This window comes from Protopterus annectens, chromosome 15.part0 (assembly GCF_019279795.1).
Source record: "Protopterus annectens isolate FY-2018-M chromosome 15.part0, PAN1.0, whole genome shotgun sequence".
NCBI classification, from domain to species: Eukaryota; Metazoa; Chordata; order Ceratodontiformes; family Protopteridae; genus Protopterus; species Protopterus annectens.
In genome coordinates, this window is record NC_056749.1 from 711,456,954 (window position 1) to 711,529,042 (window position 72,089).

Genomic DNA, 72,089 nt, shown 5'->3' on the forward strand with positions numbered 1-72,089 from the left:
TGACGAGTAGAGGGGAACAATGACCTCTTTTTTCCTGGATGAGAAACCTTTTGTGATGAGGTGTGCCACATAGAAGGATTTCTTGACTACTGTGGTGATGTGATTATCAAATGAGAGACTACTGTCCACCTGTGTCCCAAGGTCTCTTATCACACTTTCAGTGTTAAGTAGACTACCGCCTATGTGGTAGTTCATGGGTACTGAGTTTTTACCAAAAGGGATGACAATGCACTTTTTGGCATTGAGCATGAGGCCATGGCTTTGACACCAGGCATCTGTCTCAGCGAGGCACTTTTCTAGGATGTCCACATCTTTTAGAGTTTTGATTATGGCTCCTAGTTTGCAGTCATCTGTGAACTTTGTTAGCCAAAGACCTTCTGTGTTGGTCTGTACTTTAGAGAAGTAGATACCAAACAGGAGAGGACCCAGGACTGAACCCTGTGGTACTCCACTTGTCACTGGTCTGAAGTTGGATTGGGAGTCTGCTACTTTCACAGTGTGGGTTCTGTCAGTGAGCCAGTTGGCAACCCATCTTGTGACATAGGGATGTATACCTAGTTTAGTGAATTTATCTATAATTCCAGAGTGGGGGATGGTGTTGAAAGCCTTGGCGAGATCTAGATAGGCTGTGTGAACCACCTTACCCTCATCTACGGCTTTGGTGATTGCTTCAAAAAATCTATCAGGTTTAGGAGACATGATCTGCCTTTTACAAACCCGAACTGGGTGGGATCCAGAGTTTGGAGTTTACCAATGTCATTATTTATAAGTTCCATGATGATACGTTCCATAGCCTTGCAGACCAGGCTCGTTAGGCTAATGGGGTGGTAGTTTCCGGGGTCTGTGGTGGCTCCCCCTTTGTGGAGTGTGATAACTGTCACTGTGCGCCATTCAGTGGGCACATAGCCTGAGGTGAGGCTATGATTGAACATGGTACTTAGGTGGGGTGCCAGTTCATTCTGCAGTTCATGTAGAACACAGCCTGGGATGTTATCAGGTCCCACGGATGCTGTGTTCTTGGCTTTGGATAGTGTGCTTTTTACCTGTACAGCCGTGATTACAGGAACTTTGCATTCTTCTGGTATAGAGATGGGCCCTTTAGGGGATGACAGGGGGGTAAAGTTAGCACTGAACCTATCTGCCAGGATGTTGGCAATATCAGTTGGTTCTGTATATTTAGTGCCATTGTGCTGTAACTCAGAGCAGATCTGAGTGTTGCCATTGAGATTCTTGACATAGCTATAGAATGCTTTGTGGTTGTCTTTAGAGTCAGTGGCGATTTTGTTTTCATAACTAGCTTTGGAGGATTTTATGAGAGATCTCAGCTTCTTACTGAGGCTGACCAGGGAGTTTCTCCAATCATGGGATTTTACTCTTTTTTTGCAACAGTTTCTTTCTTCTGTTGTAGAGTTTGCTTATGGCAGGGGATCACCAGATTGGCTTCCTTTTTTTGGAGGATAGCATCTTGGTTCTGTTAGGGATTGCATGATCCATGCACTCGTGTAAGTGCTTATGAAGTGCATTTGTGTAGGATTCAGCAGTCATACCTCTATTGTCCGTCAGCATGGGTGTCGTGAAGTTTTCCACTTCTGTCTTAAGAAGCGTGAAGTTGGCTTTGGAGAAATGTTTTACTGTGGTTTCCCTAATGGGGGGTAGGGGAGGGATGTGGATGTCTAGGGTGATTAGCTTGTGGTCGGATCTGACCAATGAGGAATTGACCTCTGGTGTGGAGCACCGGTTGCCCATGTTGGTAAGAACCAGGTTTAGGATATTGCTGCCCCTGGTGGGGGTGTAGATAAGTTGATCCATGGCATTGGAATTTATGAATTCCAGAAAACGTTGAGCACAAGAGTTGGTACATGAGTAGTTTTCCCAGTTAATGGTAGGGTAGTTGAAATCACCCATTAGTTTGTTAGTTTGTACCCTAATATTTTCCAGTGTATTAAGAAATGAGGAGTGGGAATCCTGGGGCATGGTGGAGGATCTGTAGCAAGCTACAATTTGGATTGTGGTCTTGCCCAGAGTTAGTTGCACTCGGATAATCTTGGATGCATTATACTGAGCAACTAGCCTGGAGGTGTGGATATCCTTAATGAATATGGACACGCCTCTGCCTTTAGTGTTTCGGTCAAGGTTAGGTGGCCGAAAGGTGTGGTATGAATTATAGCCTGGTAATGCAGGGGTACTCTCTGGAGCCTTGAACCAGGTCTCTGTCACTGCACAGATGTCGATGTTCTCCATTTTAAGGAGTGCCTCGAGTGAGTGCATTTTGAGGTTTAGACTTCTAGCATTGAGTAGCAATACCATCAGATTATTCTTGCCTGTACCTGTTAGGGTGGTGAATTTGTCATTTGAAGCTTGCCTAAAAAAGGCACTAAAGGGGTGGCTAGAGCCTTAGGCAGTATCCGGAATCCCAGGGGCGACAGGTGCAGGTCATCTCTGGCAAAGCATCGTGGTTTGTCGATCATGTCATCCCAGGCAGACAGATACTGGATCCCCTTAGAATGACACCAGAAGCTTAGCCAATTGTTGAAGTCAATCATTTTGCCCTTGTAATGCGGTATCATTCTGGATGATGGCAGGATGCTACTCAGGGCTAGAGTTATACCTGCCTGGGCTACAAGATCGGACAGCTCCTCCATGTTCCTTTTCATGTAGTCCAAGAAGGTACATCTCAGGTCATTCACACCAACATGGACAATGACAGAGTCATATTTGTACTTGTTGTGGAGTGACCTGAGTGCATGCGTTATGTGGTGGATCCTGGCACCCGACAGGCAGCTGACAGTAACTTTCTCCTTGTTTAGCCTGGTGAGTGGAACATCAGTGTGCCTGACTATAGAGTCACCTATGACTAGAGTGTTGGGTACGTTGTTATGCCTTATGGGCTGTGGTTGAGTGGCACACTGAGTTTGTGGGCTATGTGTCATTTGGGTTGTGTTGGGGGGTGGAGACTGCTTGTGTTTCTGCTTTGGAGGTCCCTGTTGCTTGGGCAGGTTTTTACTGAGAGCCTCCGTGAATGTAGGTGTGTGTTTTGTGTTTCTATGTGTGTGTTTTGGTGGTGTAGGTTTTGAGGGACTATGTGCTGAGTGTGGTGTGGTACACGTGTTTACCTTCCCCTCTTGACTGTCTAGTCCAGTCTTGGGTGAAGAGAGCTTTGCTTCCAGTTTGGCTATATAAGTGCATCTCTCACAGGTTGTAGTGTTGGGTGGTAGGAGGAGAGGGTTGTCTATGTGCATGAGGCAATTACTGCATTGCCGCAAGATGCCCAGATTCATCAGGTAGACAGGAGAAAACACCGGGAGCTGACCCTTAGACATGCCTGGATAGGTGCTTATTTGTTAAGTACTAGAAACTGTTTTCCTCTAGACAGTGAGGAAAGTTGAGTGCTGTAGTAATTTGTAGCTTATTTAGTGCTTACAATAAGTTCTGAACAAGTGCTGAGCTCAAAGAAACAGACTTGAGTGCTGAAACAACAAACTGGCTAGTTGTAAGAAACAAAATTAAGCTAGAAGGCTTACCTCCAACACAGAAAGGCTTGGGGGCCTAGAAGCCTACAAATAGTCCTGGACACAGCAAATCTGTATCCAGACTAGACTACCCACAGGAAAGGCAGAAAACAAGCTTAGACATTTTTTTTTTTACAGAATACCAAACCATGTTTTTTTTTTTGTTTTATGTATTACAGAATACCAAACCATGTTTTATTTTATGTATTACAGAATATACGTTTTCTTTGTTTTATGTGTTACAGAATACCAAACCATGTTTTCTTTGTTTTATGGATTACAGAATAATAAATCATGTTTCCTTTGGTTTGATCCGCCTTCTCTCTCTCTCTCTTTCCTTTCTGGTGATGCTGGCTATCAACTGGAGCCATGGATCCTGATACCAGTGAGAAATCCAGTTAATCTGCAGAAAAAAACTTCAACACAGACCTGTATTGTCATTATTACTGTATCCAAATATATTGGTATAGTAGAATTGTTGGTTTCCTCTGCTGACCCTGTAAAATATTATTTGAAAACATTACCAATAAAGAAATAGCATACACTACTGTACGCTAAGTAAGGAGGCAAGAGGGACACTTAGCATGTACAAAGCCTTCATTGCCATTCTGTGCAGATATGGAAGGCTCACCTGTTAATAGTAATTGTTATGTCTCTAATGTAATCATTCAATATCAGCACTCCATTCTCTATATAGATATATGTTACTGATTACAAAACAACCTTCCTGAACAGATGTGTGTTGCTACTGTGAATTTTGGTAATAGCCAGTGTCCACACCACCTGTGATTATTCCAGTCTTGTCATATTATGTGTCACAATTATCTCCACAAATGGACAGGAAATATTCCTCATCCCTGGCAAAATGGATAGCCATGGAGCTCCCTCACCCCAGTATTGGGATGGGCAGGTACATTCTGCCTTGATTTGGCTCTAGTATGTCCTACCATATCATTGGCCCTCCATGCCCTACCATATCATCTGCCCTCTGTGTCCTACCATATAATTTGCCCTCTTGTTGCACTGTGTTAATGTGTAGTTACTTCTACCAGCCACATTAATTTCCATTATAACTTGATTCAAGGCTTTTGCCTTCTCAGCTTGTTTAGGCTGCCCTTCCCAACACAACATTTGCCATATGTCTTCAGGGCTGCCATTATGATTTGGTGTTCCTTGTGGCTGAAGTTGTCTTTTCTTTGCTTTGATCCCTATTTTTGCTTCATTACTAACAATAAAATGAGCCACAGTCATACACAAAAATCTTTTGAAGTAATCTTCACTCCAACAGACACAACAATGAAACCATGCCTGTCATCATGAAAAATAAATAAATAAATAAATAAGTCAGGCAACACAAACCCATTATACACATGCATAGTACCAGTCTAGGAAAGTAAAGCTGTGTTGAAGTAATGTTTGCAGTATCATGAATACATTCACAATAGGAAGGCAATCAGTTTAACAGATCCATGCTTCCCACAGCCCCTACTACTTTCTCATATTCATCATACTGTCATCTTTCACTCCGCTGTGACACCTATTTATGTTTAGCCAACAAAACATCTTCACTGCCTCAGTATTTCACAATTACATCACTGCATTTCTGCCATGCATGCACAATCATTAAATCACACCAGAATAGATTATTTTCTCAGTGATCCCTAATCATTTCCACTGTTGCTGTAATGATTTTCCATTTACAAATGCCATCTTTACAGTAATCACTAAAACTTGCTGTAATATGCCTTTCATATCAGTAAAGAGTTCTTGAAGTAAACTCATTAATCTTTCATCATTTTGAAATGTTTCATATTAATTTGCAATATCTGTATTATTTTTGTTACTTTAAAAAGTTTATGCTTTCCTAAGTCATTTGCCACTAACTCAAGTAATCACAGGTATTAAACATATTAATCTAAATTCAGGGTCAGTATCCATTTAACATAAGAATTAGGCCCTTTTCCATTTATCTCTATGAATCACAGTAATGCAAATATGTGTAAGATGACCTATCTGTGTATCCAGGCCTTAGGTAATCACATACATCTCCTTGTGTTCTTGTGAATATGCTTTGAGTGTTGGTAGAGTCTGCAACAGTCCTCAGCAATCCCTAGAATGCTGCAGGAACATACAGATAACTTCAGTTAGTGTTTGACCTGACCATATTTTGAAAAGGTAAAATAAGTCAAACGCAAACAAATTTGAACAACCACGAAGTATCATCCTTGCCCATCTAACATTACCATCTCAATGCAGTCAACAGTTACTAAATGTTGGTACTCACCCACACACAAATTTTATATCCATGACCCCTCTACATATGAATAAATAAACTTTAATACTGCTGGTATAGCGCATGAGGAATATATAAAGGAAACTCAGGTGGAATAATCCAAAAAGGTAGGAAAAACGATATGCAGCAGCAGTATTTATTTATTTTATTTTACATTTGTTTACTGGAAAGGTCAGACTGGACACAGGTCCATTTTCAGCCGAGGCCCAGGGAGAAAAGCTCCAACATAATACATATATCATAAAATCATAACATAATAAATTAAATTAGATATGATATAATACATTAAATCAGAGAAAAATAAGATATAAACATGACATAGATTAAGGATGTTATGTTGTAAAACAATGAAATAAATAAAATAAAATTCCTAAGATGTCACATAGCAACAGGATGAGAAATATAAACAATTTGTAGGTAGTTTCTTGTAGAGTATTATAACATAATGAGTGTATCTTGCAATAGTGCTGTTGAAAACAGCTAAAGAAATCAATGAATATTAATGGGATTCACTTACATATTCTAGTTTTGCTATGAACAGATTTAGTAGCAATTTTAAGTAAGATAAAAAAAATGATTTCATTAATGACTTTTATCCACCATTTAAATAAAATGTGAATGTATTCCTTACAAAAAATACATGACAAAGCATTGCTGGCAAAAACAAACTTGCCAATAATAACAATATCAGGTCTAATGCCCTTGCTTGTTAACTGGGATTGCAAGGGTGGTGTCACACCTCAGTAGGAGTGGGTCAAAAGCCCTGAACAACAGCCCTGCTTCTAATTTCTTCATTCTAGTCATGGAAATACCTGTTAAGGCACAATATCATGCTCCAAGCTGGTCAGATAAAAAGACCAAGATAATGCTCTTCCTTCTGAGAAATTCATACCTGGATAAGATCTAGACATCCATTAGCGGGGATGACTGGAAATAAATTGACATCTTACAAGAGGTGAGTACCTGCCAACCCTGCCAGGGATCACCTGCTCTGAAACGTAGGCCCAATCAGCTGGTCGAGTGGGTTGACCAGGTAGAGGCAAGAAGGGCAGAGTTCTATAGTAAGTATTTTTTTTTCCGTTTATTGGTTTATTAATTTATTTTTTATTGCATATCAGACATAGGTTTAAAAAATAAATTATAATATGGTTGTATTAATGAAAGTTTTTGGTAGAAGAAACATAAGCAATGCAAATAAGCATCTATAATATTATTATAATAATACAAAAGAATGCATAAAAATATCTGTGAACAGAACTGCATCTGTATGCATATAAATGAAATGTTTATGTGATAACATAATTGTCTGTACAAATACAAATGTTAAGAAATATATGTAAGTATATATATATATATATATATATATATATATATATATATACATATCTGTAATTTACACACACACACGCACACACACACACACACACACACACACACACACACACACACACACACACACACACGCACACGCACACACACACACATGTGAGTTACAGATATATATCTGCATGAGTACACTTATTAGTGTATGCATTTATACACAAACAAACAAAAATTTACACCGCTACATAATTTCATTTACAGTATGTATTATATTAATTAGTAGTTGAAGAACATGCAGGTTGCTTTTATAAATAAATAATTTTGTTTGTGTAGGCCAGAACATATTTATTAGAAAATGAATTGTATAAGACACATATGTCTTCCACAATATTAACTGCACATACAAGATGTCTGAATTCAGCCAGTTACTCCACCCTAGTCAGAGTGGAGGTTGGGTGAGATGGGTGGAGGTTGCAGTGTGAAGTAAATGACCAGCACATAATTTAGTGAGAAATGACCAGCTGTATTACTTCTATATACATTTTTAAACAATCCCTTTATATGCATACATTTATTAAGCAGAAACTTAGCAAAGTCTGCATTACTGTCCTGAAGTATATAGGTTCATAGGTTCATAGGTTAGTACTAGGCTATCATCCCTAGAGCCTATACAAGCCTAGCCATAACAATTCCCTGGCTATTTCTTCCCACACTATTTACTTCCCTGGAACCCTGTCTAGCAGGGTGACTGACATGATCCCCGGGGTGAATTTCCTTTCTCCCATCCAATTGTCAAGGTTCCTTTTGAAGAGGGCCAAAGAGGCACTCTGCTTGACATGTATGGGCAATCTATTCCAGAGTCTGGGTAGTCTCTGGGTCAGGAACCTATCCCTCCAGCATGTTTTGTTTATTGTGATGACAAGGTTTAGATCCTGGAGCATGTGGCTCTGAGGGATTGGGATTTTTTTTTAAGTGTAGCATGTCCAACAGCTCTGGGATTGACATGGCCTTGTATGTTAAGCAGAGACTGCCTCTGAGTAGACAATATGCGACAGAGTATAGCTGGAGCTTTTTAAGGCGGTCAGCATAGGGCATCTGCTTTAGGCCTGTGATTCTTTTAGTGAGATATTTCTGCGGCCTTTCCAATTGTTGCAGATGTCTTGAGAGGTACATACCAAATTGGGCATTGTATTCTATAATGGGTCTAATGAGAGATGAGTACAATGGGACAATGACCTCCTTTTTTCTGGATGAAAAGCCCTTAGTGATGAGGTGTGCAACATAGAAGGATTTTCTGATTGCTGTGGCGATGTGGTTATCGAAGGTGAGACCACTGTCCACCTGTGTCCCTAAGTCTCTTAGCACACTTTTGGTGTTTAGTGTACTGCCACCTATGTGGTAATTCATGGATACATGTTTTTTTTCCCAAAGGGGATAACTATACATTTCTTGGCATTGAGCTTGAGCCCATGGCTCTGGCACCAAGCATCTGTTTCTGTAAGGCCATTTTGTAGAGTATCCACATCATTTGGGGATTCAATAATGGCTCCCAGTTTGCAGTCATCTGCAAACTTTGCTAGCCAGAGTCCCTTAGTGTTGGCCTGTACTTCAGAGAAGTAGATGCCAAACAAGAGTGGTCCCAGGACTGAATCCTGAGGTACTCCACTTGTCACTTGTTTGGAGCTGGATTTGGAGTCGGCTACTTTTGCAGTGTGGGTTCTATCAGTAAGCCAGTTAGCAACCCCTTGGGTGATGTAGGGATTAATGCCCAGCTTAGTAATTTTATCTATGATTCCAGAGTGGAGGATGGTGTCAAAGGCCTTGGAAAGGTCTAGATAGGCTGGGTGGACCACCTTACCCTTGTCCATGGCTCTGGAGACTGATTCAAAGAAGTCAATCAGGTTCAGCAGACAAGATCGGCCCTTCACAAATCCAAACTGGGAGGGGTCCAGTGTTTTAAGGTTGCCAATGTCTTTGTTTATAAGTTCCGTGATAATACGCTCCATGGCCTTGCAGATAAGGCTTGTCAGACTGATGGGACGGTAGTTTCCGGGATCCAAGGTGGATCCCCCCTTGTGGAGTGGGATAACTGTAGCTCTGCACCACTCAGTGGGCACGAAACCTGAACTGAGGCTATGATTAAACATGACACTTAGGTGAGGTGCCAGTTCATATTGTAGTTCATGTAGTACACAGCCCGGGATGTCATCTGGTCCCATGGATGCTGTATTCTTAGCTTTGGAGAGTGCGTTTTTTGGCAACAGACAAAAAATCTTGCTGTAGGTAACAATAAAGGTTGTCCTCCACCTATACGTATGAAAGAAGATGAACTGACCAATAAATATTTTCAAAATCTTGCAAACTTCTTTATTTAAACACACCGTCTCGATTTAAAACAGATTGAGCGCGCTTTCGTCTCCTATCGTGAGACTTCATCAGAATCTTCAGTTACACACATTAATTCTGTTTAAATACTCTCTTAATTAACCAATTGTTAATTGATTAATGGTTAGTCACTTGGATATTATTAATTCCAGTTCTAAGTGACCCTTAACTGTATGCACTCTGTTATATATTCGCTTATCTACAGCTATCATACAACAAAAAATGAATATATATATTTTTATGTTTGTAAAGGTAAAATACTTGTAGATATACGTATAAATATAAATTAAATACATGTAAATTAAAAATATATAAAAAAACATACTTCTATACAAATGAATTCATATACATAAACAAACCATAAAATCTTAAAGGCAGTTAACATGGACAACAGTTAATCTTCATATTTTTGATGATGTGTATGACAAACCCTATTACAAAGAACATATATAATATTTACTTCATAAAAAATATATATATATAAAAATTACTTTAAAACTTTTGTTAATCACTTTCTATATAAAATATATGTTGATTAAATGTCTTTTAAATAATAATACAATCAAAAATTATATAAATATTCTAAATATCCTAAAATACTTCATAAATACATGAGGTTTTAACTGTATATAAAAAATAAATATTTTATTTTATATATATATATGTCCTTGTACCAAGGAATAGTCACTATATAGTGTAAATAATTCTGAAAAAATTTCTCAAAATGTACTTTGCTCCTTTGCCAACCAGTCATGACAACGTAATAAACTATATAAACTACTACCTAACTATCTACAAATTCTATAGTAATTAATAAAACCTCTTTTCATTTCTTCTTTCTACCATGGTTTAATGCCAATATTTTCAAGGCAGGTTTGACTGAAATATGGTCATTCATTCCTGGGTATACACAAGAGTCCAGTCTAATCTGCCAAATCATCTCTCAGTATTCCAGGAAAGTTTCCCAATCACCTCTCCTTTCCTTTTGTTTCACTACCTCCAGTACCCAAAATTTTATATCCATATTCTGACAAGTTGTTGAATGCCTATAAAGTGCATTGTTCTCATACTTTTTGTTAATGTCCCTGATATGTTCATATATGCGAGTTTTCAGATGTCTTTCTGTCTTGCCTGTATAATATCCCCAGCATGATTGACAATAAGCTAAATAAACCACTCCTTTTGTATAACAACTTGAATAGGTATGACTTTTAATTGTGAAATTAATGCTGGGTATATTAATTTCCTTTCTACAGGCAATATATGAGCATTGTGCACACCTCCCACATTTGTGTGTGCCCACCTTTAGTAATGCCCCTTCTTTTTCTTGTACCTTCTTTTTCTCTAAGATGTTTTTCAAGTTCCTATTTCTTCTAAAGGTGTATTTTAGTTGCTGTTGAAATATGTTTATTCTCATGGGCATTGTTTTAAACATATTCCAAATCCCATTAATGCCCTTCTTTAACCAACCTATGTCAGAATAATAAGTTAGCATTAACCGAGGTATTACCTTATCTATTGTTTTACTTATTTCCATATTATTATCCCTATTTGTGTCGTACTCATTATTCATATTCGTGTCCATACTGGTGGCAATATTGAATACCCCTTTGTCATATTGTCCATTCACCAATAATGGTCTGTATCTACTATTACGTTTCTTAATTATTTCTTTTTTAGTATTTTCCACCATATTATTGGGGTAACCTCTTTCCTTTAACATCTCCTGTACAACATCTAATTCATTTATAAAATCACAAAACTCTGTTGTTATTCTAGATACTCTGATCATTTGTCCTTTTACTATATTTCTTTTTATATGGTAGGGGTGGTCACTTTGGTAATGCAGGTATGAGTTTGAGTAACATTTCTTTCTGAAAATTTTTGATTTATATACTTTTTTCATATAATCTTTAATAATCGTTACATCTAAGTAATGTATTTTATCCTTATTACTCTCATATGTAAATTTCAAAAAATTGGTACTACTATTAACATATTCCATAAATTGTTCAATTAGTTCTTTTCCTCCATTCCATATAATAATAATGTCGTCCAGGAATCGAAAATACCTTATTATATGTTGTTGAAAAACTGACCCAAAATATATGTTCTCTCCCAAAACAACATAAATGGGTGCACATGCTGAACCCATGGCAACTCCGTCCAATTGATGATAAATATCTCCTTGAAAATAAATAAAATTATACTTTAAAACTAATTCCATATTTTCCAAGACTAATCTGAATTCTTCTGGGTTCAGCATGTTAAACTCAGTAATCATTTTTTCAAACCATTCCATGCCTTCCTTATGCGGAATTACAGAAAACAAATCTTTAACATCAATTGTCAAAAATAAATATTCTTCGTGAAATGGTATTGTACTAAACTTCTTCAGAAAATCCCAAGAATCAATCAAAATATGTACATAGTTAAAGTAAAGCCTTTTTAACTTGGTATTCACATATATGCCAAGAGGTTGGGTCTTTGATCCCCTCAATGTAACTATTGGTAGGAAAATGGAGACGTCAGAGCGGGATATAGGGGATTATGAAAAAGGAAAGGCTTATTTCATCTACAATTCAAGAAGGTATAATGCAATAGGAAAGCAGTATTATCAAATGGACAACAGGAAGAATGAAACAAACCCATACAATAGGGTAGAACAAAGGAATGACAAAGAAATGGACTATCAGATAGATGGTACTGAAATAGATGTAATAGATGAACTAGAAGACCCTTTAGAAGTAAGACAGGAGGTGAGGAGGTCAGAAAGAATCAGGAATCGGAATGGTCAGCAATCATATGCAGAAGTGACAGGGAATTATGTAGGAAGATACAAGGGGAGAGGATGGGACAGGAGATGACTGAAAGATTATTTACATCAACCCCGGAAAAAAGGCTTACTACACAACAATTATACTCATTGTCCCTAGTTATAGGAAGAATTAGTGGACTAGAAAATGAACTATTATTAATGGAAGAATCAAGGCAAGAAGCTACTAATGAAGATGTATTAGGTGTTAAAAATACTATAATACATAGTTATAACAATTTTAATATATTTAACTACACAGACATGGAGATTACTCAGGAATACTTTAGACTTTTTAGAAAGGGATTCACCTTTGTACCAGCTAGAAAACCTAAGATAGAAGAGATAGTGCTAGATATAAAACTGTTCACAAGGAAGTTGAACTTAGCAGTTATATATCAAGACAATTTGACCCAAGAAAATAAAGTATTAAAGAAAAGTAGTACATACAACCTCCATTTGCAGCAGGATATACATAATTTTGAAGTATGTACCATCAAAATGATTAGGGATGGATACAAGAAGAGACATAAAATAACAAACAATCTTTCAGAAGAAAAAAGGACCATTTTAGAACAACTTAGTAACAACAAGAACATTAGAGTTATGAAACCTGACAAGGGGGGTGGGGTGGTACTGATGGACAGCTGGGATTATACCGAGAGAATGCAAAAAAATTTTAGATATTGATAGTAGGTATCGTATTATTTCCATGAATGAACTGAATATTCTGTACAAAAGAATAGATTTAATACTAGAGGACAACTTGTTACAGGGACTTATAGATGTGGAATTATACAATTTTCTTAGAGTCCCCAAACCAGTCATACCTGAAATCTTTGGTATTCCTAAAATACACAAAGGTATAATTGATCCCCCAATGAGACCAATAGTTACATCGAGGGGATCAAAGACCCAACCACTTGGCATATATGTGGATACCAAGTTGAAAAGGTTTTACTTTAACTATGTACATATTTTGATAGATTCTTGGGATTTTCTGAAGAAGTTTAGTACAATACCATTTCACGAAGAATGTTTATTTTTGACAATTGATGTTAAAGATTTGTTTTCTGTAATTCCGGATAAGGAAGGCATGGAATGGTTTGAAAAAATGATTACTGAGTTTAACATGCTGAACCCAGAAGAATTAGTCTTGGAAAATATGGAATTAGTTTTAAAGTATAATTTTATTTATTTTCAAGGAGATATTTATCATCAATTGGATGGAGTTGCCATGGGTTCAGCATGTGCACCCATTTATGCAAATATAATAATGTTGTTTTGGGAGAGAACATATATTTTTGGGTCAGTTTTTCAACAACATATAATAAGGTATTTTCGATTCCTGGACAACATTATTATTATATGGAATGGAGGAAAAGAACTAATTGAACAATTTATGGAATATGTTAATAGTAGTACCAATTTTTTGAAATTTACATATGAGAGTAATAAGGATAAAATACATTACTTAGATGTAACGATTATTAAAGATTATATGAAAAAAGCATATAAATCAAAAATTTTCAGAAAGAAATGTTACTCAAACTCATACCTGCATTACCAAAGTGACCATCCCTACCATATAAAAAGAAATATAGTAAAAGGACAAATGATCAGAGTATCTAGAATGACAACAGAGTTTTGTGATTTTATAAATGAATTAGATGTTGTACAGGAGATGTTTAAGGAAAGAGGTTACCCCAATAATATGGTGGAAAATACTAAAAAAGAAATAATTAAGAAACGTAATAGTAGATACAGACCATTATTGGTGAATGGACAGTATGACGAAGGGGTATTCAATATTGCCACCAGTATGGACACGAATATGAATAATGAGTACGACACAAATAGGGATAATAATATGGAAATAAGTAAAACAATAGATAAGGTAAAACCTTGGTTAATGCTAACTTATTATTCTGACATAGGTTGGTTAAAGAAGGGCATTAATGGGATATGGAATATGTTTAAAACAATGTCCATGAGAATAAACATATTTCAACAGCAACTAAAATACACCTTTAGAAGAAATAGGAACTTGAAAAATATCTTAGAGAAAAAGAAGGTACAAGAAAAAGAAGGGGCATTACTAAAGGTGGGCACACACAAATGTGGGAGGTGTGCACAATGCTCATATATTGCCTGTAGAAAGGAAATTAATATACCCAGCATTGATTTCACAATTAAAAGTCATACCTATTCAAGTTGTTATACAAAAGGAGTGGTTTATTTAGCTTATTGTCAATCATGCTGGGGATATTATATAGGCAAGAGAGAAAGACATCTGAAAACTCGCATATATGAACATATCAGGGACGTTAACAAAAAGAATGAGAACAATGCACTTTATAGGCATTCAACAACTTGTCAGAATATGGATATAAAATTTTGGGTACTGGAGGTAGTGAAACAAAAGGAAAGGAGAGGTGATTGGGAAACTTTCCTGGAATACCGAGAGATGATTTGACAGATTAGACTGGACTCTTGTGTATACCCAGGAATGAATGACCATATTTCAATCAAACCTGCCTTGAAAATATTGGCATTAAACCATGGTAGAAAGAAGAAATGAAAAGAGATTTTTATTAATTACTATAGAATTTGTAGATAGTTAGGTAGTAGTTTATATAGTTTATTACGTTGTCATGACTGGTTGGCAAAGGAGCAAAGTACATTTTGAGAACATTTTTCAGTATTATTTACACTATATAGTGACTATTCCTTGGTACAAGGACATATATATATATATATATATATATATATATATATATATATATATATATATGTAAAATAAAATATTTATTTTTTATATACAGTTAAAACCTCATGTATTTATGAAGTATTTTAGGATATTTAGAATATTTATATAATTTTTGATTGTATTATTATTTAAAAGACATTTAATCAACATATATTTTATATAGAAAGTGATTAACAAAAGTTTTAAAGTAATTTATATATATATATATATATTTTATGAAGTAAATATTATATATGTTCTTTGTAATAGGGTTTGTCATACACACATCACCAACAATATGAAGATTAACTGTTGTCCATGTTAACTGCCTTTAAGATTTTATGGTTTGTTTATGTATATGAATTCATTTGTATAGAAGTATGTTTTTTTATATATTTTTAATATACATGTATTTAATTTATATTTATACGTATATCTACAAGTATTTTACCTTTACAAACATAAAAATATATATATTCATTTTTTGTTGTATGATAGCTGTAGATAAGCGAATATATAACAGAGTGCATACAGTTAAGGTCACTTAGAAATGGAATTAATAATATCCAAGTGACTAACCATTAATCAATTAACAATTGGTTAATTAAGAGAGTATTTAAACAAAATTAATGTGTGTAACTGAAGATTCTGATGAAGTCTCACGATAGGAGGCAGCAGCTCAATCTGTTTTAAATCGAGACGGTGTGTTTAAATAAAGAAGTTTGCAAGATTTTGGAAATATTTATTGGTCAGTTCATCTTCTTTCATACGTATAGGTGGAGGACAGCCTTTATTGTTACCTACAGCAAGATTTTTTGTCTGTTGCCATTAGTTTATACTGGGTGTGTGGACCCAGTGACTGTGTTTGGTTACCAGAGTGCATTTTTTACCTGTGTGGCCATTATTACCGGAATTTGGCAATCTTCCAGTATTGAGATGGGCCATTTAGGGGGTGAGAGGGGGTGAAGTTGGCACTGAATCGATATGCCAGGATATTGGCAATATCCTTGGGATCAGTATATTTAATACCATTCTGTTTTAGCTCAGAGCAGATCTGAGCATTGCCATTTAGATTCTTGACATAGTTATAGAATGCCTTGTGGTTGTCTTTGGAATCTTAGGCAATTTTATTTTCATAGCTAGCTTTGGAGGATTTTATGAGGGATCTCAGTTTCTTACTGAGGCTGGTAAGGGAGTTTTTTGCATCCTGGGATTTTCCTCTTTTCTGCAGCAGTTTCTTCCTTTTGTTGTAAAGTTTGTTTATGGCAGGGGACCGCCAGATTGGCTTCCTTTTTTTGGATGAGAGCATCTTGGTTCTATTTGGGATGGCACGATTCATGCATGAGTGGATGTGCTCATACAGTGCCTTAGTGTAGGATTCAGCAGTTGAACTTTCAGTTCCCATCTGCATGGCTGTCATGAAGTTTGTCACTTCTGACTTGAGTAGCATGAAGTTGGCTTTGGAGAAGTTTTTTATGGAAGTTTCCTTACTGGGGGGTGGGGGTGGGATGTGGGTGTTAAGGCTGATTAGCTTATGGTCAGACCTGACTAACGAGGGGGTGACCATAGGTGTGGAGCATCGATTTCTCATGTTGGTAATGACCAGGTCTAGGATATTGGAGCCCCTGGTGGGACTATGGATTAGTTGATCCAGGGCATTGGAATATATGAATTCCAAGAATCGTTGGGCAAAGGTGTTGGTACATGAGTAGTTTTCCCAATTAATGGCAGGGTAGTTAAAATCACCCAGTATTAGGGTGTTTGGTTCTATCTTAATATTTTCCAGTATGTTTAGAAAGGTGTAGTGAGAATCTTGGGGTATGGTGAGGGATCAGTAGCATGGTACAGTTTGGATTGCAGTCTTACCTAGTGTTAGTTGCACCTGGAGAATTTCAGACGCATTGTGTCGGGCAACTAGCCTGGTAGTGTGAATATCCTTGGTGAATATTGACACTCCTCCACCTTTAGTGTTTCGGTCCTGGTTTGGTGGCCGAAAAGTGTGATGAGTTGTAGCCTGGTATTGCAGGGGTGCTCTCTGGAGCCTTGAACCAGGTCTCAGTTACTGCACAGATATCGATATTCTCCATTTTTATGAGTGCCTCGTGAGAGTGCATTTTGAGGTTTAGACTTCTAGCATTGAGTAGCATTACCTTCAGATTTTGCATGCTTGTACCTGTTACAGTGGTGGTTTTGTCCTTTGAACTTTGCCTAAAAAAGGCACTATAGGGGTGGCAAGAGCCTTAGCCAGTAACCGAATCCCAGAGGCGACAGGTGCAGACCATCTCTGGCAAAGCATCGTGGTCTGTCAATCATGTCGTCCCAGGCAGACATATACTGGATCCCCTTTGAATGACACCAGAAGCTTAGCCAATTGTTGAAGTCAGTCATTTTGTCCTTATACTGTGGTATCATTCTGGGCGAAAGCAGAATGCTACTCGGGGCTAGGGTCATACCTGCCTGGGCCACATGATCCAAGAGCTCTTCCATGTCTCTTTTGATGTAGTCCAGGGAGGTACGTCTCAAGTCATTCACTCCAACATGGACAATGACAGAGTCATATTTGTACTTGTTGTGGAGTCACTTGAGTGCATGCGTTATGTGGCAGATCCTGGCACCCAACAGGCAGCTGACTGTCATTTTTTCCTTGTTCAACCTGGTGAGAGGGACATCAGTGTGCTGGACTACAGACTCACCTATGACTAAAGTGTTAGGTACATTTTCTTGCCTTAGTGGCTGTTGCTGGGTGGCACACTGGTGTTGTAAACTATGTGACAGTTTGGTTGTGATTGGTGTTTGTTTGCATTTCAGCTTCAGAGGTCCTGTTTGTTTGGGCAGGTTACAGTTAAGGGCCTCTGCATATGTGGATTTAGTGTTGCTATATGTGGGTGTTGGTGGTGTGGGTTTAGAAGGGCTATGTGTTGCTTGAGGTGTAGTTTGGGTGTTAACCTTCTCCTCTTGACTGTCTAGCACAATCTTGGGTGGAGAGAGCTTTGCTTCCATTTTGGCTATGTAAGTGCATCTCTCACAGGTTGTAGTGTTGCCTGAAGATCAAACACTGCTTGGAACCACCACGAAAAGACAAAGTATAAATCTTGTTTATTAGTAAAAACGAGCGCTTTCACGCACACAAGTGCGCTTCATCAGGTTACAATCTTTACTTAAAACTTCCACCATTTTTATACCAAAAAGGTATCATCAATCATTCAATTAATTAATGAACAAATCATGCAATTAAAACAATTTACCAATATGGCGCTAGTATAAACACATACAACGATAAAAAGCAGATGTACTTCATCTTAAAAAGTTAAAACATATGTAATCTTAGTTATATAACTTCATATAATTTCATATAAATCAATAGTGCAGATTATATTTATATTTAATGCAATCGCAATTGTTGTTTTAATTTTCTCAAACAATGCCCATATTTGGGAAATATCCCTTTAAATGGTCTAATCTAGATATACTGAATCAAATTCAGCAAACGCAAACATTTGCTTACCTAGTTTGTTGTTATTCCACAGAACTATGACCATTTGGGCAAAATCATATAACAATGCGATGCTAATAGTGTATATGGTTCGGTTTCACATATCATTCTTCCAGCCTGAAAATAAAACAGGCTGGAAACATATCTCTCTCAAACTGGAAACTAAAGAATGTATAAATGATGAGAGATCCTGTGTAATGTTACTATCGAATCCTGCACCTAATTAGGCTATGTTCCTTTAAGCAGATCAGCTTTTATGTATCAGATTTAGTTCAAGGGAATACTTTTGTCTTTGTATTTCATTATATTTCAGAAGAAATATATATATATCCATTAAAGCAAGTCTCCGTAATAGCATAATTTTAATAATAGATAGTTTACTTAAAAATGTTATTACTTTAGTCCATAACTAAGACGGACTGGAAAAAGGGGGTTCTATTATCAGACAGGTGTAGTAGTTCTTCACGATCTTAATCTCAAAACCAGAAATATATTTTATACGATCCAAAAAATTATTTTTTCTGCCAGCCATTATAATAAAACGCTGGATTACAGTATCACAAGAGATGTTCTCATTGTATGTATATTTCATAGTTCTTCCATATATTACAACATTATTAAACTACTATTTTATTCTATATGTTTCCAGTTTTGAACAAATAGTTCAAAAATTAAATATATGTTTTATTCAAAATATTTATTTAAAGTGTCAAGGCTATAAAAGCATAGTCCATATAGGACCCACATTTATCAAATGCAAAGTTACTAAACCTGCATTGATTAATATGTATACATAGACCTCTTTTCAAACATAGGTCCAAGCTTAAATTATGTATCAGATCTTATCATTAGAGATGTGGCAAAAGTATATATAGGACATAATTCATATAGGGCACACATTCACCAAAATGCAACGTTATAAACCTTGTATTAGTCAGTGTATATCTGGACCTATCTTCTAATATGTGTCTAGGCTTTGTTGTATATAAGGTCTCAATAAAAGCATGCTACATTTATAGACATGTTTGAATACTGTTATTGTCCAAAAATGTCCATATTACAATTTATATGAATATAGGTATATAATTAAGCCCAAGAGATGGGAATTCATATTATAGTTAAAATTACAGGAATGTATAGTAGGCCAGAAAGCAGTTCACTATGAGAATTGGATATAACCTTATAAATCATAAAGGTCCTAAGATGGCAGGGCGAATGTTAACTACAGTATTGAGCCCAGGTGGTATATGTGCCTTTAATCTTAGAATCCATCTAAGCTCAAACATTTCTAACGTACTCATATGGTCACCTTCTCTCCTGTTAGGATTTACCACTTGCAAAACCTGAAAAACAAAGCTGTGCTGGGGGTTGATACAGCAATGTACAGCCAAAGCATTGGTGGGACTATTCTTTCTTATGTCATAGACATGATTATAGACCCGATCTCTGTGTCTTCGTGATGTCATGCCCACATAGTAGCTGTTACATTGGTTACAGGTAGCAAGATATACTACATTTTGAGTGTTGCATGTTGCATAAAAAGTAGGTTTAAAATTAATTTTAATACCTGAAACCTTAAGATCTTGTGTCTTGCTTATATACTTACAAAGTGAACATTTACCACATACATATGTACCTGTTTTTATATGAGCTCTTATATCAACCAACACAATATCTAATTTTTCTTTACAGAGCAACCTTTTTAAATTCATACAGTTATTGAACCTAAAAGCAGGTTTTTCCCCAATCAATTGTGAAAGTGTTGGATCTATAAGTAAAACTTTCCAGTTCCCCCTAACAATCCTTGTTAGGTGCTCTACATCACTAGTATATTTGATGTCATATACAACGCTCTTGTTCATCTTTCTTTTGTATAAAGCTTTGCTTGATTCTTCCCAAGATATGGAACTCTCTAATAAGGACCCAGTTACATCATTGACCAATTTTATAGGGTATCCTCTATCTATAAAATACTGTTTTTGACAGTCAATTAATTGTAAAGCATCTAGCTTGTCACTACATATTCTCAATATCCTATTCATCTGACCCCTCACAATATTGCAGAATATGTGGCGTGGATGTAAACTGTCATAGTGGAGGATACTATTCCTCCAACAGGGTTTTCTGTATAAAGTGGTGACTAGGTCATTATTATTTCTTTTGGTGAGGGTGATATCCAAAAAGTGGGCACTTAATGGAGAATATTCATATGTAAATCTAAAGAACGAAGTGGTGGTATTCATGAAACTAATGAAATCCTTCAATGTGTCTACGTCACCATTCCAAAGCAACAGGACGTCATCCACGAACCGTCTGTACAGGACCACATTACTAAACCTGGGGTCATTAAAAATATTCTCTTTTTCCCATCTATGCACCACGAGGTTGGCATATGCATTAGCACAGGGGGTGCCCATGGCTACCCCCCATGTTTGTGCATATACCGTGTGGTCAAACAAGAAAATGTTGTTATTTAAGACTAAGTCCAGCATACAACAGATGTTCATGATCTCATTGTTGTCCATTGTTCCTAGCTCAGTCAAATAGAGCCTCACTGCATCTAGACCATAATCATTAGGGATACTTGTGAAAAGACTTTCTATGTCTAGCGTGACTAATAAAGTGTCAGCTTTGATATTAGTTTTCACTGAGTTTAGTTTAAGGTCATCTAGTAGCTCATAAGAGTCCTGTAATATCGTAGATATTCCTTTCACTACTATTCCAAGTTTCGATTGTATATATAAAGAAGCATTCTGCGTGACCCAATGGTCACCTGACACTATAGGACGTAGTGGAGGAGGATATTCATCCTTATGCAGTTTGGGCAAACCCTTGATTAAGGGTATAAGGGGTAATTCTATCATTAGGAAATCATAAAGTGACTTTTCTATAGATCTTGTCATTAGTAAGTCATAAAAAGTGTCATGTACATATTTTACTATGGAAATGACTTCTGATTTCTCTATTACTTTATATGCCTTGTCATTGTTTAACATATTTAACATTAGTTGTTGATAAAAACATGTATCCATGGCAACAATTCCCCCTCCCTTGTCGGCCGGTTTAAACACCAGGTTTGCATCACTGCAGAGACCATCTAACTCATGCTTCTCTATTAGGCTCAGATTTACAAAGTTACCCTTATTGTTGTCACAATCATAATAGCGGTAGAAATCACGCTCACATGTTTTCATGAAGCATTCAATAGGTTGTATTAATGGAGGTACAAAAGAGCTTTTCCTTTTGCAAAGTATAGTCTTGTGACCAACATCATTATTACTAGATGAAACATCTTTAAACAAAACCTTAAGAGATAGTTTTCTACAAAACAGACGTAAGCCTATCAAAGTATCAGATGAAATACTGTGCTTTGAAGGGATAAATGATAAACCCTTGTTTAGGATACATTGTTCATCTGGTGTAAAGGTCCTTGTTGTTAAATTGAAAAACAGACAGTTCAGTTTTTCATTTTCCTTCTCCGTTCCGGCGTTTCTCCTGATATTTTCCTTTTTCCCCTTCCCCGACTGTTTGAACGTGTGCGTACTGCGCCTTTGTAGGGGAGAGGAAAATTTAAAGGTATAGGTGCCACGAATGTATTGTTCGAGCCACTAGCTTTGGATTTGGCACCCAAAATATTACTGTTGTTTAGACCCTGCTGATTACAGGGCAAAGATGTACTAGGTGTGTCAGATGCATTAGGCTCCCTGTTAGTGGCATTATCCGTTCGACTTTCCGCTGTTAATCTAATGCCCAAGGAATCAGTCAATGCAATCGCTGTATCATTATTTATAGAGTGTGAAGCTGCCAATGCATGAGCAGGTTGAGAACTGTCTTTCAAACTAGTTCTCGGCCACACAAAAATGCGGCCGAGTTGAAAATCTTCACAGTCCCGTTTTAATTTCTTAATTTTAATTTGTTCTAACTTATTACTATATAAGGCTAATTGCTTATTCATAGCTTGCAGTTTTGAAACACAAAAATCAGTCTGATAATTAGCAACGAGAAATTTATGTTGTTCCTCTACCTTCGTCAGAAGCTCCGCTTCAATCGGTGTAAAATAATCCAGCAGCAGCTGGATGTACTTGTTCCCAAAATCGATGTTGAGTTGCTGCCATTGACGAAGTAACTCTGGATGGCTATCCCAGTAAGTCGGCATGCACAGAACCCGCATGCCACGGGGGATAACTTTAAAGTGTAAGCAGGCTTGTAGGTGTCTTCTCTGCCAAACCAACCTGTGCAAACGATAAAGGTCATTTTCCAGGTTCCTTAGACCCCCAAAGAATTCATATAAATTCTCATTACTATTTGAAGGACTAGTGGGAGCATCGCCATTGATATCCATACGTAAAAGCGGATTCTCTTTCTGATAGAATAAACAGTTCCAGCTGTCAGTTCCTACAGTACCTGTTGGATTATAGTCTAATTCAATATTCGGCATATCCATCGTGTGATGACCAGCTAAGCACAAAAGTAGAAGTACCAACAGCAGAAGACAAAAAACAATCATCCAAAGGTTCCTTGCACCAAAAACGAAGAAGACTGAAGATCAAACACTGCTTGGAACCACCACGAAAAGACAAAGTATAAATCTTGTTTATTAGTAAAAACGAGCGCTTTCACGCACACAAGTGCGCTTCATCAGGTTACAATCTTTACTTAAAACTTCCACCATTTTTATACCAAAAAGGTATCATCAATCATTCAATTAATTAATGAACAAATCATGCAATTAAAACAATTTACCAATATGGCGCTAGTATAAACACATACAACGATAAAAAGCAGATGTACTTCATCTTAAAAAGTTAAAACATATGTAATCTTAGTTATATAACTTCATATAATTTCATATAAATCAATAGTGCAGATTATATTTATATTTAATGCAATCGCAATTGTTGTTTTAATTTTCTCAAACAATGCCCATATTTGGGAAATATCCCTTTAAATGGTCTAATCTAGATATACTGAATCAAATTCAGCAAACGCAAACATTTGCTTACCTAGTTTGTTGTTATTCCACAGAACTATGACCATTTGGGCAAAATCATATAACAATGCGATGCTAATAGTGTATATGGTTCGGTTTCACATATCATTCTTCCAGCCTGAAAATAAAACAGGCTGGAAACATATCTCTCTCAAACTGGAAACTAAAGAATGTATAAATGATGAGAGATCCTGTGTAATGTTACTATCGAATCCTGCACCTAATTAGGCTATGTTCCTTTAAGCAGATCAGCTTTTATGTATCAGATTTAGTTCAAGGGAATACTTTTGTCTTTGTATTTCATTATATTTCAGAAGAAATATATATATATCCATTAAAGCAAGTCTCCGTAATAGCATAATTTTAATAATAGATAGTTTACTTAAAAATGTTATTACTTTAGTCCATAACTAAGACGGACTGGAAAAAGGGGGTTCTATTATCAGACAGGTGTAGTAGTTCTTCACGATCTTAATCTCAAAACCAGAAATATATTTTACACGATCCAAAAATTATTTTTTCTGCCAGCCATTATAATAAAACGTTGGATTACAGTATCACAAGAGATGTTCTCATTGTATGTATATTTCATAGTTCTTCCATATATTACAACATTATTAAACTACTATTTTATTCTATATGTTTCCAGTTTTGAACAAATAGTTCAAAAATTAAATATATGTTTTATTCAAAATATTTATTTAAAGTGTCAAGGCTATAAAAGCATAGTCCATATAGGACCCACATTTATCAAATGCAAAGTTACTAAACCTGCATTGATTAATATGTATACATAGACCTCTTTTCAAACATAGGTCCAAGCTTAAATTATGTATCAGATCTTATCATTAGAGATGTGGCAAAAGTATATATAGGACATAATTCATATAGGGCACACATTCACCAAAATGCAACGTTATAAACCTTGTATTAGTCAGTGTATATCTGGACCTATCTTCTAATATGTGTCTAGGCTTTGTTGTATATAAGGTCTCAATAAAAGCATGCTACATTTATAGACATGTTTGAATACTGTTATTGTCCAAAAATGTCCATATTACAATTTATATGAATATAGGTATATAATTAAGCCCAAGAGATGGGAATTCATATTATAGTTAAAATTACAGGAATGTATAGTAGGCCAGAAAGCAGTTCACTATGAGAATTGGATATAACCTTATAAATCATAAAGGTCCTAAGATGGCAGGGCGAATGTTAACTACAGTATTGAGCCCAGGTGGTATATGTGCCTTTAATCTTAGAATCCATCTAAGCTCAAACATTTCTAACGTACTCATATGGTCACCTTCTCTCCTGTTAGGATTTACCACTTGCAAAACCTGAAAAAAAGGTTGTAGTGTTGCGTGGTAGGAGGAGAGGGTTGTCTGTGTACATGAGGCAATTGCTGCATTGCCCCAGTATGCTCAGATTCACCAGGTGGACAGGAGAAATCACCGGAAGCTGACCCTTGGACATGCCTGGTTTGGTGTTTTTTTTTTTTTTGTAAAGTACAGGAGTTGTTTTACCTTACCTTAGCAAGGTACTTTGCAATTATAGGCTGTTTAGTGCCTACTATTAATTTCTCCTTATTAACAAGGAGAGTTGAGTGTTTGTATCAGTTTAAGGCTTCCTAGTGTTTTCCAGCAGGTATTAGAGAAAGTGCTAGTCACAGGGATGTTTAAAGGTAAGATGAAAAAAAAATGCACACTGCAGTGTGCACTAGAGAAGTTAGATGTGAAAGTAGATAACTTAAGTTTTACCTGTTTAAAAAGTTAAGGTTTAGTGGAGAGTTACTATTTTTAAAACAGCAAGATGGGTTGAAAGGGGTGGTCACTTTTGTATTCTGGTAGTATGGAATACAGTAGGATGGCCAATAAATTTAAATAGTTGAAGAGGAGGGATTTCTAAAATGATGATTTTGTGATTACTCACACAAGCCAGTGAAAGCAGAGAGGAAATGAGATATATGGTCAGATTAACATAAGAGGTAGGCAACTAGAAAGACAGTGGTATTTAACAAGACAACTGTAACTGGGTGGGAGGGCGAGAAAAAAATTCTGCCTGACTCAGAAGAGAGAGAGCCGTGGTCTCTTTTGAAGTTTTAATATGCTGTTAAAGCAGAATGCAAGTAAAACACAAGGTAAAGGAAGCAAACCACAGTATTCAAAACATAGAAAGGCAATAAAGTAATACAAAAAATTAAAGCAAACTAACCTTTCCTTCACAGCAAAGTGTAGCAGAGTCTGGGTGAGCCTTTCTGGTAAAGCTGTACTGTATACATCTGTAAAACTATTATGTTTTGTTTCATGAAGGTTGATTTGAAAGGAAGTGAAAACTTCTTTGATTTGCTACATTTTTTAGTGAAAACTTCATTTGAATCGCTACACTTTTATGTGTAAGTGTACAGCTCTGCTTCTTGCAAAATTCACAGACTGCTACATATAAACCATAATAGTTTAAAGTAAAACCTAGACTGAAAGAATATAAAAATATTCCAGGCAACAAACCTCCTCCAAAAAGACAAGCTGTGTGCACATATAAAAGTGTAACAATTTCAAGCAAAATGAAGTCCTACTGCTTGTAATTTACATTAAAGGAAGCAGTGGCACAATATGAGCATTCAGATATGAATAAATAAAGACATAAGTAGCTATACTAAGCAAGTAGAACAGTAACTGAAATGTCTCTTTTCCTTATTTTAATAATGAATTCCCTTCTCCTTTATTTTATTTCTCTCACATTTCTGTTTATTTTTTACAGATGTAAATTCCTCGGTAGCAGCTCAGCCACTCAACTCCCCAGTTATGGAATGTTCACCTTCTGCTCATCCAGGGAAATTCTCACAGGATTGGGAAGGTGCCACTGACAATGTAGCCACATTGGGGCATGGCAGTCTGGCAAGTCTCACTGAATAGAAATGTCATGACTTGGTTGAAGATTTGGTGGAGCAGGTTATGGACAGATGTGTTAACCCAGTCAACGCTTCTCTACAGCTGGTAGAAAACTTGCTGCCCTGGTTGGCTTCAACCACTGCCCCACTACAGGCTCCTACCCCCTCAACATTTGGGTCCATAACTGGAGCACCATTTGGCAGTGGTAACTTTTGAAGTCTTTTGGATTGTGGGCTGTTGGTCTGCATGCCTTTTCACCCCCTTCCTTCCCTTATCTTCTGTCCTTCACCCTCTTATCTGCTTCCCACCCACAGTGCCCTCTTAGATAAAAATAAAAATAAATGAGAAATCAGAGGAGGAATCTATCTCCTGACAAAAATATAGCAACCTTCCTCTCTCACTTCCTCCATTACAACCCTCCTGATGTACTTCTTCTGTATTTCCATCTTTGTCGTGTCTCCCCTTTCCATTCTTTTCAGCAAACAACAGGGTGTCCATATCAAGATACCCCTATATAATACCCCTATATAAAACATATTAAACTTCATTAAACCACCTTTTTTAAATATTAATAACAAAAGCTGCTGCAGAGTCTGCCACTAGCCTTAGTCCGAACATAGCCACATTAGTCCGCCACATCTGAGTGTATACAAAGTCCTACAAAGACTAAGGCTTTCATGTAGTCCTTCACGTATACCTATTGCTTAGCTTCAGGTACTTTATGCTTTTGCTCTAAGTACTACATTTGTATTTCCTTTCTCAGAGTGAATATTACTGTTAAGTGCTGTTGTTTGAATATGGATTATCTTCCTTTGTAAATATTTTATATATCTTAATTTCAATAACAGCTGTAACAAAAAAGGTGATACAATAGCAACAATCATGAGAATTACCAATAGCTGTTTTCTTCTTAGCTTATATGTAAAAAAGTAATATCTAGGTCCAAAGAAATTATAGTACCACTCTACTTGGCCCTTATCAGAGCTATAATTGAATACCATGCCTCTTTGGCATGTATCTTACCAGACACAGCAGTTGGAACACCCACAAAAGTTTCTCAACAAGAGAATTCATAGCATTAATACCCTGTCCTACACTGATCATCTAAAGGCTCTGTCTCTATATTCAGTCTTCTACAGGCTGCTGAAAGGCGATCTTTGCCTAGTTTATATAGTTTCCTCAAACCCACCCTGATGGATCTGTTGCACATGGGCAAAACAAACAACACCAGAAACATTAGATCCAGGCATCTGAGTTTCACTTTTGACATAAATAGAACATGCTGGGAAGACAGATATGTCTCCCAAAGGAACCACATACTGTGGAATAGGCTCCCCATGTAAAACAGAGTTCTGCCCTGGCCCTATTCAAATGAAACCTTGACAATTAGATAGGAAATCATAAATGTATCCCCTGTTTGGCTACGTGTCCCTTATGGATAGAGACCATCAATAAGAAAATAATTATCCTAACAACCCCTTACAATTCCTTAATTGCCTCCCTACTAAATTGCTGTGCATATAGATGCCCATGATGCTTGGGACACAAATGGCTTAGGATGTGAGGCTAGGCTTGCAAGGACACTAGTGCTTATTAGCCTAGTAACAGCCTATGAACTTATGAACTACCACTGGGACAAGAGCATTTATTAAAACTATCAAACATGTTAATCCACAGTTATGTGACTGCAGTTCCTTAAAAAATATATTAACTTCTTTCCAATGGCTATTTACTTTATTACCGTCCATGAATATATACCACCAGTCAACGTCAGTCACTTCAGTATATCTGTAACAGATTGAGATGTCTGAGATTTTCAATTTAGAAATGTTTATAAGGGGCAATAAAGATTCTGGGTAAATACTTGCACATGAAAATTTAACTAAATGGTATTAGACTGACAGATTCAACATTAAGACTTCATTCTTTTCATTTAATGTATCTTTTAGTTTCTAGAAATTTCCAGTAGTCTCTGTCAAAGCTATTGTTTTATTCAAACTCAATTAATATAATTTAGATATGCTTCATTTATATTCTATATAAAACTGCTTGTGAGATTTGAAGCTATTTTTTCAATTTTTTTCCTGACTATCCTTAATTGTTCAGTGTTCCTTTGTTGTTCTGGTGCTAAAAAGCTGATTTTCAGATATTAATGTCCTTACTTAGTAAGGTTGTTAACAAAATAGTACTGTTTGTTTCCTTCTGAAGATGTGTTGTTTAATGTGGTAAGCCAAGTGTCCTCATCACAGAAACTGTATTACAGAACTTAATTTCAATATTTATTAAGAAACCGCTTACAATTTCAATGCATTTACTGGTGGTGGTGCATTGCATATAGTTCATCCAATTTAACTGGATTTCTACTGAACCTTGACTACATCTTTTTTTTTCTTTCTTTTTTTCAACAGGTTCACTGGAAAGTTAAGTATACACACAGCAGTCTCATCCAAATAAGATGTCTGAGTCCATTCAACCCAACCACCATTTAATTAGGACAAACTTTGTACTACCTTTGGCCTTGCACTTTAAGTAAGTGTTAGGGGCATCCAGTCTTCTGCATAAATTTTAGCATGCATAGTGAGTAGTCTGAAAAAAGTGCTTCAGTGTCCTAGTTTGTAAGCAATAGACTTGTAGTCTATAAACCCTCCTCCACTGACATCCTGCTGGTCAGCTTAAGTCCCCTTCCTAACGAACACTGGCGTTTACTCCTACTACTCAAACCATTTCTTTCTCTTATATTTTTCTTCACTTCTTCTAGACTTGCTACTCCTGTTATTTATATCATCCTGTGTTTAGTGAAACTACATTTCTTCAAGGAAGTCACCCTTGGTCTCCCCCTTGCTTTCTTATTTCTCCTTGACTGGGACAGTTACTAAATCAATTTCAGCTCTGAGCTAGTATTTGTGCACAGAAAAACATCGATTCAGTGTACTCACCTGTCTCTTTAGTGTGTTTTTATTTTTTCTATAAAAGTGTCCCTGCAAGTAAATATATATGCCTGTAACATTGAAGTCTGCAGTTTCAACATCAGTATGTGGGTTATATTTGTATGTAAATTATAAATATCATGGCAGCCTAAAACAAAGAACTTTGTCCACTATAATAGCCCCATTTTCTCAGACCATAGCAGCCCCATTTGTACTTTCTCCTTTAACTGTGCTTAGTTCACTGTTTTTAGCAGTCCATTGCCTCCCTTCCTTAAATTTATTTCTCTTCTTGAGTAATAGTGTTTGAGTTCTCAGGCAGTTTTTCTTTTTCAGAGCTGAACAATTGCATTCTGGGTTACTTTTTCTCATTGTTTTGCTGGTCTGTGGGGATTGAGATAGGCTTTTTGGACTTTGCATTTCAAAGACCATAGAAATCTCCTTACATTACACAGTTGTTCAAACAGTCAAGTGCAATTTTGTTTTACTGTTATCACTATTAGTCACTTCAAGGTGGTATTGGACTAACTCTTACTAAAACCATATCCTAGAGCAACGAAACCAAAACATTTATCTTCTAGCACTGAATCCTTTTATCAGCAGTGTTCCTTTTACTTATCTTTATTTATCTTCTAGCACTAAAGCCTTTTATCAGCAGTGTTCCTTTTACTTATCTTTATTTATCTTCTAGCACTAAAGCCTTTTATCAGCAGTGTTCCTTTTACTTATCTTTCAGCAGATTTGTGGATGTTTACATTAAGTCATTGATTTTCTCTTGACAAGTTTTCAACCCGCTTCATTCACCCTTACAATGCTCGGGCTCAAATCGATCCCCTACCATATCCCCAAATCTCATGCACTCCCCTCTTACTCTACATTTATACTTCCATAGCACTATCCACATGTTCCTCTAACCAATGCTATCAGTTCCTTCCAGTAGGAAAACAATCAATACAATTACTCGCAATAGTAACACTCACTCTAGTTTACCACCAAAGACTGTCTCACAAATTGTCTTAATCCTTGCTTCCTATAACTATCATGCTACATCTCTGCAACTAACCCACTACCCTTCTAACTTTTTTATCCTAATTTACAACAAAGAAAAAAACAAGTTAAATAAGATCTCTAAGTCATATTATTTTACTATTTCTCCTCACTCTACTAGCCTTTATCACCAATGATCAAATCTACCTCCTTCAAATACTTAGGACTTCAATCAGTCCTTACAAAGAATATCAACATCAACCCAGCCTGGCTTTCTCCATGTCACCCTATGTCTACAAACAAACCACATCTGATCTATTTTTCTGTAAATATCTTAACACTAAGCATCCAGATTTATGATCAAATACCAAACCAAGACCAAAATATAACTGACCTCACTCTTCCCTCTGTAAAATTTCAATTAAAAAAAATTAGTGGAGATGTTCTCCCCAACCCTGGTCCCACTGTTCCTAAAACAATCACTTCCAACTCCAAAACAAACCAGTCACCTAATGCAGCTCAGCAAAAAAAAAAAAAAAAATTTAATCCAAACACACCTTACTAAATATGAACCTAAGAGGTATGTGCAATAAAATCCATGACATACATGATTATCTTGCCACATACACTCCTTATGTAGTCATAGCTACTGAAACCTGGTTAAAAAAAAAATAAAGGATACTGAGATCACCCTCCCCCCCACCCAGGATAAATTATACTCAGGTATGACAGACAAAACAAGTATGCAGGTGGTGTAGCAATCACATATAAAAATTCCCTAACCATCACCTTACATCCACAGGAAGTACGCACATTTAACAATGGTGAACTACTAATGACACTCCTAAAAATCAACAATAGGAAAACTATATCTATATAACTATATGTCTAATCTATCTGACGTGTTTTGGGGCCAATCAGTCAGTCCAAAACTGTAAGTTAGGACAGGAAGAGGAAATTGGTTTATAGCTTGAATTTTGTTCCTAAACGTCAACGCTGTTTTTCAGGATTAATTTAAGTCTTCTAAAGTATTCCTTACTAAGTTTCATTTGCATTTGTTCTTGCTTTATTGTTGATCCTTCATCAGTTCCCAAATATTTATACACTCCTTCTTGCTCAAGTTCATTTATATCACATTCTTGTCCCAAACTGATGTTTTCCTGGTGCTGCAGTTTTCCTGCTTTAAAGGTTGCTTTTGCACATTTATCAAGACCAAATGACATTCTTTTATCATCTGGAAAATAATTGACAACTTGCAGTTGTGCTTTCAGTTCCTCATCTGATGAGCTATACAGTTTTAAATCATTGGGTGGGAGGGTGGCCTAATGGTTAAGGTGTTTGCCTTACAAACACAAGGTGCGGGGTTTGAGTCTCACAAGGGATAATTGGCTAAGCTTAAAATGTCTTGCAAGGGCAGTCAGCTTAGTACTAATCGATGAACCTATTATTGACAAAGAGAAGATAAGATGTCTTTACACTTGTTTTCCAGGAGCGAAATTACAGCCATGGCCTAAGCTGTGAAGTAGACAGCTTAATGGGTTAAGGGCAAGGCAGAACAGCAGTGGTGACAGAGAGTCACCCTGGAATACACCCCTGTGAATTTTTATCCCTGGGATAATAATTTGTCCTTTATCATGGCTTAATTGCAAAGTGATCTGTCACTGTTTCATAGTCACTGTAATGTAACTGATCAGTGTAGGCTGTATCTTATACATTTTTAAGCACTCTTTTATCCAGGAATTTGGGATACTATCAAATGCTTTTTGTAGTCAATCCATGCCATAGTTAGATTCTTCACCTTTTTACAGTTCTCCAGTATGACTTTAACAACAAATGATCCTTTGTTCCATATGATTTTCCCCCTGGCTGTCCGCGTGGTGTGCTGCCGCATTTAAAGCCTAGTGCTCATCAACGGGTTGCCCCCTCCCTGCTGGCCTATCTCACCTGGTATCCCTGAAGCAACAAAGCAGGCCAATTGTGTTGGCACTCAAGAAACACCCCTATCTCCTCTTGAATTGAAGGTTTACTGGTGCTAGAGCTTTCCAGTACTGGCTGTATGTCATTTTACCTAAGTATTTTTATTTTAGGTTTTGTCCTCTTGTGGGCAGCACACACGTGACATCAGCTAAGGTTTTTCTCCCTTCCCTGCTCACCTGCTCTATAATAGTTACCCACTTCCACCTCTCCTCTTTTATTGCTACTCCCCCCTGCCCCTGGCTATCTAACCTTCCCTTGTCAGCCTGCCTTACTACGGCTGAAACACTCCACTTCACTTGTCTTTTCTGCTCCTTTACTGTCTTTATTTTACTGTCTTGGCTGTTGCTCTCCTTTCTCTTTCTTTCCTACCTTACTCCTTCACCAATTGACTGTATTTTGTATCTGCTTACCTACTTTCTATCTATACTTATCACTCTCCCTCTGCTAACTACTACTTGTCCTTAGTATACCTTGTGCTTGTTATATTCTTGGTAACTACTGCCTCTTCTTTTCATCCTTTTTTTTTAAAAATAAACTCTCCTTTTTATATTGCTAAACTACGTAGCATATGAAACAGTAGTGTTTCAGCTACTCTGCTTAGCTGATAGACTTCGCTCTCCTCTCTGGCTGTTTCTGCCCCGCTTCGCTCCGCTCCCTACCCCCTTATCCCACCCACCCCACATACCCTTAGACTTATACCTAACATACCACACCCCTCTACATCTACACCTATCCTATGCTCCTACATACCACACCTCCTCTATATCCACACCTACCCTAAGCACCTATCTCACTTGCTCCACCCTCCTTCTAATACCTCCCTTTATTACCTCTCCTTTCTCCCTTCCCCACCAAAAACTACACAGACACCTTGATATCTACCTGTGTTATTTACACTCTATACACTAAACCCATATCTAGTCTACTCCTCTCTGTCACACCTCAACATGTCTACCAAAACTTACAAACCAATATCTAAGACCCCTGTAACAGGAACTACTCTAAATAAGCTAACACTTCTACTTATTATTTCTCTGGCCCTCACACTACCCTACTTCCTAACCTATTATGAATCAAATCCCAATTACCACTTTAACTTCTCTCCCAAACATGCTGCCTCTGATTTCTTAAGCGTAAAACTGTCTCATTTAAACATTACATCTATCCCTAGCTACCTCCTTGCCAGATATCACAGACTGTTCCACATTAAAATTCTAAATCTCTTGATTAAGAAACCAAGATACTCACTGTATACCCCCATCACAGCTTACCTCGAACAGAAGCATTCTACCTTAGTAGACGGGGACATCCACCCCAACCCAGGGCCCTTAACCACTTCATCTGATGAGGCAACTACTTCACTAAACTCTTCCCTACCACTACCAACCTCTAATCCAAATACTCTACTCATAGGTCACCTAAATATACGAAGTGTCAATAACAAAATCACCCATCTCCACTCCCTTCTTCAACATCACTCCTTTGATATTCTCTGTTTAACTGAAACCTGGTTGAAACCCTTTACTAAAGATAATATAATCCTACCTCCAGGTTATAACATCCTAAGACTTGACCATAAAACTAAAAGGCGGAGGAGTTGCAATTCTATTCAAAACAGAACTTAGTGTAACATTAATACCCTATGATAACCCAGACAGTAATAAGACTGAACTTCTCATCTCAAAGCTGCAACTAAACCCTAAAAGTCCATCTATATTATCTGTATATATCTACCTCCTGGAAATAATTCCACTACTATAGAAAATATCCTTAGTTGGCTCACCACCTCCTATCCACAAGAAACCATAATTCTTGGTGACCTCAATCTGGACTGGTCCTCTTTAACTACTAATAACCCAGCTTCCCATATCAACCTCTATGGCTTTAGTCAAATAATAAACACCTCTACTAGGATTAATAAATCTAACAACAAAGAAAGCACTCTAGATTGGATACTCATTAACAAACCACAACTTAAATATCAGTCTGGAACAAAACCTGATGACTTTAGTGATCACAATCTAACCTTTATTATTAGACAAAGAAATGCCTCTAACAATACACCTATCTATAGGACCCTACGCAATCTCAAATGTTTCAACCCTACTCAATTTAAAACTGAATTAAAGGCCTGCAATTGGAACCCACTAAAGACACTTCCTCTTGAAGAAGCTGTGCTTTACTTCAACACCACTTTCCTAACTATTCTAGATAATCATGCACCATCACACTCCATCCGAATTAAATCTAAACCTGCCCCCTGGCTATCTAAAGACACAAGACAAAAAATGTTACTTAGAAACAAAGCTTGGATAATATGGTGAGCTAGCAAATCTAGTGTAGACCAACAGACCTTTAGACATCTAAGAAACTGTACCAAAAAAGCTATTTTCTCTGATAAAATAACTTATTATAGTAATCTCCAACAAGCTAACCACAATAACCCTCAAAAATTCTGGTCAACCCTTAACAGGCTTCTACACCCTGGACAAACCACCACTCCTTCCCCTACCGGATCTGAAAAGAATTCCACCCTTGATGCCAACACTTTCAACTCTTTCTTTATTGATACTATTAACTCTTTGGCCTCGCACCTCTCTAGTGACAACACTAGTATCCCCGACCCCGCCTCCTCCAAACTACCAACCTTTAGGCTACAACCCATCTCCACTGCCATTATACAAAAATGTATTCACAAACTCAAACCATGCACCCCCTCTGCTGACCAACTCCCATCTGAATTCCTTCAAAAAGCAGCCTCTGAAATTGCCTATCCCATATCTATTCTCATTAATAGAACTATAAATGAAGAAACCATACCTGACATCTGGAAAATCTCTCACATCATACCCTTACACAAAGGAGGTAACTCCTATGAATACTCTAATTATAGGCCCATAGCTCTCTTGTCCCCACTAGCAAAAATTATGGAAAAATGTGTCCATTATCAGTTAATGGACCACCTAATAAAAAACAACATTCTCACTCCCTGTCAACATGGCTTTAGGCCTTTTCATAGCACAACCACCGCTCTCCTCACCTTTACAGACCTTATTAACAAGAATCGAAATAATAACACCCTGTCCTCAGCTCTCTTCATTGACCTATCTAAAGCCTTTGATATGGTCAACCACTCTATTCTCTTAAAAATTCTTGAATCTCTCTCCTTAGAATCTAAGGCTGTCCACTGGTTTTGTTCCTATCTCACAAACAGGAAACAAGCCGTTCTCTGGGATAATAAACTCTCATCCCTTCTCCCAATTTCACTTAGCGTCCCCCAAGGCTCAATTCTTGGACCACTTCTTTTCTCCCTCTTTATAAATGACTTACAAACAGTTATCCCCCAGGCTACTTGTATACAATATGCTGATGATTCCACATTAATTTGCTCTGCTAAATCCATCTCTGAACTTCAAAGTAATACTCAAGCTGTTTTCTCTTAAGTTGAAACTTGGTTCTCAAAACGCTGCCTACTCCTAAACGCTAAAAAAACCAAACTCCTACTCTTTAAGCCCACTACCAGATCCCCTACATTAGACTTTACTATCCTATCTAACAATGGAACCATTATATCACCTGACCCCAATACCAAACTGCTAGGTGTCACGATTGACAACAACCTTACCTTTGATTGTCATATCAATAATAACATTAAATCTGTAAACAGGAAACTCGGCTCTCTCTATAGAATTAAAACTTTCTTAACCTCCCAAGCCAAAGCTACTCTTGCCCACTCTCATCTTATCTCTACTCTTCTCTACGCCTCACCAATCTATACTAACCTTAAGAAAAATAATCTCTCAAAATTATCGTCCACGTACAATAATATAGCTAGATTTGTCACTGGTAAACCCTTCAGAGCTCACCACTGTCTGAATCTGCAGCAACTTAACTGGCTTGAACTGTCAAACATGTTGCTTCATTCCCAACTGACATTTGTCCAAAGAGCATTCTACCAACCTCACAACACACCTATACTCCCCAACCTCATAACCCCCTACTCTAATCTGAATTACCTCTGTTCATCAAGTAAGCTGCTAGTTACCTTAACCAAATCCAATAACCTAGCAGGTGACTCCCTTTTCTCTAATACTATTGGAAAACACTGGAATCAACTGCCTACTGAACTTACTTCCATTGCATCTACTGTTCTGTTTAAACAAAAACTCAGAATTTACCTTAAAAGCCACTGGATGTGTCCCTGCTCTAAACCTGACTAAAGTTTTTTGCTTCATCTAATCCATCTTTCTCTCCATACTTTACTCTCCATCCTGCTTCCTCTCTTCACCTTTCTTTCTCTACCTCTTTAAACTCCTCCTCTTCATCTTTCCACCTTATGGCTACAAATCTCTTTCAAACAAGTATTTGTCTCCTTATTTTTGCTCTCTCACTTTTGCTGCTTCTCTTTCCTTGATCTTTACTCTCTCTTCCTGGTATGAAAACATGTTAGTATGTTCATCATGATGTTACTTATTCCCTAGAAAGTCACCTTCCTTTTCTTTCTTTTGATAACTTTCTTTCATTTCTCTTTCCCTGCTCATACTCTTACTATTCTTGTTTAGAAATAGGTAATAATGTGTATTATGATATTTGTGCTTAAAATGTATTTCCTTTTGTTTAAATGTGGAGCATTTCTCCCCGGGCCTCTGCTGAAAATGGAAATATATCCAGTTGGACTAGCCCGGTCAACAAATGTAAAATAAATAAATAAAATAAATAAATATTACCCTTTTGTTTTATTGCCATGATTGAGTTTTCTTCTAAATGACTATAAACTCTGTTGGCATCGATTCCAGTGTATAGTTTATACATCATTGGAAGACAAGTTATCGGTTAGTAATTTTTAGAGTAGCTTGCAGGTTCACTCTCAAGTAGGAGCATTGTTGTTCCTGTTGTTAGCCAGGTCAGTGTCTGTTCGGGATGTTCATATAAATAGTTCTTACTCATGGCTAAATGTTCATGCAAATATGTTAATACTTTTAACCAGACATTAGGTGCTGCATCTGGGCCTGGGGTTTTCCAATTAGAGGCTTCCCCTAACTTTGTTTCAATCTCTCTGGTTGTTACTTCATCCCATTTCATATCCTGTACCTTTAAACTTCTTATTATTTCTATTACTTCTTCTATCCATTTAAGCATCTTTATTATGCTCCACAGGATCTTCATAAACACTTCTCCAAAATGTATCTTTCTTCTTTTTTGGTAGTCTTTTACCTTGTTTTCCAATTCTCTATAAAACTTTTTTGGATCATCAAAAAATTGCTTATTTTGTATTTTTCCTTTATATTAATCTGAGTATCCTCTAAGTTTTGTGGCCTGTGCTGAGATTTTTAGTTTATTTCCAATACTGCATGATAGATCCTGATCTGTTATAATACTGCACATTGCTTTTATCACATCTATCTTTCTATGTATTTTTGTTGATCTGTTCCCTCTTCTATCCTCTTCTAACAGTGATACTTCTTGTCTTAATTACTTTATAGTTTCTGTGTTCGATATTTCCCTGATAGTATTCGATTTCTCCCCTTCCTTTCCCTCACTACCCTGTGTTCTTCTGGTAGAACTTTATCAGTTATTAATTTAGCTGCACAGTAATATATCCTGTTTACTTCTGTTATATCACATGGATCTCTATGAACAGTCCTAATTACTGTGTTCATTTGTTTTATCAGACTTCTGACTTTTGGGGTTTTATTGACCTTCTGCAGTCTATTTCTTTTATTGATCTTAATATGTCTATCTATATCTATTAAATCAAGCAACTCTTCTCTTAGGTCATTTTCTTCTAAAGTGAGACCAAATTTTTTATTTTCCATTTCTTGTGGGCATTCTATAGAAAGGTTTATAGTATCTTTCTGTGGCACAGTCTCTTTAATTTCATCTTGTGCCGTCCGTTGATCTGTCAAATGGGAACTCACTGGCCTATCACTCCTCAGCATTGACTGCATCAGAGTTTCCACAGTTTGCTGTTCCTTCCCTTGCTGCTTAGCTCCAAGTGAACATTTATACTGGTTTCCTGTGGAAGGCTCAAAAATATCTTCATATGGCACCTGCCAATTTCTTCCAATTCCACTGATTTCCCCTTAAATTGGATGCCCATTACTCTATCCCATTGTGGTGTTTTCTAAATTAGATTTTCTACGCTGTATAACCTCAGTTTCCATTTCTTTAATTTCTCCATTACTAATCTCCTTTTCTACTTTTCCTCTTTGTCTTCTTATTTTTTGAATTGTAAAATTTTCCATGTCTGGATTCCTTTGCCTGTATTTCTCTTCAAATATCTTTGGTGCTGCTCATTTTGTATTGATTAGTTTTGCTTTATCCTTTGCATAGATATTACACCACATTAAATCTCTTTTTTCTTCTACACCAAATCCTTCACTTTGCAGGCACCCCTTAACTTCAACTTCTATTTTTTTTTTTACTTCTACTTTACTAATCTTCTTTTCTACACTCCTTCTTTGTGATATTATTTTTTATTGTGAAATTTTCCACATCTGGATGCCTTTGCCTGTATTTCTCTTCAAATATCTTTGGGGCTGCCGTCATTATATTGATTGATTTGGCTTTCACTTTTGCATAAATATTGCACCATATCAAATTTCTCTTTCTTTCCCATGTCCACATTTATTTTTTATACTTTTCAAAACGATCTAGGTGTTGTTGTTTATATTTTTGCACTTCCTCAGATGCTTCTTTTTCCAAACAGATCAAAGTTTTGTGCTCTATATACTGTTTTTCACAAATCTGTTGTATTAATGAACATACATTTTTATTTGAGGCGTTTGACAGTTTTTCTTTTGGAAAAAATTTTCTTTACTCTAATTTCTCTCAATCTTTTTGTATATCTTGTGTCTGGAAATTCTGTGCTTTTTGCATAATAGTAACAATGCATAATTTCTTTCTTATCCTCAATGGTCCACTCTATCATCTTTATCTCTCTTTTTTGGCCTTTCAGTTTTTGTGATTTTTTTGTGGACTGCTACTTCCTTCTACAATGTGGGGGTGGCATCCCCCTCCTGAGCCTGGCCTGGCCCCATTGTAGGAATGTTTCCATATTTTAAGGATTATACACTGTCAATTTTTCCAGTCGTGGCACCAGTGTGCCTACCAGGATTGAGCACTTTTTTATCCTGGGTCTTATGCACCCAGCTATCTCTTTTAATTTTGACCTACGTCTGTCCATAATATATGCTATATAAATCCAGTCTATATATCAGTGTCATCTTGGTGAGATTTTGTAAAAAACAGTGTCCACCTCATAAAGGTACTCACCAAGACTTGATGAATTCAGTTTCAGCAATACTACTCTCCTTTGCTTGCTGACTTATCATGTCTCCATTTAGACCCCTTTATAGTATCAATGGATTCCTTACAGATACTGCAGGACAAAATCTAGCCACTACCTTCTTACTACTAATTCTCTTATACTCCACTCCTACCCTAACAAACATAAACAATACTTAAAAGAAACAACTTGTCTCCTGCTACAATAAAATAGTTAAATTTGCCACCATAGGACCAACCATTGTCTTGACTTAAAGCAATTAAACTGGCTTGAACTGCACAGTTGTCTAACATATTCACAACTGTCTACAGCACACAAACTCAATCATCATGCAGAAAAATGCCCTGCACTGCAAAACTTATTACTACCCTACTGTCCAGCAAGGGACCTCCATTCTAGTGAGAAATTCTTATTACTTACAAATAAGTCAAATAATGTTGCTGGACACTTACTCTACTCCCAATGCATTGCTAAACTCTGGAATAGTACCCCATGCAAATAAGACTATCCAACAAATTCAGTAGTTTTAAACCACTGCTTAAAGAAAATCTTAACAGATCCTGGTTCTGTACATGCTCATCACAGGGTTAACACTTTACTGTACAATACTATCCAAATACTCTCCTTAAACATAATATTCTCAACCTCTTATTGAACTGACAAAACAATTTTTATACAAAACCGGTGCCTGTATAATCCACTAAGTTGCACGTGTGCTTTCTCTTTAGTAACTTCCACCCCTGTAAAATATTAGAATGTACATGTATAAATGTAACTGCTGTTTGTGCATAAATGTAAATAGAAATGTAATTACTGTTTGTGTATAAATGTAAATAGAAAAGTAACTGCTTTGTGTTTGACAGGAACTTAGTATAATGCAATGTAAACAAATAGAGCTTTTCTTCCCAGGCCTCCGCTGAAAATGGGTATTATCCAGTCGGACTTTCCCGTTAAACAAAGACAAATAAAAAAATAAATAAATACCACAATTTCAGTTGTCTTCTGTTTTGTACCTGCCACCAGAATACTACACTATCATAGTTCTATTCTGAGATTAATCATGAAGGAATCATTAACATTGAAGTATTCAGTTTAATCTCTAATAGAGAGGTAAATAGAGAGGTAAATAAAGAGAGAGAGAGAGAGAGAGAGAAAGAGAAAGCTCATTTATTTTACGTTTTAAGTGGTTATGTATGTGGTCCATTGCCCTTTTTCAGCCACAAAGTGAGAAGAAACAAAACTATCTGAGAAAACCCACTCAGATATGGGGAGATAATGCAGACTACATACAGAGTGAGAGTAAACGCGGACTGGTCCCCAAACCCTAGGGATGTGAGTCACAGATTATTACAGTAAGGTTATGAATGTTGAACTTCTAGTTCCCAATAAAAGATGCCTTCCTATTCACACATGTTGTCATTATATATGCTGTTTTCTATAACAAGATACTATAAGTCTGAATTATCATGACGTGCATGTTGCATAATTTCTCCATCACATGCAGATGGCTACAAAACAACCTATCATCTCCACTGTAGGTTCAGAATCCAAAATTATGTTCTTCTGTTTTGGACCAATGTGAAAAAGATGTCATACCTGAATTTGTTTTTTATAGCAGTGAAAAAAGAAACACCCCATGGAAAAGTGTTCTTACCTATCACATTCACACTGTTCTCTCATAATTCATTGTTGAATTGAATACTGCTAGAATATTCTTTGGTCAAAGAGAGACAGCTTATTTGTATAACCAGAAATTGTACAATAAGACTGTCCCCGGGATTCAATAAAATCTGTAGAGGTTCCATGTAGAACCTACACAGAATGTACCTGTGCACATGGCCATGGTTCCCTCTTGGTAGCGGGTCATGCATATTAATCATGGCATGCTGCCGAGGAACAGCATAGTAGCAGCGATACTGAATCCACGTAGGCAGAAGTGTTGAGGCTGGTCAGATGTTATGTACATGGTGAAGCTCCCTGTAATGTTCCCTTTTGCAGTTGAAATGTGTTGTGAATTAATAGTTTGTGTTTTAAATGTGTAATCTTTGTTGAATATTTTTTTTTTTAGTTAATGTCCGTTTGCACGGCAATGCCAAGCGGCACTTACACATACAAGGCTAAACCTGCCAGACATCTAAAAATAGAAACCGGATGTAATTAATTATGCTGTCTTTTTTGGGGTTTTTTTTCATTTTTTTAATTTTTTTTTAATGTCTGTTTGTGTGGCACAGACCGTAGCAATGCCAAGCCATGCTTACATGTAGAGAGCAGACACCTATAAACAGAAACTAGATGTAATTAATTATTTCTGCTTTTCTGAATCTTGCTGAATGAAGTGCAAGGATGGGAAAACATCCTATATTAAGGGTGATAGGGAGAAATGCTGCAGAATTCATTTGAGTCCATCTAACTGACAGTATGCTAGGCAGTGTTGGAGAGTGTGCATGCTTTTGGGCGCAGAGATGGGATGTGCAGGAGTCCAGGGGGTTTTTGGGCTCCTGATACACAATTATGAACTTAGGCTGCTGCAGGGTAGTTACTATGGTTATCAGAGTGTAAGGTTGAGGTATGGAATCAGTTGACCAAGGACCTTAGCAGTGCTACTGGTATCCCCCACAATGGTGAGCAGTGTCATCACCACTTTGACAACCTGAAGTGGAGAAAGAGGGCAACTCTGGACACCTGTGTCCAAGAGGTGAGGGATAGGCATGCCCCAGGCATATACAAGCATTTTTTCCAGTATTTTACTTAAATGCAAGCTGAATCTGTGCAAAACTGGTATACATGATGATGTTCTTCTCTCCCAAAATTTGCAGCTGAGAGGGCTTGCAAAGTCCAGTCCCTTGCCGTGCACCTGGCCGGGTTGCGCCATGAGTGTGGTAAGTACAGATATAATATGGTAACTGTAGTGCAATAAACAATAAAGAATAAAAAAAAAACTGTATTGAAATAATGAATAAGCAATACAAACTGCTGTGTAATAAATGGACAATTAGAAGTGTAATGCAATAACTGAACATTAACAACTGTATTGCAATAAAGACTAAACAATACCAAGAACAGTAAGCAAAAAGGTGTACAGCAGGATTGTGGTGTCATAACATAATTGCACCTGAGCTCTTTGCATTGTATGTCTGTGGTAAGATTGCTGCAGTCAAATGTAAAACAATAATAACTAGAATGCAAAAGTAATGGCCTGAAAAATGTATTGCTCAACTTATAGTAAGGTTCAAGGCTGTCTCCAGGCCAGTTTCAGTCACATAATGCTGTATTTTCCTCCCACTCCAGGAACAAATGGTATATGGGTGAGGTAGCCTACTTTATGGGCAGATATCATGTGTATACTTCACAGACAGATAATTTATTGGTACTGATGTTAGTTAAGCAGCATTGTGTTTTCCTAAATAAATCTGTCTTAATATTTGTAGTAGGGCTGTATTCATTGCATGTCTGTTTTAAGTTGCTGCAGTCAATTGTTACATTATTTGCAGATGTCCCCTGCAGTCGCAGCTTTTGGGTTCTACTCCCATGCTTGCCAACTAAGGCATGGCGGCTGTCTAGTTTCCTTAATGTACGCAAACATACCTCTCAACTGTCATGATTTTTCATAATGTAATTGCAACTGGCTAATCTGTCTTTTCCATGATTACCAGATAAATGATTATCTGGAATGCAACATATTTTCAAATCTGTTTACAGAACAACTTGGTAGTTATGTAAGTCCACATTATGTGAAACTATTCTGTGTAGTTGTGTGCCTGCATTTGTTAGTGTTTGGCCCATACTGTCCCATGCTAACAGCTTGACAGGTATGTACATGGTACATCAGCTATAGAAGAATTGTAGTCACTGTACTCACAACTGACACTGCCCACCTGTAGAAGTCTGTAGCAGTACTCTATGTAGTAATATTACCTGCAAGGTAACTAATGGTATGTTTTTCTCTCTCTCTCCCCACCCCTTATCTTCTTTAATTTATTATTGTTATTTATTATTATGAATTACTGTTAACATATTTTGTTAAACTAACTGTTTTATTGGATTTATGGTTTAATTCATACTGACTTGCTGTTAACATACTTACTGTTATGATACTAAATGTTGTGTTACACATAGTTACCTTAATATGTATTTGGATTAATCAATATTATGTTCCATTATGTTAATACTAACACTGGTTTGGTTATTAATAACCTTAACTTATTGTTATGACTACTTTACTACAATGCATTAAGATCAGACAGTTCCCTGTGATCCGCCTACCTTGCGTCCTCCGGCCATGGCACTGTGTCCCAGCACATCTGGAACCCAGCCTGGTGGTGCCCCCTCTGTTGCCCCTGCACTACCTGCGGTAACTGGTAGTACCACCCCATGGGACAGGGATGGGCCCCCTCTGGGAGCAGTGGTGGAGGGGGAGTTGCCACCAGTGACAAACTGCCGGGTTTACTGTGAAGGATTTTCTACCATGCGTTTGGACAACACCTGAGTTGGATGGAGAGCATGCTGGCCACCCTAGTGGGGCAGGCTTGAGCCAAAGCCCAGTCTCCACCACTGCCACTTTGGGGGCAATGACAGAGCAGTGCCAACAGTTCCATGGATGGGGATATGAGTTATGCTGCTATATTATGGAGGCACATTGGACTGAGAATCCACAACACCCTCCTCCTCCACGGTGTTTATCCCCTTCTTGGGACACACACCACCCCTGTCTCCTGTCTTGTCTGTCTTGTCTTTCTAAAAAAGCTTCCTCACCTGCCCAACTTACTTCCTCCCCCCGACTTATACTATATATTGAGAAGGCCAGTCAGCTTAGTTTCTGCTACTCCTTTCTCTCTTTCCTTTCTCTCTTTCCAAAAAAAAAAAAAAAAAAAAATGTTATCTGCTTTTACTGTATTTGTGTTTTTTCCTACTTTATTTTGCTTTTGCGTCATCTTAAAAGTACTCAATTGTATTTATTACTGCTTGGTGTAACTCATTGTAAGCCTTTTAGTTTAAGCACCTGGGCTTCAGACCAGTTTTACATTAGGAAGGTTTGTGGTCTGCACTGTAGTGGCAGAACAGGTAGCTTACATCCTTCTAAGTTGGAAACTGCTGATTGAGGGCTCAGTGTCTGTTATTCTAAAAGTGTATTAATTCTGGTTTAAGCACTTGGGCTTGAGGCCAGTTATTTTACATTAAGAGGGTTCGTGTTCTGCACTCTTGTGGGAGGAGAGGCTGGACTCTGTCCTTCTGAGCTGGGAATTTCTGGTTAAAGCTTATAGTGCCTGCATATTTGAACTGCTTCTTACTGAAATTGGTACACCTCGTTTGCTGTAGCGTAGACTAGATCCAGGCCTGCTGAATCTAGCTTTGTTTGTATAACTTGAGCACTAATCCAGGCATTCTTTAAAGTATTCAGTTGTATTTATTACTGCTGGTATTAACTTGATTAAAGTGTAGCTATCATTTCTAAGTCTTTTGGATTAAGCACTTGGGCTTCAGACCACTTGTTTTACATTAGGAAGGTGTGTGGCCTGCACTGTGGTGGCAGGACAGGTAGCTTACATCCTTCTAAGTTGGGAACTGCTGATTGAGAGCTCAGTGTCTGTTATTCTAAAAGTGTATTAGTTCTGGTTTAAGCACTTGGGCTTCAGGCCAGTTATTTTACGTTAAGAAGGATTGCGGTCTGCACTCTTGTGGGAGGAAAGGCTGGACTCTGCCCTTCTGAGCAGGGAATTTCTGGTTAGAGGCTTATAGTGCCTGCATATTCTAACTGTTTCTTACTGAAATTGGTACACCTTGTTTGCTGTAGCATAGACTAGATCCAGGCCTGCTGAATCTAGCTTTATTTGTATGCTTGTTGTTTGTTTATTTCCCTGAAATGCTAATTCCACCTAAAACGCAGCCTTTTAGCACTTCTGTGGATCCCTAGTGATATCTGCATTGCTTACTGTACTTATTTCCTTGTTTCACTTGAAAGAAAGTTACTGTTTATCATTTTTGCATTTAAGTTACCTGTATCACATTGCATTTAAGTTACCTGGCACTTGCTCACTAAAGCAATTATATGAGTCAGCTCTAAAAAATGAAAGCACTACATCCTCACAAACTCCCCTTGAGTACCTTGTTCCCCATTGGCCCTTTTTTTCAATTATAAAGGAATTCCCAATACTATTCTAGCATGTCCAAAGGTCAGTTGTCAATCTCCTCTCTGGTCCAGCTGGTGAATCTGGGAATCTTGAGGCAATGTTACAACTGCCTCATGTACACAGACAACCCTCTCCTCCTCCCAACAAATTCCAACACATGTGAGAGATGCAACCATATAGCCAAACTGGAGGCTAAGCTCTCTCAACTCAGTACTGGTGTAACCAGTCAGGAGGAGAAGGAAACCACACTCACTACAATTCCAGTCTCACATAGACCTACCACGACAACAAACCAAACACATAAACACACAAAAACATACTCAGAGGCTCTAAATAAAAATCTGCCTAAGCAGCAGAGACCTCCAAAGCAGACACCCAAGCAATCGCTACCCAAAAACAAAACACGTGCAACACATAGCTCACAAAGCCAGTGTGCCAAACAGTCACAGCCCTTAAGGCTAAGCAACACACCTGATACACTTGTAATAGGTGACTCTATCATCAGGCACACTGACGTCCCGCTCACCAGGCTGAACAAGGAGAAGGTCACGGTGAGCTGCCTGTCAGGTGCTAGGATCCGCCACATAACACAAGCACTCAGGTCACTCCAAGGCAAGTACAAATATGACTCAGTCATTGTCCATGCTGGTGTGAATGACATGAGGCGTACCTCCCTGGACTACATGAAAAGAGACATAGAGGAGCTCTCTGAGCATGTAGCCCAGGCCGGTATGACCCTGACCTTGAGTAGCATCTTACCCTCACCAAGAATGATGCCACAATATGAAGACAAGATGATCAATTTTAACAATTGGCTTAAGTGTTGGTGTCATTCAAAGGGGATCCAATGCCTGTCAGCCTGGGATGACATGCTCGACAAGCCACGATGCTTCGCTAGGGATGGCTTACACCTGTCACCCCTGGGCTTTTGGATATTGGCAAAGGCTCTTGCTACCCCCATAGTGCCTTTTTTAGGCAAGGCTCAAAAGACAAACCCACCTCCATAGGTATCACAAGGGATAAGAAACTAAGAGTAATGCTACTCAACGCCAGAAGTCTAAACCTCAAGATGCACTCGAAACTCTCCTTAGCATGGAGAACATCGATATCTGTGCAGTAACAGAAACCTGGTTCAAGGCTCCCAAGAGCACCCCAGCACTATCAGGTTATACCTCATACCATGCTTTTCAGCCCCAAAACTTGGACCGAACCACAAAAGGAGGGGGAGTATCAATATTCGTCAAAGATACCCACACCTCCAGGTTGGTGGCACAGCACAAAGCATCAGAGACTATCCATGTGCAACTAACTGTGGGTAAAACTGCCTTCCAGTTTATAGCCTGCTACAGACCACCCTCCCAAACACAGGAACCCCACTTGGCCTTCCTGAGAATACTGGAAAATATGAAGGTCTCTCCAAACACCATTATATTGAGCGACGTCAACTACCCAAACATTGACTGGGAGCATTACTCTAGCTCCAACACCCTAGCCTAAAGGTTCCTAGAATTTATAAACTCAAATGCTATGGAACAACTTGTTACCACTCCCACAAGAGGGGAAAACATACTGGACCTGATCATCACCAACATGGGGACACTATGCTCCAGACCAGAAGTGTATCCCTCACTGGTAAGATCAGACCATAAACTAATCTCACTGGATATTCACATCCCGACCCCACCCCCTGCCCAGAAAACCACAGTGAAAAACTTCTCTAAAGCAAATTTCACACACCTCAAAACCGAGGAAATCCTTCAAAGCCCCGGGCCTGTGGAAAATACGGCCCAGACCGCAGAATCCTTTATAAACGCATTCTATGAACACCTTCAGGAATGCATGGATCATGCAATCCCAAATAAAACCAAGACCCAATCCTCCACAGGCAGACGTCCTGTCTGGTGGACCCCAGCCATAAACAAATTATACAATAGAAGGAGGAAGCTACTACATGATAGAGCAAAATCACAAAAAGGGAAGGCATCTCTGATCAGTATTAACAAAAAACTACGGGCACTCATAAAATCGTCTAAGGCCAGCTTCGAGAGAAAAAATGCACAGGACACTAAGGATAATCACAAGGCTTTCTTTAGTTATGTTAGGAACCTGGGTGGGAATTCCCAGATATGCTCAGAATTAGTCCAAAATGACAAAAAATACACCGAGCCCACAGACATTGCCAACATCCTAGCTGACAGGTTCAGTGAAAACTTCTCCCCCCTCTCCCCACCAAAAGGACAAATATCTATCCCAACAGAGTGCTGCCCCCCTGACATCTCAGATGCTCAGGTAAGAGCCGCCCTCTCCAAAGCAAAAAACACAGCATCAATGGGACCAGATGGTGTCCCGGGCTGCGTCCTACATGAACTCCAAGAAGAGCTAAACCCAAACATAAAACTACTGTTCAATCTTAGCCTTACTACAGGATATGTACCCAAAGAGTGGTGTACAGCAACAGTGGTCCCTCTCCACAAAGGTGGTGCCTCAATGGATCCTGGAAACTATCGCCCTATAAGCCTGACTAGCTTGGTCTGCAAAGCTATGGAAAGGATCATCATGGACCTCATAAATAAAGATATTGGGGACCTACAGACACTGGATCCTACCCAGTTTGGCTTTGTTAAGGGCAGATCCTGCCTCTTAAACCTGGTCGATTTCTTTGAAACCGTCACCAAGGCCATTGACGAGGGGAAGGTGGTCCACACAGCCTACCTTGATCTCGCAAAAGCCTTCGATACAATACCCCACTCGGGCATTATAGATAAGCTCACCAGCTTAAATATAAACCCCTATGTCACTAGATGGGTTGCAAACTGGCTCAAGGACAGAACCCACATGGTTAGAATTGCTGGAGCCATGTCAGACTCCAAACCAGTTACAAGTGGCGTCCCACAAGGCTCAGTCCTGGGACCTCTCTTGTTCGGTATATATTTCTCGGTACAGGCCAACACGGAAGGACTGTGGCTGACCAAGTTCACAGATGACTGCAAACTGGGCGCCATAATCAACTCTCCAGCCGACACAAGCATCCTCCAAAAGGGCCTCATAGAAACAGACAACTGGTGCCAGAGCCATGGCCTCAAGCTAAACGCCAAAAGTGTATAGTCATTCCCTTTGGCAAAAACAAAGTGCCCACAAATTACCACATAGGTGGTAATCCATTAAGTACAGAAGAAGTCATTAGGGACCTGGGGACCCAAGTTGATAGCAATCTCTCATTTGACTACCACGTGGCCAAAGTGGTTAGAAAAACATTTTATATAGCCCACCTAATCATGAAGGGATTCACATCTAGATCAGGGGAGGTCATCGTGCCTCTTTACTCATCCCTCATCAGGCCCATAATTGAGTACAATGCCCCTTTTGGGATGTACCTTACCAGACACTTGCAGCAACTGGAAAGACCCCAAAAGTACCTCACCAAGAGGATCAAAGGACTCAAACAGATGCCATATGCTGCCCGGTTAAAGAAACTCCAGCTCTACTCAGTGGCATACCGCCTGCTCAGAGGCGATCTGTGCCTGACGTATAAAGCCATGTCCAACCCGGAATTAATGGACATGCTGCACCTCAGAAAATCCAAATCCCATCGAGCTACGTGCTCGAGACTTGAACCTCAGCACTGAAATAAATAGGACATGCTGGAGGGACAGATTCATAACCCAGAGGCTCCCTTCACTCTGGAATAAAATCCCAGTCCAGGTTAGGCAGAGTCCCACATTGACTCTCTTCAAGAGGAATCTTGATGAGTGGATGGGAGATTGTAGGTTTACCCCGGCTATCACTTCTGTGTCACTGTTAGACAGAGGCACAGTATACTAACCTCAAAAAAAGGCATAGCAAAATTAATTTAAAATGGGTGGCGAAAGCCAAACACACTCTGGCTAGGCTTATAAATGCCCTAGGGCAGATAGCCTAGTATGAACCTATGAACCTATGAACCTATTTCCCTTCCCCAACATTCCACTCTCACCTAATAAAAAATTGGGAACCTGTTCCAAAAAAAAAAAACTCGTCCCATACATAGCTCTGCATTTTGCAAATGTCCACTGGACATGTATAATTTGGTCCAATTGGCTTAACAATGCAATTATGTTGTCCTCATCCCTCTTTCTGGGGGTTAGAGTCCAAAGTCATCTACAAATTCTGTCAAAGTGCACAGTTGTTGCTGTACAAGTAATGGATAGCTATGGTTCTTTCCTACATCCTTCCTGTGCATACCTACCTGCCTGCCTTTCACTATGTCCCCCCCCCCCACTGCTTGAACCCCAATTCCCCACTTTCCTGTCTCCCCATTTTTCTTTTCTTTATATATTTTTAGCACAACAGTGCACAATGTTAAGCTCAGCTAAATGCAGCTATATTGATAAATGTGTTTTAAATAATAAACGTACAAAATAAGCGCCTGTCCTCTATTTCGTGCCCGAGACCATTGCACCTGCAGACCATGGAAGTAACCTACCAAGCCACACAGCTCTTAATTAAAACACATGGTTTAAGCAAAACATAGTCATTGCAAGTTACACTCTTTAAGCATGTTTAAGCAGAGCTGCACATTGTGTCACATCACACAAACCTGCTAAAGATTAATGGAAAAACTGTGAGTGCGTCTTGGAGTCTGGTGCAAGAGTACACCACTAGAAAGCCAAACAAATAATGGATGCAAGTGAGGTCTGTAAATGTCCCCTTTTATCAGCCGCATTTACAAATACACCTGCTATGGCATTACTGGCAAAATACATATATAACTGGATCTAGGACTATCTACCAAATCTCCATAACACCAAAACCAAAATGGCCGAACACACTTTAGCGAAAGTGCTTTTCACTAAAAAAGCACCTTCGCAAAGTGTATAAAAAAACATAAATAACAAAATAAAAATAAAAAAAATAACAACACAGAATTCACATTTATGCAGTGGGGCAAGCCCCCCCTGCACCCCCACACCCCCCTTCTTTTATATTGTCACTCCAAGATGACACTACAGTGGGGAAAAGGGAATATTCCCTTATCCTTACTGTACTGTGATCTCACCAACATCCATTTCCCCACGTTTTTCTCTTTTTTTTTTAGCACACTGTCACAAAAGTGCTTTTTCGGTGAAAAGCACTTTCTTGAAAGTGTGCTCAGCCATTTCACTTTTGGTAATACAGTCGTTCTGTAGACAGTATGGATCCCATATAACTACGGTCCTGGTGCAGAGATACATCCATATCAAGCCATATACATAATGGTGGCTGTAAAAGCACATCACAGCCTGCATGTGTGCACTTATATCTTGCAAATATACCTGTTATAACAGTGACTCAGTAGTTCAGTTTGTTAAATGCCTTGGAAACAGTACATTTTGCCATACACAGTCTTGGGTTCAAATCTAGTGATGTGTAGCATTTAAATTACATTATTGTGGTGCAAGCAATTAATGAGAGAGTCATGCACTCTTTATCCACATAATGCATTTCAAATGAAATGTCTGCTTGTCACTGATGGAAGTCACAGGCCTGCAGATAGGAATACACTTCACATATCCCTACAACAAAACAACAAATGCATAAAGTGTCATGTCATGCATTAATATGCATTCACTCAGGATTGTAACTCGGCTAATGCAAATGAGGCCCACTACTATCAGAGTGCAGTACACGATCCTTTCAAATTCACAGGGCAGATTAGCACAGCTGCACAACTAACATACACATATGAAGCCCCTGCTTGTAACAAGGACTGCCAGCATACACATTACAAATGAGTAACATACTGAAACACATGACCTGACATTTACCCAACTGGTGGACATGCTGTTATATCTATCCCCATGTTATTCAGGGACACACAAAACATGTTGCCTAGTACTCTGTTAGTGATACCATTGCCTAACATGCTTACCTTCAACACATGCCTTATTTGGAGTGGAAAGGGTACCCTCACTCTTGCTCTGGCTCTACAACAAGGCTGACACAGCTCCCACAGTTACTCTTACAGCTTGTTGTCCCCCAAAGTGTTCACACTCTGCCTATGTCTATTACCTGCAGCAGCACCTGCGGCCTGCAACATACACATCTGTATGCAAAAGTTTCTGCTACAGACTTACCCTCTGCAATGATGTAGTCTCCTCACCCCAGTAATGCCCAGCACAACATATCAGAAAGGGCTTGAAATCTACATGAAGGCCTCATATCTTGTACAGTGGTTGCGCGTCACTGGCTGATGATAGTGCAAATCAGCTTTGTCAGCTACAATTAGCATTCCAGAACCACAGATTTTTTAAGAGGCAATCACCTGCTAAAGAGAAGCATGGTAAAAGTCAAACATGCTGGCTACAGGAAACCATTCTGTATAAGACCTTCTGTACACAGAAGATGCATTTGCAAAAAATTACATAACACCACATATACACAGTGGAGTTTTGCACTCCAGCAGGTATGTAACATTTTTGTTTACAACAGAATGGAAATGTGTGAATATACTTACAGGTAATAAGGATTACAGCATTAAGGCTTTCTTAGAACTGTGATAATGGCATGTCATTGATATCCAGATTTGTTACACCTATAGAGGATGTCCAATACATCAAGGGTGAAATGCTTTTTTGTCAAAGTGGCACACTGGTCTTGTGGGACTGTCCCTTTATAGTGGTTATAATAGCACATTGCTATTTGTTTGGCACTGTTGTTTTGACATGTTATCGGGGGGTGCCCCTAGAGGACACACTACAATAGATTCCAGTGTTGGGTGTATGATCATACAGCAGTATCTATCATGGCACACATGGGAATAGCTGACTATTGCTAGTATCTGAGTTGTATCCACATACTTAGCATCTTTGCACACTGTGGAATATGACATGTGTGATCAGGCAGTGGATATTGCCAGCCATTCTATTTTTGCTGTATGTCTACATAGTGTACTTCCAGGTATGTGATCCTGACATGTGTTCCCATTCTGTTGTCTTTCAGGAAACATGTACCCAAGACACCATGCACCTATCATGGATGCAGAGAATGATATTATACTTGAAGGCCTCTGGCAACACCATAAACTCCTACTGTCCAGGGGCAGGGAATAGAGAGCATCACTGTGGGTTGACCTTGTCCGTGACATGAATGCTAGAGGTCATCAGAGCAGGACATATGAACAGGTTCAACACTGTGCAATGGACACGATCAATGCTGCATGCAGAAGAGCAGCAGATGTAGCGAGGGATTGTAGCATCACTGGTGGAGGGCCTGCAGTACACACCACTGACCAGTTCCTGGTGAACTTAGGCACACACAACAGCTCCCAGGCATCCATCACACTGTACATCATCATGGATGTGGGTGCCACAGTTTCCATGGCAGAGGGGCGTTTAGGTAAGCATAGTTTAATCACCATTGCAGTACTGTAGCATTCAGTGTGTCAGAGTACACATAGTCTTAATTGGGTGTCAGGTCTGTGTTCTTTGGGGGGAGGGTTTAACTGCAGTTTGACTCTCATGTTCAGATGTTGATTGATATAACATTTAACATAGTGGCTACTGTAAATGTAAGATATATGGCTGTATTACCTTGCTATGGTGCAACATGCAGTGGTACTGACATTACCTCACCCTCTACTTTTCACAGGTCTGTCAGGTATCAAACAAGGTCATGGTCCTGCTCCTGGTAAGCATGACACTGTTTTTTTTAGATGTAAGTTTACAGCAATGTAATCCCTAAAATTCCATCCCAGGCCTGCTGCCTGGAGTGGTGTACGGTTGGCATGACTGCCAACTGCACAGATATTTTCTGACTGTACACGTTACAGTCATACTTATGCCTTGTAGGCATCACCACACTGATAGATGTGACAGTATTGTCACAACATTGAAGATTTCCATAAGTGTCAACTGTGCAGAATCTTCACAAATGTCAGTTGTGTACCTCATTCTTGCTGATGAGATTGCTGTGTAAAGAACTTTAATTTACAAGTAACTACAGATGTTTGTGGGAAAGGTAATGTCCTCTTGTTCTACTATATGAGGTTGGGGTTTCAACAAATTTGTAATAATGCCAACAGTGTACAGACTTGTACATTTATAGCAAGATAGTACTGTAGAGAATAATAGTGTAGGTATTAATGTACTGCTTTTTCCTGTCTTATTTCAGGTGACCAGGGGGGTTGGCCTCTGTCCCCTACACAACCTGATGTCAGTGTCTCTTCAGACTCTGATGATTATGGTGGCCACAGTGAGGCATAGGTGGGGGTTTCAGGGGCTGAATATTTCCCCTGAGGTTGGCATCACTCTTCTACCCTCATTGTCACTGCACAAAGTCATTATGCCTATAGATACATAGTCCCCAAAGGCCACAGATATTGAACAGTCAGAAGGTGGGAATATTGAACAGAAAAGTGTAGAAACTATGGCTCCAGTGAGTGTAGGCACTGGCTTTAGACAGACAGCTGGTGAGGTTTCACTCAGGCGGATTGAAAGGGGTGCTCATAGGATACCTGCTGTCCTTCCACCACCTGTTGCAGGTGTCACATCACGGTTCACCTGGTGTATGTTTCGGGCCATCATGGAGACAGAGGCACATTCTGAAAGGAACTCTAGATGTATTCTCAGGGTTACAGATGCAGCACAACCTGACATCTGTGACTGCCTCCACCACATTGGTGACACACTGGATCAGTTCACTGATGCAGTGGAAAGAAGGTGGGCTGAAACAGTGTTTGTGGTCTGTGTTGGAATGCTTCTATGTTGGAACATGTGGTTGGAGTTGAGCATCGGCCTCATGGATATAAGTCAGCAACCTATCTGTTGAGAGTTCATGTGGCTGTGCACAATCGTGCTCCCATAGAGGCAGTACACCCAACACTACAGAGGGGAGTGTGCTGCCCACACCAAGACGTGGCAGGCCATGGGCTCGTGGTCCTGGGTGTTCCCATGGAGGACACAGTCCCAGCAGACAGCAGTCACCATCAGGTATTAGCACTGTTTCTGACCTTGGATATGGAGGTGCCAGTGGAACTCCTAGCAGAGCCAGTTTCCGTGAACAGGGCCAGCGACAGTGAACTGTCAGCTCTAAAAACACACAGTTCAAAGTTGTCCAACATACACACAAGTGGGGCTAGCACTGAGCTTGACTGTGTACATGCATGCACACACACACCACTGTCAAATGCGGGTCACGTACAGACACACAGGGCACATTTCCATGGTCCATCTTGTCTTCTTCCCTTCCTGACTCACACACATGCGGTCAATTTTTGGGTCAGCCTAGGCCTCCTTCATCCCCACAGAACATCCCATGCAAGTGATAATATCTGTGCCACATCCCTGTCATCCTCATCATTGATGCACAGGGTGGCTATATAAATTAACATGTACTTGTGCAATGCATTGTTTTGCCATGCCACTTGTAAGGGTTACTGACAGATGCTGTATGCTGACATCTGTAATGAGTAAGCCACATACTTTTGTGTACCTTATGTTGCATGGCATTGTAATGGCTGTATGCTTACACTATAAAAGTTGTGTCATGGACCTGTTTATGTTTCTGTTTCAGGATTCTGTTGGGGACACCTATGGATACAAAGCATCAATAAAGCCATAGATGTCACAGCACAATATAGAATGTCAGCACAGAAGAAATATGTTCTCACCAAGGTACAGCACTATAGGTGCATGACTCCATAAGTCCATTTATGTATAACAGGCTAACAAGGACAATGGCGTCACTCAGCATACTCATGCATCCCTAATTTGTGAAAAGGTCTGATACCCTTGACAAGTGTCACCAGAGTTTTGGGAGCTAACACATCTACAAGTTGTGGTGCTGGGGATGACCTATCTAAAAATTTCCTGTGGCCAGTACAGACATTTGCCTGACAACAACTATGATTGTTTTATTCTGAATCCCATGGTGTAACCTGAACATGATGTGTGTCACAGCAGATGTGTGCTGCACATGTACAGGGGCCCTGTTACATATAGGGTGTACTGTCTGTGTTACATACCTGTCTCTCCAGCATGTGCTATCTATACCACAGTGATGGTGTAGGTGTGTAGGACAGGTAAGATGTGTTAGTCCTGTCATGGATAAGCCGGAGGTGCACAGTGGGATGTGAAACCTCCCTGTATGGCAGCTATACACATCTCCTCCAAAGCATTTATGAGACAGACTACACATGTATGGTCTTGACACAGGCCTTGAAACTATGCGGCTGCTACAGTTGTAAGATATGCCGGTGTAATGATATAGGAAAGGGTGCCATTGTTCATGTTTGCAGCTCTTTACCAGACACATTGCCAAACAGACACCTTAGAAAATTCTGCCTCTGAAGTGCACAGTACACATAATACTGCATGCACCACTCTCTCACCGGTCAAACACCTGGGGCAAAACACAAAATCACACTTCATAGTCAGGGGTGCCTGGGATGCCTTGCTCAACAGACATCAATGCTTCACCAGTGATGGTGTTTATCTCTCACCCCTGAGATTTGGAGTAATGTCCATGGCTACTGACACCCCCACAATGAATCTTAGATTCCTGTTCAGTGAAAAGTTGGCAATGAGGACACCATCATTATACATCATGGTTATACTGCTACACAGTGTGTATGGCAACACTGAGCCCCACTCTGTGGAATGTGTCCCCACCCCGGATTATGTAGATATGTGTGCAGTCAAAAACATCTATTTCAAGGCTATGGAGAGCACCATAGCCATACCAGACTACATGTCCACCCACATCGTCACACCTCAAAATGACAGTGTTCTGGTGTATATATATATATATATATATATTCCCTAACCACACTCCCACACCACTCCCACCTACAACCCTCCCCTTCCACCAACCCGCCTCCGCCCTGCCCTAACCCACTCCCTCCTTCCCCACCCCTAACCAACAAACTCCCCTAACTCACACCTAACCCAAACCCTAACAGCCTCCCACCCCTAACCTACTTAACCCACCCCTATATCTCCCTAACCCTAACTCCTAACCCACCCCACAGACACAGACCGTCCACACCCTCCCCTGCCTCCTGCGTCCCGTCCGTCCCGCACCCACCAGCATACTCACACAGCCTTCCCATATACGGCACGGCGGCGGTGTTGTCTGTCATCCGTCTGTCGGTCTTCTGCATTTGTCGTGTTTCTGCCACGCGATTCGCGTCGGTCTTCTTCACTTTCGATCTTCTGGAGCTCCGATTCCGATGTCGGTCTTCTGCGCTGTCGACGAAGTCAGGTAGAACCATATATATATATATATATTCATTAAGGATAGATACACATCCAGAGTTTGTAAAACACTGATTTCCTGGAGGCAATGCAAGTGCCCTTCAGTATTGGAAGGACACATAATCAAGGAATAGCTGGCTACAGGAGCAAATCCATGAATCTAGACACCCATTGTGCATATTTGTATGTATGTGTGTCTGTCAAGATATATCATGACTCCAAGTTTTGGGGTGACATTAAGTGACCACCAGCTGTGTTGCTTAGTTGTGCTGCAGCCCACTTGCCCAAAGGTTAGTCTACATCCTTACCTACAATGCCCTGGAGCAGTGCCATGACATCCCCACAAGGGAAACCATTGCATTGCATCATGCATGTGTTTACCAATATAGGTGACAACTGCAGCCCCCCCCCCCCAATGTGATGACCTCCCTGGTGGGATTTGACCACAAATTAGTGTCATTAAAACTACCAGCACTAACCTCCAGCTTGCAGACAATACAGACACATATTTAAAAAAATGCATTTATTACCTGCTGTGGGATAGTTTACATAGCTTGACTGCACCTCTCTCCTCTGATGGGATGGCAAGTAAGCAGAGCTCTACACCCATGCATTATGCCAGCAGCATTGCAACTGCATGAACTCAGTGAACCTGACAGGAGGAACACAGGCTCCTCATGGCAAAGCAAGCCTGCCTGGTGGACAACTGCCATTATCAGGCTGTACAGTAAGAGGTGTATATTTGCTGTGTGACAGTTGGGGTGAGAGTTCCCCCTAAAATGTTGACACAACCCCCGCAGCTACAACAACCACATAGTGTTGTCATGTTGTGTAGACACAGTAAGTGACAAAATTAGCCACCCTCACAAAGCTGAACCACAATGCACAGTGTAGTTACATGTGTAAACTCAAAGGACAGGCCCAGATTGTCAGCTAACTCATATTTAATGATGCCACATACAGTGGGTTGGTATGCATAGCTAACCTGTAGTCCCACTTGTTCTGCATCAGCTTCACTCCCCTGTCCCCACCACATGATACACAACATTCCTCCAACCTGTCCCATAACTTTCATATCTATAGAGCAGGTTGTAAATGGGCTCTCTATGGAGGATAGACAGCATCTACTGGGCGTGCTAACATCCTATGCTGCATCCTACTTTGGATGTGTCATGGACTACTAACACCATTGGGAACACCTTGCAATCATACTGAAACCACTTGCTGGACCCCAGCTGAATGGACAATGGGAACTGTTATACCTTTGCACAGAGGTGGTGCATGCACTGACCAATAATCATGGACCTGATCAGCACACATATATGTGATCTACACACAGTTGACTGTACACAGTTTGGATGTCTAAGGGGGGGGGGGTCATGCCTGTTAAATGTGGTGGACATTTCCGAGGTAGTCACCAAGGACCTGGGTGAGGAGACATCAGGGCATAAAACCAATTGGACTGAGCCAAGCTGTCTGACTATATCCCCCAATCAGTCATCATTTACAAAGCACCCACTTATGCATTCACTGTACTATTATTGTAGGGGTCACTTAGTGGCCCATTGATGGCACACATACTCAACATAGGGACATCCACCTCCAATAGCTGATCTGTAAGCAGCAGCGTTTAACAGGCTCAGTCCTGGGTCTTCTACTGCTTGGAATCCATTTAATCCTGATACAAGCAAAGACTGACTATATGTGGCTAACAATGTTGGCTGAAGCCATGGAGTCAGTGAGTTATGTCAATATCCTACAAGAGGGTATTGATGAACAAATGCCTGTTGACACAGTAATGGCCATAAACACAATGCAAATATAAATGTAGTATCATTTCCATCACTAACACCTATGTACCTGGTAAGTAGCACATCAGTTGCAACATGTGATGTACATACTCAAGGGTGAAAGAACTGGGCACACAGACCTAGCCACACAGGTTTACACCTAATGTGCCAGAGATCATCATGTCTCCTCATTGGTATGACAGGAATCATGTGTCATAGCTGAGGGCACAATCACCCGTAATTGACAAACTCATAACCTCTATGTACTCTTCCCTCAGCATGCTGATATCTGAGTGAAATGACCATTTGGTAATGGACCTTTCCAAGAGTACTGGCACTTGCACACAGCAGTATGGTCCCTCACAAGGGAACTTCACGTCTTCAACATATGTTCAATGGCGATCATCTGAAATGAGTGCCATTGCAGCCTGTGGCATATAGACTACTCAGAGGTGATCTCTGCCTTGCATACACGGCAATGTGTGACCCTGCTTTATTGCAAATGCTGCATATGTGTAGGTGGCATAGTGCATGGATTAATCACTATAAGGACATTAACCTAGTATGTGACGTTAATAATAAATGCTGGTGGGAGAGATTTGTCTAGCAGACTTTAACACACCTTTGAAACAGAACTATAGCTAATGGCAACCAGAGCACCTCAGTGCACCTCAGCACATGCCATCTGTATGACTGGCTGGGCAATCATCATTTCACCACAGGGCTTCTGTCTGTGTCCCTCTTGGACTGGGGCAATATGTGCTGATTATGTAAATAAGGACATACAGTTGTCTATGATTGTGACAGCTGTATGGCCATTATGTTAGTGAAGTTCAAATGTCCTGTGGTTCCATAAGCTGATGTACATTGCTGTAACAGCCACACACACAAACATGGCTACATCGAGGATAGCAGCATTTCCAATTACCGCTTATAGGACATGACATGGCACACACAGTGCAAGTTGGCTGTATATAGATTAGAACACTTACCTGTGTAATGGTACACAGTACAGATGACAGTACATGATACATCACACATCATATCTGTTAGTACTATCAGTTTAGGACATATTATGCTTGATGACACCAGAGGCCAAGTTGTAGTCAGGCATTTGGAGGGCCACATCACCTGCTACAAATAGAATTCTGCAAAATCCTACCTTGTTGTAAGTTACTGAAGTGATCATATTTATGGCATATGGACATACACACCAAGTGGCCTACAGTAAGATTAGAACCCCTACCTATTGTACATGGCCAAAAAGTGCATAACCCTTACAGCTTGATAACCAATGAGGGTTTCCTCACTTGGCTGGCAGGGCGATGCACACTACACATGCACCCAGTGGCCTGCAGTGAGATTAGAACCCCCACCTACCTAATCTTACACAATATAGATCACAGTACTTATCACAAGCACCACGGCTTAAGTCAGATGGTGCAATGGCAGCTGGTAGTCTTAAGGTAGATGACATCATCAGGCCTTGTAGAAGAGAGCAGTTTGGAAGACAGCAGCAACTCACAGGGCCAACAAGTGCATAACCATTTCAGTTTGATAGCCAATGAGGGTTTCGCACTTGTTTGGCAGGTAGATATACACACACACACACACACACACACACACACACACACACACACACACACACACACACACACACACACACACACACACACACACAGTGCCAGAGTTGGTAATTTGGAGAACCGGAATAAATACAAGGAATTAGTGTGGCAAATATGCTTAGATGCTACCACAATCCCTGAACTGAATGAGCACACTTCTATTATTCCTGTGTTAAAAATGAGATCAACAAAGTTATGAATTTTTTCCTTAGTTACAATTACATCAACTAGTTTAAAGCTACAAGAATGTGTTACATTTTTATTGTATTTATACTACATTATATTTTACTTCATTTTATTCATATCATCTTAAGATTTCAAGATGAATTTGTATGCACCAAAACTTTATATTCTGTCCTTCTGTAATGAAGATGTTTCAAGGGAAGTAAACTATGTTTGGAAAAAGGTTTTAAAATCTTGTTTAAATGGTTTAATTGACTGATTAATTTCTGTCCAATTGTGTTTTATTAATGATTAGGATATGGATTTAAAATGATGCATTGTGTTTTACTGATTGTTCTGATGAAGTCATGAGTTTGTGGGATGAAAGCGCTCAGCATTTTTAAATAAAGTAGTTCATTTTACCTTGGAGTATTTTGCAGCATTTTCTACATGACCCTTGGCTGTGCCTGGACAACGTGAACCTTATTTCGTGGTTATCATTTCTGTACTGCTAACATACATGGAAAAGGAAATGTAGAGATAAGCTGGAGTGCTGGATCTGGTCTGGACAGATTGAATGGTATCACATTCAGTAGCTTAACTGATCAGAGTAACACAGTAACAGAAGATACTTGTTACAGCAACACAATAACAACTACAGTAGCAAGAGTGTTACCTTGGCCTCCACTATCAGTAGTAACTTACTCAGTGGGAAATTACTGCTAAATTTGTCTTTTTATCATGATGCAGAAGTAGAAGTGATGGGCAGTAATAGAGCAGAGTTTGTACTGAGGGTCTGGGAGCATGGAGTGCACTCTAGCAAATCATCTCTCCGGGATGAAGTGACAATAACAGCAAAGTCATCTCCTTGAACATTTTAGCCCCTTTACATATTTTAGGGTTACATTAGTTCACAAACCTCAATTCCAAAATCAAAGAAAACATACTGGTGTTTTGGGGTCTATATTAGAACATGTAAATGTTCTAATATCGACCCCTATTCAGCGAACGCTGAAAATAGTGAAATGACAGAAAATCAAATTTTTTCCTAGGGAAAGAATTTGGTTGTCCATTTCTGTCGTTTCGCTATTTTCAGCACTGTGGTGGAAAGTTATGGGTCGGGTTCAGGCAAGTTTGCGATTGGGCATGGGTTAGGTGAGTTAGGGTTAGGGCGTGGGTTAGGTATGTGTGCGATTGTGTGGACGTGAGGGTTAGGGCGGGTTAGGTGAGTTAGGGTTAGGCCACAGGCTAGGTATGTGTGTGATTGTGTGGATGTGAGGGTTAGGGCGAGTTAGGGTTAGGGCGTGGGTGAGGTGACTGTGCGATAATGATGGACCTTAGGGTTTGGGTTAAGGTAAGTGGATAGTTAGTGGTGTTTTTACAGTTTAGTGTAGGGTTAGCTGTAAGATTTTAGGTGTATGTGTGTGGATTGCTGTTTGTTTGGTGTGCTTGTGTTGTGTGTATGTGTTTCGGAGCAGCGGATTTTTTCCCTAGGAAAAATTTGCTGTTCTGCATGTTCGATGTTGTCAGCGTTCGCTGAAAAGGGGTCGATGTTAGAACATTTGAAATTGTGAAATTTTGATGTTCTAATATAGACCCGTGTTATGTTCTCTGCTCCCTTGGAGAAGGGATGATATCTGAAAAGAGTCAAATGACCAGTTCACATACTCAGTTATCAAATTTCAATAAGTAAAAAAAAATGAGAAAGAGAAAGAAAGAAAGAAAAAAGAAAGAAAGAAAGAGAAATCAGGAAATAAAGGGAAAGAAAGAAAGAAAGAAAGAAAGAAAGAAAGAAAGAAAGAAAGAAAAAGATGGAAAGAAAGAAAGAAAGAAAGAAGGAAATAAAGAGAAAGAAAGAAAAAGATGGAAAGAAAGAAAGAAAAAGAAAATTATAAAAAGGTGTAAGAAGTCCCCATCCCCTACCTTAAGATCATAGTGAAACATGGCAGCAAGAAATTGTTACCAAAATAAACTACACTTTTTTTCTTTACTTGGATCAAAAAGGGAATGAATAATGTCCATAAATTCACTGAGGTCATCCATAATAATAATATGACACCTTAGAATCTCAAGAATATAGTGAACATTAGGGGGGTATGGCTAGGATGCTGACTGAGTAGCAGCAGAATTCCTTTGCTCTGCTACTTTATATATTTCTGACATGAGATTAATCTTCTAAACAATCCTAATGTATTTATTTATTTTATTTAACATTTTTGACCAAGAAAGTTAAACTTGGACAAAGCCTATTTTCAGTAGAGGCCCGGGAAAAATGCTCTTAGATGCATGTCTTTGAAATGTGGGAGGAAACTGGAGGAAACCCATGTGAACTCAAGGAGGACATGCAAACTCCTCAGAGAAGGCACCCCAGCTGAGAATCGAACTGGAGAGCGTCTTGCTGTGAGGTGACAGTGTTAACCACTGCATTATTTTAAGTAACTTTAAGTGTTCTCTGGGATTATCTCACTTTTTTTTTTTTAATTTTCAAATATTTTCCTATCAAATTTTTATCTGGAAAATCATTCCTACATGCAGTCTGGAAATGAGTCATTCAAAATCAACTTCTAAAGACTCATTCTTTAAAAAGGAGCTTCAATCAGTCCTTACAAATATCCAGGAGTTATCACTGAAGATTGATAAAACGGACACTAAATTAGATACCTTCAAAGAAAAGTGCTCAAAACAAATGGATCAAATCCAGAACGTTCTCCAACAACAAAAGTCACAAATATCTGGTATCAAGGACTCTTTTAATGACATAGAAGGGAGACTAAATGAAGATGAAAGTAATATTGAATTTTTATTAAAACAAAATACTCTTTTGCTGAACAAAATTGATGACCTAGAGAACAGGTCTTGTAGAAATAATATCCATATCTTTGGTTTACCAGAAACAATAGAAGGAAATAACATGGCACGCTTTCTTACATCCTGGCTTCCTAGGATACTAGACTTACATGAAGCAATGTCATTCGGAATTGAGACAGCACATAGGTCTTTAACTACATCCTCCTCAAAGAATAATTCTTGTCCGATATCTACAATAGTGAGATTTTTTTTTCTTCTCAAGACAAGGAATTAATTCTTAAAGCTGTCTGGGCAAAATCTCTACTTAGAATAGATGACAAAACAATTTCTTTTGACAATGATTATTTTGCAGCAGTCATTTCTAAAAGAAAATGTTTTCTGCATTTAATAAGAGAACTTAAAAAAAGAACAAATTAAACTTCACCTATTGTTCCCTGCTAGATTGAAGGTTTTCCACCCTGATGATGCCAAGTTTTTGAAGACCCTGTTGCTGCTTTGTTTTAGGCTCATAGGAAGTTACTAGGCTAATGGCCCTAGGGCCCTTACAAGCCTCGCTAATTCTACACTTATTTCAACGATTAGCACCTATTGCCCCTGTCCAAGAGGGACACAGGTGAAACTCCCGGGGTGAATTTATGGTTACTCATCCAATCATCCAGATTGTGTTTTAAGAATGCCAGTGAGGTGCTTTGCTTGACATGAAGTGGCAGTCTGTTCCAAAGCTGTGGTAACCTCTAGGCTACAAATCTGTCCCTCCAGCAGGTTCTATTAATGTCACATACCAGGTTACAGTGAGTAACCCGTGTACCATTTGACTTGTGGATATGCAGCATTTCTAATAAAGCAGGGTCAGAGATTGCCTTATATGCAAGACAGAGATTGCCTCTAAGTAGTCTGTATGAAACAGAATAAAGTGACAGTGATTTCAGATGATTCACATATGACAGATGCTGAAGACCTTGAATTTTTCTTGTGAGGAACATTTGTGGTCTCTCCAATTGCTGCAGGTGCTTGGAAAGGTATCTACCAAAAGGGGCATTGTATTTAATTATTGGCTTGATGAGGGAAGAGTACAGGGAAGTTATAACTTCTTTTATAGAGAGGCAATGCCCTTACTTATGAGATGAGCAAAACAGAATGCCTTTCTTACCACTGTAGAGACATGGTGATCAAAGGTAAGGCTGCTGCCAACCTATGTGCCCAGGTTTCTCAGCACTGAGTGCATACTTAGGGTGTTGCTATTGATGTGATAGTTAGCAGGAACATCGCTCTTACAGAAAGGGATGATAATATTTTTTTTGCACTGAGTTTAAGGCTATGACTTTGGCACCGATCATTTGTTTGTGTAAGACCCCCTTGTAGGATGTTGACATCATTTTGAAATTCTATGACCGCTCCCAGTTTGGTGTTACTAATTTTTGTTTGCGCCCATGTAGGATGCAGGCTGGGATGTTATCAGGTGACATAGATACTGTGTTTTTGGCCTTAGAGAAGGTGTTTATGATGTGCTCTTTAGAGATACAAGATAGGGGACAGGTGGTAGGGATGTCATGCAGTACATGTGGTGGGGATGGGGAGTGAAGTTTTCAGACAACCTGTTGGCTAACAGGTTAGCTATGTCCACAGGAGCAGTATATGTGGTATCATTAACTACCAGTTCAGCACAAATCTGGACCTTTCTTTTTAAGTTACGGCTGTAATTAAAGAATACCTCATGGTTGTCCTTAGTTGAGGAAGCTAATTTGGATTCATAGCTTAATTTGGAGGACTTCACACAAGAAGTCTTATTTGTTTGTTTAAGCTGAGGAGGGAGTGTTTCCAGTTAGGGCTCGCTCCCTCTTACTCTTAGCAATTTCTTCCTTAAGTCATTAAGCTGTCTAGTTAACAGATTAAGTCATGACTACAGTTTGGCTCCCAGAAAGCAACAAAGTGTAAAGACTACTTATCTTCTTTTTGTGGATGATTTAAAACTACATAGTTCATCAGATGAGGAACTGAAAGCACAACTGCAAATGGTTAAAACTTTCTCAGATGATATAAGAGTGTCATTTGGTTTTGATAAATGTGCAAAAGCAACCTTTAAAGTAGGAAAACCGCAGCACCAAGAAAATATCAGTTTGGGACAGGAAAGTGATATAAAAGAATTTCAGCAAGAGAGAGTGTATAACTATTTGGGAGTTGATGAAAGATCAACAATAGGTTCATAGGTAAGTACTAGGCTATCTGCCCAAAGGCATCTATAAGCCTAGCCAGAATGTGCTGGCTTTCGGCACCCACAGATTAGTTCCCTGTGTCTCTGTTCAGCAGAGCCATTAGTTCCCTGTGTCTCTGTCCAGCAGAGCCACTGCAGTGATCCCAGAGGTATATTTTCTGTTTCCCATCCACTCATCAAGGTTCCTCTTGAAGAGTGTTATTGAGGGGCTCTGCCTAATGTAGATTGGACTCCTGTTCCAAAGCATGGGGAGTCTCTGGGACAGGAATCTATCCGTCCAGCACACCCTATTTATTGTTGTGGTGAGGTTTAGATCCCCAGAGCATGTGGCTAATGGGGATTTGTTTTTTTTTAGGTGGAGCATGTCCATCAATTCTGGGTTGAATATGGCCTTGTATGTCAGGCAGAGATCACCTCTGAGTAAGCGGTATGCGACCAAGTACAGCTGGAGTTTCTTCAGTCGGGCTGCATAGGGCATCTGTTTGAGGCCAGTAATCCTCCTGGTGAGGTACTTCTGTGGTCTTTCCAGCTGTTGCAGGTGTCTTGTAAGGTACATCCTAAATGGGGCATTGTACTCTATGATGGGTCTGATGAGTGATGAGTAGAGGGGCACAATAACCTCTTTTGTTCTAGATGCAAACCCTTTTGTGATTAGGTAGGCCACATAGAAGGATTTTCTAACCACCTTGGCAATATGATTATCAACGGAAAGATTACTATCTACTTGGGTCCCCAGATTCCTTATTACATTCTCTGTATTTAAGGGACTACCACATATGTGGTAGTTCACGGGTACTTTATTTTTTTCCAGAGGGGATGACCATGCACTTTTTGGCATTTAGCTTGAGGCCATGATTTTGACACCAGATATCCATTTCAGTGAGAACCTTCTGGAGGAAGTCTGTATCAGCTGGAGAGTCAATTATGGCCCCCAGTTTGCAGTTATCTGCGAACCTGGTCAGCCATAGTCCTCCTCTGCTTGCCTGTACCTCTGAGAAGTATATACCGAACAGGAGGGGTCCCAGGACTGAGCCCTGGGGGACTCCACTTGTAACTGGTTTAGAGTCTGACCTAGAGCCTGCAACTCTCACTGTGTGGGTTCTGTCCATGAACCATTTGCCAAACCATCTCATGATGTAGTGGGTTTATGTTCAGGCTGGTGAGCTTGTCTATAATACCAGAATGGGTAATGTTATTGAAAGCCTTTGTGAGCTCTAGGTAGGCTGTGTGGACCTCTTTTCCCTCATCTAAAGCCTTGGTAACTGTCTCAAAGAAGTCCACCAGGTTTAGGAGGCAGAATCTGCCCTTAACAAAGCCAAACTGGGTAGGGTCCAATGTTTGGAGGTTCCCAATGTCTCTGTTAATGAGTTCCATGATGATGCGCTCCATAGCCTTGCAGACCAGGCTAGTCAGGCTTATAGGGTGATAGTTCCCGGTGTCCGTTGTGGCTCCACCTTTGTGGAGCAGGATAACTGTTGCTGTGTGCAATTCTATGGGTACATAGCCTGTAGAGAGGCTGAGTTTGAACAGTGTGTTTAGGTGAGGGGTTAGTTCATTTTGGAGCTCGTGTAAGACACAGCCTGGGACACCGTCCAGTCCCATCGAAGCTGCGTTTTTGGCTTTGGATAGTGCTGTTTTATCCTGTGTGTCAGTGATTGCCGGGGCTCTACATTCTTCTGGTAAGGTTATCGGCCCTTTAGGGGGTGAGAAGGGGGTGAAGTTTGCACTAAACCTGTCTGCCAGAATGTTGGCAATATTAGTCGGTTCAGTGTATTTTGTGCCATTCTGCACTAACTCAGAGCAGATCTGAAAATTTCCACTTGGGTTCTTGACATAGCTAAAGAACGCTTTGTGGTTATCTTTGGAGTTCTTGGCAATTTTTCTTTTGAAGCTAGCCTTGGATGATTTTATGAGGGATCGTAGTTTCTTGCTGATACTGATCAGGGATGTCTTCCCTTCTTGGGATTTCACTCTTTTCTGTACTAGTTTCCACCTTCTATTGTATAGCTTGTTTACGGCAGGGGTCCACCAGACTGGTTTCCTTTTCTTGGAGGAGTGAGTCTTGGTTTTGCTTCGGATAGCACGAGCCATGCATTCTTGCAGGTGCTCATAGAGTGCCTTTGTAAGAGATTCAGCAGCTTGGACAGCATGATTCAGCAGCTTGGACAGCATTGTCCTTTAGCATGGGGCTGTGAAACTTTCCACCTTGGTCTTAAGTAACATGAAGTTTGCTTTTGAAAAGTTTTTCTCAGTGGTTTCCTTGATTGGGGGGGGGTGGAATGTGGATATCCAGAGTGATTAGTCTATGGTCTGATCTAACCAGCAAGGGGTTGACCTCCAGTGTAGAACACCAGTCACCCATGTTGATGATGACCAGGTCCAATATGTTGTCACCTCTGGTGGGAGTGTTGACCAGTTGATCCAGGGAATTCAAGTTTATAAATTCTAGAAAACATTGGGCAAGGGAGTTAGTACTTGAGTAGTTCTCCCAGTTAATGTTTGGGTAATTGAAATCACCTAATATTAGGGCATTTGGTAGAACCTTCATATTTTCCAGTGTCTCCAGAAATGCAGATTGGGGGTCCTGGGTCATGGTGGGTGATCTGTAGCACTACAATTTGAATTGCAGTTTTGCCCATTGTTAGTTGCACATGGGTGATCTCTGAGTCATTGTGCTGTGCCACTAACCTGGAGGTGTGGGTATCCTTAATGAATATGGATACACTCCCACCTTTTGTGTTTCGATCCGGGTTCTATGGCTGAAAAGTATGGTATGAGTTATAGCCTGGTAGTGCTGGGGTGCTCTCTGGAGCCTTAAACCAGGTTTCTGTTACTACACAGATATCAATGTTCTCCATACTGAGGAGTGTCTTGAGTGCATGCACTTTGAGGTTTAGACTTCTGGCGTTGAGTAGCATTACCCTCAGTTTTTGGTTACTTGTGCTATTTACGGTGGTGGGTTTGTTTTTTGAGCCTTGCCTAAAAAAGGCACTATGGGGGTGGCAAATGCCTTGACCAGTATTTGAAAGCCTAAGGGTGACAGGTGCAAGCCATCTCTTGCGAAACAATGTGACTTGTCGAGCATGTCATCCCAGGTGGACAGATACTGGATCCCCTTTGAATGACACCAGAAACTTAGCCGATTGTTGAAATTGATCATTTTTTTCTTTATACTGTAGCATCATTCTTGGTGAGGGCAGGATGCTACTCAGGGTCAGGGTCATACCGGCCTGGGCTACATGATCAGAGAGCTCTTCCATGTCTCTTTTCATGTAATCCAGGGAGGTACATCTCAAGTCATTCACACCAACATGGACAATGACAGAGCCATATTTGTACTTGATCTGGAGCGACCTGAGTGCTTGTGTTATGTGGCGGATCCTGGCACCCGGCAGGCAGCTAACTGTAACCTTCTCCTTGTCCAGCATAGTTAGTGGGACATCAGTGTGCCTGACTATAGAGTCACCTATTACTGGTGTGTTTGGTATGTTATTTTGCCTTAAGGGCTGTGATTGCATTGCACACTGATTATGTGAAGTATGTGTTTCATGGTTTGTAATGGGGTGTGGAGGTTGCTTGGGTGTCTGCTTCGGAGGTCTCTGTTGCCTTTGCAGATTTTTATTTAGAGCCTCCAAGTATGTTTTTGTGTATTTATGTGTGTTATTTGCCGGTGTTGGTCTATGTGAGACTGGTGGTGTGTTGCAAGTATTTTCCTTCTCCTCTTGACTGTCATTCCAGTCTTGGGTTGAAAGAGTTTTGCCTCCAGTTTGGCTGTATAATTGGATCTCTTGCATATATTAGTGTTTGGTGGTAGGAGGAGAGGGTTGTCTGTGTACATGAGGCAGTTGTAACATTGCCTCAAAATGCCCAGATTCACCAGTTGGACTGGAGAGTACACCCGAAACTGCCCTTTGGACATGCCTGAATAGGTAAAGTGAGCTGTTTTACTGATTGGCTGGTAGGGACGAATAGAGAGCCTTGTCCTCCTGGACAGTATAGGGGGTCTACTGCTAGAGTTAATTAGTGCTTGCTATGAGTTTTGAGCAAGTACTGGCCTGTGAAATGAATGGTTGAGTGCTTAAGTTGAAAGTTAGTCTAGTTCCAAGGGAAAAATTGAAGAGTAGACTTCGTGGAGCCGGGAATAGTTTAACCCTAGCTAACCGGTGCGGCCTGGCATGCAAAACCGCTCAAATGCAGTTTTTATAGGAGGGAAATGAAATTGATAGAAATTAGCCCAAAATGGCCAATAAACTACTAACTTCTGGGCTACAGCAAACAAGGCCCACAAATTTCAGAAAGAAACAGATCAAATAAGCAGGCACAATAAGCCTTTAACCAGAAATTCCCAGCTCAGAAGGGCAGAATCTAGCCTCTCCTTCCACAAGAGTGCAGGCCACAAACCTTCTGCCTAGTGCTCAAGTTATACAAACAAAGATAGATTCACCAGGCCTGAATATAGTCTATGCTACAGCAGACAGGGTGCACCAATATCAGAAAACAGTTCAAATAAGCAGGCACAGTAAGCCTTTAACCAGAAATTCCCAGCTCAGAAGGGCAGAATCTAGCCTCTCTTCCCACAAGAGTGCAGACCACAAACATTCTTAATGTAAAATAACTGGCCTGAAGCCCAAGTGCTTAAACCAGAACTAATACACTTTTAGAATAACAGACACTGAGCCTTCAATCAGCAATTCCCAACTTAGAAGGATGTAAGCTACCTGTCCTGCCACAACAATGCAGTCCACAAACCTTCTTAATGTAAAGCAACTGGTCTGAAGCTCAAGTGCTTAAACCAAAAGACTTAGAATAACAGTTACAATTGAATCAGGCTATTACCAAGCAGTAAATACTGCAGCAGAATAATACAATTAAGTACTTTTAAGAAGAAGCACAAGCAAAATAAGGAAATAAAGTAAGTAGAAACACAAATACAGTAAAAGCAGATAAAGTGCACATTTTTTATATAACAATAGAAAACAAGTGAACTGATCTAACCAAATTACCCAATTAACCAGTAAAAAAACTCAGAACTGAGCCCTGTTCCAGCAGTCTTCAATCAGATAAGTTCAGGGCCTAAGTGGGTACGCCTACTCAAATGTTCTCTCTGTATTAGACAGGATGAGCTAATGAGTCTAGACTAGGATAAAGCTGGGATAGGGCTGAACAGATGGGACTGGTAGGAGTGTCTGAAATGAAAATATGATCTCACTGTACTCGGTTGAGTGAGCAAATGAGATGGGCCCAGGAGGAGTGTTTAAACACAAATTTATAGGAGGGGCAGTCAATTCCAAAGCCACCGGGATTAATGCCACAACAAGAACAGGGAGCGTGGGTCAGGAAAACTAACTGCAGACAGAGAGAGAGCTCACAGTTTTCAGTGAACAAATAAATAAGCAGATAAATGCAGTACTATTTTTAACACAATATTCAATGAAACAATAAACCGAAAAAATCTAATGCAGTACTATCTTATAACACTGCAAGTTTGTACTTATCTCATCTTGTAATAAAGCTGATGTAGGTATGGAAAAGCTAACCAAACATCTCCAGTATGCAACTATTCAGCAGAAATAATTTCAGAGATAAGGGACTAAGACTTTAAGACACAAAGAAACCCTCTAGGCTTAGACTTCTACACCGAATATCAATGAAGTGAGAAGAATAAACAAACTAACTGCAGAGAGAGAGCTCACAAATTTCAGTGAACAGATAAATAAGCAGATAAATGCATTACTATTTTTAACACAATATTCAATGAAACAATACACAGAAAAAATAAAATGCAGTACTATCTTATAACACTGCAAGTTTGTACATATCTCAGGTTGTAATAAAGTTGATGTAGGTATGTAAAAGCTAACCAAATAGCTCAAGTATGCAACTATTCAGCAGAAATAATTTCAGAGATAGGGGACTAAGACTTTAAGGCACAGAGAAACCCTCTAGGCTAAGACTTCTACACCGAATAACAATGAAGTGAGAAGAATAAACTAACTGCAAAGAGAGAGCTCACAATTTTCAGTGAACAAATAAATAAGCAGACAAATGCAGTACTATTTTTAACACAATATTCAATGAAACAATAAAACAGAAAAATAAAATGAAAACTATCTTATAACACGACAGGGTTGTACTTATCTCAGCTTGTAATAAAGTTGATGTAGGTATGTAAAAGCTAACCCAACAGCTCAAGTATGCAACTATTCAGCGGAAATAATTTCAGAGATAAGGGACTAAGACTTTAAGGCACAGCTGTAGGCAATAAAACATGAACAAATGTGAATAAAACTTAGAATATTTTAGAAGTCTAAAATTATTACTGAACACAACCACGACCTCCAGGAATAAAGTCCAAGCTGTAAACTAAATTGCTCTTCCTGTTCTAACATGCAGTTTTGGGGTCATTAATTGGCCCCAAAAGGTATTGGATCAGATAGACAGGAAAACAAGAAAAATGCTTCATGTTTATCAAATGATTTATAAAAATCAGTGTATATCAAGATACTGCGGTGGTGCTGCGGTAGCGT